The sequence below is a fragment of the Sinohyriopsis cumingii genome, chromosome 4 (assembly GCF_028554795.1).
Source record: "Sinohyriopsis cumingii isolate HCF-2022 chromosome 4, ASM2855479v2, whole genome shotgun sequence".
Lineage (NCBI taxonomy): Eukaryota > Metazoa > Mollusca > Bivalvia > Unionida > Unionidae > Sinohyriopsis > Sinohyriopsis cumingii.
In genome coordinates this window covers 136,567,710-136,639,798 of record NC_142964.1, presented here as the reverse complement: position 1 = coordinate 136,639,798, position 72,089 = coordinate 136,567,710, and the positions used below count along the sequence as shown (strand labels likewise).

Genomic DNA, 72,089 nt, shown 5'->3' with positions numbered 1-72,089 from the left:
CTACCTATGCGATAAACCGTAAATTACCTCTGCACTCACTTCTCCACCCGTTTCCATAATTGAAACTAGCAGTTGGGTGTTAGGGCTGGTGAAGATGGATACTTTGTAGGTGTATAGGTTTGGTATAGGGGTAGTCAGTTAATTAAATGAAATGTCAAACCGGTCTAAATATGAGAGGCAGGGTTCGATCTTTCCAGTTTTATCAATTTCCCTGAGAAATATTAATATGGGCTCATTAGTTTGGTTGGGGTTATGGATATTTTGGTACAGTAATTCAGAGTAAGTACATCGAGAGCCAGTATTCTTTAGTGAGCTAGTTAGTGTTTTCCTTGGCTCTCTATATATCGAGCGTATGTTGAATACGTGTCCGATGTTTTCGTCATCAATGTAATTTGGACATTTTGCTCCATTTTCTCTAACAGCCAGAACATATTTCCCCATAGTACCTGCAAGCAGGGGTTTTCTTGTTTTGATTCGGTTTAGAATCCGTTGATGATGTTTGTTGTTTGTTGCCAGTGCTTTGATCTTGCGACTCACTGTTTTATGGATCGAGTACAGCGTGCGTCCTTTGAAGCATGTGTCCCATATGATTTGCCATTTAGAGGCGATTTTATTGGATATCATGATGTATAATTCTGGGACGCTGTTCTCGATTTGGGTCAGTTTCGGTTCGTTGATTTGGTTCTTTGCTGTTAGGTCAGCCCTGTCATTGGGATGTTGATATAGGACGGGATCCACATGAAGTCTACAATTTGGTCTTGTTTTTCCATATTGGTAAGCAACAAGTTTGTTTCTTTTAGGCGGTTTTCACGCCCTTCTTAACTGTCATTTTCCAAGGTTTTTAATACACTAAGTGTATCGCTGATTATTAATGTTTTCCGGAAAATTTGTTGGTATGCTATCTTCAAATCTTCAAATATGGCCCAAAATTCTGCTGTATATAGAGAACAATTATCCTGAAGTCTGCTTCCTATTTCCTTATTCTATCCCGGGATGGCGAGGGCTGCAGTAGTTCTGTCTGGGTTGTTTGATTTTGATCCGTCTGTGTATATTTTGACGAATTCCTTATAAGAATTGTCTAATATAGTCAGGATCTTTGACCTTATTTCTAATGGTTGTTCTTCTTTATAGCCAAAAATTGTTGCTAAGGTGTTGATGCTGGTTTGTTTGCTTGTCCATGGTGTGGGGTCTGGGTATCTAGTGGGTTCTACATGAAGACAGTCGATTTGTTGTTGTTATAGGGTTTAACGCCATTTTTCAGCACACTATAGGCTATACATGGCGGCCAGTATTAATGGTGGAGGAAGAACCCGGGAAAACCCCGGAAAGAACCACCGACCCACGAGAAGCTACTGGCAAGCTTTCTCACATGCCCACACTGGCTGAATCCGAGACTCGAACCCACGCCGACAGAGGTGAGATGGTAGTGATCCGTAACGGACAGCGCTTTAGACCACTCGGCCACTCGGGGCCCCCAGTCGATTTGTAATTCTTTATGTGGATCTTTTTTTCCGGATGGTGGATAGGGGACGAGTCTCTGGCTGTTGCATGGGATGTTGCATTTGTTAATGATGTCATTTGTGGGATGGCTGGGGTTGTCTATGGAGATTCTGGCTGCATATCTTAGTGTTAATTCTTGCCTTCTCAATGTTAACGATGTTTCGCCTGTCAGGATCTGAAGTTCTTCTTTGGAGGTGTTTGTAAGTGTACCTGTACATATACGCAACGCTTTGGCTTTAATTAGGTCGATGCGTTTGAGGAGTGATGGTCTGGTGTAGGCGTAAATCTGGCATCCATAATCCAGCTTGGACCTAATTAAGGCCCTGTAGAGCGTTACGAGTGTGTCTTGGTCTGCACCCCACTTTAGACCTTTGATTTTTCTCAGAAGAGTTACGTCTCCATTACATTTGCGTATTAGGTCAGTGATGTGATGTTTACGTGAGAGACGCTGGTCGTAATACATACCTAAAATGTTTGCTACTTTTTCAAATGTGATGGGTTCGCCTTGCATGTACAGGGTTGAGGGTTGCCCACTTTCCATATGCCACTGTCGTCCGCAAATTGCGATAGATCGATTTCACTGAAGTCGACAGAGCGTTCTAGATCATTGATCATGGTATTAAATAGGGTCGGGCTTAATACATTTCTTTTTTTTTGGGGGGGTGCGCCATTTTCTAATACGTATTCTTCTGAATATTGATCACCTGTTCTAGTTATAATATGTCTATCTTTTAAGAAGTTGTTGATTCATTTATACATGTGGCTTTTGATTCCATAGTGGCTTAATTTGGCGATGAGACCATCAGTCCAAACTGGATCAAAGGCTTTCTCAAGGTCTAGAAAGATCGCTATGATATGTCGATCGCATTTTCGTTCAGCATTGAAAGCTAGTTTAATGCGTGACTCAAGCCTTATTAGTTGGTCCAGTGTAGATCTTTTATTTAGTTTTTTGAAAGAAGATTGTTACTTTCGAGGTGATGTTTAAGTCTGTTGTTTATCATTATCTCTGTTGGGTCTTACCAGCTTTTGGGATCTGAATAAGTATAGCCTGCTTGCATTTTGGGGGTTTTGTCCAGTATGATTTCTTCAGTATTTGGTGGAACGTTTTTGTCTATTTCATGTCCTAGATTGTCTTCTCCTGGAGAGGTGGATTTCTTGTTAATGAGGGTAGATTTCCATTCGTCTAAGCTGAAAAGGTCGTTGAGATGGGAAATCTTGGTGTCTAGGTCAGCAAAAATATTGGAATATTGGGATATTTACTCTCTACTGTTGCTCTGTGTAATTAGAATTGAGCAGAATGGTTATCGTTCTTGCTCATTCCAGCTAAGTATGTTGTTATATGTTCAGCTTTTTCTTTGTTGGTTACTACTGTTGCCTCGTATTGCTTGTATTTTGTTCCAGACCTGTTTGGAAATGCATTGCTTGATTTCAAGGGTGGAGCAATATTTTTACCAAGATGTTTCGTTTGCTCTTTTGATAATAGTTTTCGTTTGTTTTTCTTTGGTTTTGTATTCAATGAAGTCTATTGTTTTTTATGACGAAAATTTTGAGGGCTTTCTTTTTCTCCTTGATTATATTTTTGCACACCTCCCCGCTGCTCTGTGCCCTACACTGGCTATCCATTCGATCCAGAATCAAACACAAAATTTGTTCTCTGTGCTACGTTTCACTGACGGATTCCAGACCAGCATACCTATCCGACCTCAACCATGTGTACACACCAGCAAGATACTTACGCTCCTCTTCTGACAATCGTATACTCATTATTCCCACTATGAAAACGAAGTCATTTGGACAACGTTCTTTTGCATACCAGGGCCCAGCAACGTGGAATGAATTGCCCACTGAACTTAGACAAAAAGACACAGTGATCCAATTCAAGAGTGCTCTCAAAACTCACTTATTTCGACTGCAAGAACAAACTTAAGGACCTAATAATGTTTCCTACCTTAAATATTTTCAGCATGTTTTTTATGTTTTCTAATTTTATGGTGTTTGTTTTTTGTAATCATATCATTATATATGTTTTTTATGTTACAGGTTTTGTCTAATGTTGTAAAACGCTTAGAGCTTCTCAAGATTAGGCGCTATACAAAGTCCTCATTATTGTTATTATTATTATTATTATTATTATTATTATTATTATTATTATTATTATTATTATTTCAACATGGAATGGTTTGTTTTGTATTAGATCTGTTCTCAGTTCCAGTAATGGGGATGCTTTGAGTGGCGGCTGCATTTATCGATTCAAGGATCTTTTGGTTGTATCTGTCGATGTCGTCTTCTCGTATATTGGCTAAAGGTTTGCCGGTAAGTAAGATATTGCATGTATACCAATCAGCTTTGTCAAGTCTCCATTTGGGTACTTTTGAAGAGGTGGCCACTTGATTTGTAAGGTTTATAGTAATAAGTATAGGAAAGTGTTCGCTACCCAATATGGATTCTCTATCTACTTCCCCATAGTCATAGATGCTAATTTTGGTGTGCAAATTGTTAGATCAATTGCTGACAGAGAACCATCCTCTGGTTAAATTCTGGTTTTGGTACCGTCATTTAGTATGACTACATCGTTGTTAAGGACCCATTCTTCAATCAATAAGCCTCTCTTGTTTTGGTGATTTCCACCCCATCTTTTGTTATGTGTATTGAAGTCGCCACAAATCATATACTCACTCGTTGAGCTGGTTAAGTGGGCATAGTACAGAGGGGAAACATTATGTGGCTTACCAGGGTCATATATATTAAATATTTCAAATAAAAATTGACCACTGTCGACGAGTATCGATTGATACTCAAGAGTTGCGGGATTGTCGGGGTCCATTGGAGATTTGGAGTGTTGTTCAAATGTTGTATTTGGGAGTGAGTCGCTGACAAAAATGACTAACGAACCCCCTTTTCTTCATTATCTCTCATGATGAGTTTAGTGGTGGAAAAACCGGGGATTTTTTGTATATGTTTTAAATTTTGGTGAATTAGAGTTTCTTGAATACAAACTGTATCTGGTTTGTGTTTGGATTGATGGAGTTTGATGGTTAATTCTGGATTGCTAATGTTTAATCCCCGGCTTTTTCATTGCCAAATTAATAAGTGTTTTTCATGATTTTATCCATTTACGTATTTATATAATTAACGTATTTTTCTAGATTCTAGTGGTCATATTAGTGTGTGGGGTCAATGTGTTTCTCTAGTAAGTCTGACAGTAATTTAAAGAAGGGAATTCAATGTATATGGTGGTTCTGAGAGAGAGTTGTAACTTCCTCCAGGAGGTCTTTTAGATAGTATATAATGGTGGTATCTGAGAAGACCTCGGAGGAGGGCGTCCTTGTGTTATCTACATTGCTTCTGCATTTGTCACTTGCAATATTCGTCATTTGCTTGTTGTTGTTGTTGTTGTTGATGTTGTTGTTGTTGTTGGGTTTAACGCCATTTTTCAGCACAAGATAGGCTATACATGGCGGCTAGTATTAATGGTGGAGGAAGAACCCGGGAAAACCCTGGAAAGAACCACCGACCCACGAGAACCTACCGGTAAGCTTTCCCACATACCCACACTGGCTGAATCCGAGACTCGAACCGGCGAAGACAGAAGTGAGATGGCAGTGATCTGTAACGGACAGCGCTTTAGACCACTCGGCCACTCAGGGCCCCTCATTCGTTTGTCTACAGTCTCGCTTTCTACTTGAGTGCGTACCTTCTGAATAAAGGTTGCTAGGTCGGGATTGGTTGATTTGATGTTATTGCTATTAAGATTGCTTTCATTTTTCAGTGGGTCATTTACCTGTTTTCTGTTATCGTTTGAGGGCAAGGAGGGAGGGTCCCTTTGTCAGCTCTTTTGGGGGATTTGGGTTGGGCGTGGGTAGGGGCGGAGTTAGGGTTGGGGATAGCAAACGTTGTAGCGTTGGCTCCGTTTTCTGCGAGGTATTTTGAATGTGCGTTAACGCTTTTGCTTTTGTGTATGATAGTCTCTGTTCAGTCATGAGTAGGATTATTTCTATTTCTCCCCTGGTGTATGGGCAGTCATTAGAGATGGTGTGACGAGGTAAGTTGTGATTTACACATTTCTGGCCTGTGAAGGTGCACTTGCTACTGTGGCTACCACCGCATGGATCACAATGGTTCTTATTCTTACACTTGTTAGTGTAAAGTCCCCATGCTTTGCAATTACTGCAAAAGCGAGGCTTATTTATGTACTCTAGAAGGCGGTAAGAGAAAAATCGAAATATACAAGTAATGGGGGTGTGTGTGTGTGTGTGTTGCATTTAAATAGTATTTTTGTGGTCATCTGTTCATGACTTGTCCTAAACCTGGAAACCCTGGAGATGTCAGATCCTTGGGTTATTAACTCTCGGGCGAGGTCATCATTGCTTATTGAATTGTACTTCGATAGCAAAACTGGCGACAGCTATGATTTATACACTTCAAGCACGGACGTGAAGGAAAACGTCCCTTACACTGACTTCATATATTATGTACTATCCACACAAACTTACGCTAAATCATGCAAACCCCAATATCTGCTATCCACATAAGGGAAGAAGATCAAACTATTATATACCATCCACAAACCCAAAATGTACTATCCACACACAGGAAGGAGAAAAGCGAACACAAAATTTACTACCTACACAGGGGAAGAGGATAAACAAAACCCAAAATCTACTATCCACACACGGAGAGAAGAGAAAACAATCAAAAATATACTATCCACACACGGTAGGAGAAAAAACCCACAATATCTACTATCCACACAAACTCATACAACCCCAAACATATACGATACAAAAACCAATATTTACTATCCACACAAATGATCGTTAACTATCCACACAGAAGGGCAGGGAAGACACCCACACATTCTCCTATCACAAAAACGTACGCAGATTCATACAAACAATATATATCATCCACACAAACGTACGCGCTTTCATACATGCACACACTGACACACACACACACACACACACACACACACACACACAATTACAAAAGTAATGAAGTGAGTTTTATAATCACACTACTCCACTACACATACACACGAATTGGCAACTTGAATAGTCTAGTTTCTAAAGATTGAGTTATCCCTGAGCAGGGCTGTTTATTTTTGTTAGCTCCAAATACACCTGGCTAATGGTTACATTTCCCGGCTCTGGCGTCAGAGACACATCTCCGGTTCCAATCCTGCTCCCAATTGATGCGTGTGACTGGTAACGTAGGGGGTGGGGGTTGACTGGCTTTGCTCTCCTAGTCTTCACTTTCATGGATAGTGAAGACTTCCTCCGTCTTCTCCTATGTCACACGCGTGGATGCAGTGACCTCCTTATTTCCTCTTCCCATTTTTAGGCTGGCGAACTACCGGTCGTTGTACTGGTGGCAGAGGCTGTGGCTGTGGTTCTGGTACTGGCTGCGCAGGCGTCTCCAACTCAGTCTTGACCTCACACATAGGTGACGAAGGACTCCTCACTTCTTTTCCTCTTTTTCTTTTTTCTTTTTTCCTCTTCTTCCTCTTCTATCCTGCCTTGTTCGGCTATTTCTTCCATTGTCAGCTCATCCAATAAACGCCTGGCATACTCAAGGTGCACTTGGAGTTCAAGCAATTTAGCAACTCTGTTACTCATGTTGTCTTGTTTGCGATGGGTAGCCAGACTGATTAGCACTCCCTTTATGTTATATTTGTAGAAGCCAGACGTGAAGGAAAACATACCCTGATACCAAAATGCACAAGACTCATATCATCAGACAAAAAAAAACATGGAACGCGCGGACCTAAAGAAAACACTCATTCATATTTTACCTACAAACGCTAACTATAAACACAAACATACAGATTATTTTTGACAAGCTAAGGAAAAGAAGTACTTACAGACCCACTTCTAACAAAGTCAAACAAACGATGTGCTGATAGACACACCATTATTTTTTAAAAACTTATTCGCATGCAATTGGCAATTGAATTAGTATCTCTTTTCTAGAGTATTGGGGTAGCCTGAAAAGACCTGTATTTTTGTGGACGAGGAGTTATGGCAATCTTTTATCGTCTAAGATTGCGTCCCCGTCTGGCGACAGGCTTTCCCACAGGGTAGGGCCTGCTTCTTCGGAAAGACAAAGGGAACTCTTTCGTGTCTACACGACAGTCCACAAATCCTCTGTCTGGTTCCTGCTGTTGCTGTTATTGCTGCTGCTGTCTCTGTTCTCTCTGCTTCTGGAGTCTGTACTTCTCCGTCATCTCTTCTTGTTCTTTCCTGAGTTCATCTCTGAATAGCTCTTCTGTTAGGCCTTCAACCACTTTCAGCATTCTGGCAATTTTTATCCCTTCAGGCTTCGGTATCAGGCTTTGCCTGACACAGTGCAAATGCACATAGGCTTCGTTTAGTTAGCTAAATTAGAAGGCAGCTACCTAGGAGGATGAGTCAACAATGGATGGTCAGTCTTTAGTTAGTTTGTTCATTTAGGTTTAAGTGGTTTTCGCACAATCGTGCATGTACCACTGTTTTATGATTATAAGGTAGGCTGTTTAATTACTCCTAGAGGAAGGAATTAGAGCCACTTCCGCCAGGTTTTTATGTGCTCACGGAGCACTGTTTGATTGAGCCGTCAGGCAGTAGGACTAAGATTAACCCCTATTAGTCTGAATGGAGGGCGTGAAGGCGAGGGGAATAGACCCAACACACACTCGACCTATTCAGTCGCTACAACTTAGCAGCATTTAGGTGTGTATGAGTGCGAATGGACCATCACACACTCATATATTGGTACTGAATTTCAAGTAATATCAAGGGCGTGCACTGCACGCTATTTATTTTGGTGTCTGACCGTGACAGGGGAGGAGACGGTGGAAACGCGGCTCCAAGATCACAGGTCGGTACTCCTATCCTTCAGGGTATCGGGCCTAAATTGTCGTCCTACACAATTTTGAAAAAAAAAAACTGTGCTGTTTTGAGTTTAGAATTAAGCTTAGGAGAGGTATCTTAGGTGACAGTTTTTAGTAAAGTTTGCCACCTTGTGTGGCTGGTCCTGATGGTCGTTTCCTCTCCGCACTCTGAGCTAAGAGAACGTCAATGTGATGGATCTCTATAGTCATCAGTGGAGGAGAGTAATCATCACGCAAGTTTTTATACCACTGATGCAACACTGCTTCTTCCGAGATGAGACTCCAAGCTTCGTCCAGATACTCTTCCAATTCTACTTATTGACTCAGCATCAAACATTTGTCGTGTTGAATTTGACTGGGATGACCGTTTTGACATCCATAACAATCTTTGTGATCAATTCCGTATTTTTTTCCGCCAAGTGTTTGGCAAAACATAAGACTAAATATTGTTCTTGTTCTGGCCATCTGGATTTCATCACCACATCCTCTTCATCTTTGTCTTAGGGTTCTACTTCCACGATATCCTCCCATTCCATTTCCATACATTCTCCACCATTTAAAGAGGGATTACAGTCTTCCATAGCTTCTAATAGTTTAGAATTACTTCTCTCAAACTGTTGATTTCTATGGTATTGTCTTGCTCGGCATACAATATGACGTTCACCGTCTCTTCTGGAACTGTAGCAAACTGAATTTCCACACGAATCTGGCCGGATTTTATAGGGTAGAAATGTCCCTCGTCAGAATTTGGAACTTAAGAATGTTTTGAGTTTCAGTAATGTTTTTAATTTGTGCATGGTGAATCATTTCTACTAAACCCACTTTACCAAGTTAAATGGTCCACAAATGTTTGTCTCCTTGTTGCAAATTCAAATTGACAATGGTCGCACTGATGACACAATACACTACAAAGATTTGGCAGAAAAAGACGATTTGCTTTTAGGCACACGTTCTCCACACGACACCCACAAGGGTTGCTTTTGTAGATCTTGCAAACAAGAACTCGGTGAAGGAGTGGTCACTGTGGTGATAGAGGTAGCTTAGGCTGTGCAAGGGCATGATGAGCACATTTTTTATAGTCGATGCCTTCCGAAGCGTCGATCCAAGAATCAAAACTGGAAGGATATCCTTCCAATGCACTTTGACTTTTTTGACGAATGGGCATTTTTCTTTAACCATTTGGCGAAGAACGTGACGATGTTTTGCTAAGCATTTGTTATGGAGACAAAGGTATGGTGCCGTACAAGATGCTCAAACAACATTCGCACAAGGTATCGATGACGTCTTTAGAGGCTGCTTGAATGAGTTTTGTACGAATGGGTGGAGAGGTTTTGGACAGGACTGACAACATGTCCCCATGTTTGACTAAACGGGGAGGAAGTAATTTCCTTTTCTATCCTTTGGGGTTAGAAGATGTATGGCCTGTGGGGGTGACATCTTTGGGTGTTAAGAAGCACAAAAACACCGTGTTTCATTCCTTTCTTCAGGTCTTTTGAAAACCGCAATGCATCGCCACTTTTTGCCGTTACGTCGTATCAACTTGATAACATGCATCACACGTCGTGAGGGGTTCGCAACGGATTAAATCAGGACAGTTCTTGTTTTGACAAATCCAGTAAACTCTGTAAAATGCCCGATCGCTCTTGGACTTTGATTTTGGGAGCAGGTAGTTGGTGAGCAGCTGCCACTGCGCTAAATAGGAGAAGGGTTTTACCGCTGGAGTTGTTTTTGGAGACGCGGGTTTCTATTGTTTCATCAAATGTGGAAGAATGGGTGTGAAAGCGGATTTGGCTGGCATCACCAACAACGGGGAAGTGGAAGAACCTGAGGCTACTGGAAACGGTGTCACCGTCGCTGCAGGTCGTGGTTTGCGAATGTATGGTTGCGTACTGACCGAAGTTTCTCTCATGTGGGTATAAACTGTTTTATGTCGGCTTTTCTTTTTCTGGGGACTTTTCTTTTTCTTTTTGTGTTGGCTTTTCATTTTCTGGGGCTGTTGCTCTTTTTCTTCTTTGCGATTCGTTTGGATATTTTGGGAGTGACTTTTTTCTTAAGGAGAACTTTTGGGTCATTAGGATCCCATTTTAAGAGGGAGCGAATGATGACACCTTATAGAGATCCGCTACCTCCAGGTTTCAAAATGATTTGCTTTTTGGTTTTACTGTCAATGCGGGGATCCGTCAGTTGCATCAATGCTACTTTGTTTCTCTTACAAAAGCGTTTGCTTTGATGAGGAATGAGACCGATGCCTTGCAGTAATTGACCTGCTGTCATTATAAACCATTGTAAGATTTCTTTGAGACTGGCTTCTAAGACACAAGCACGTATTTGTGGATTGTCTTCGCGACTGATGCCGTACAATGAACGAATCATTTTGACAGGATATTGAGACTGAAGGGATGTCATGTTGACGCTGTGTGAGAAAGAACCAAAGTAACCGATGTTTTTATAGAGGTTTTTGTTAATGCGACGACAGGTACATGTACACGACAGGCCCTACGTCTTGGCACCAGAAGGGTACGAAATGGAAAATAATCGAGAATGTAAATATGCGTATGGGATTTGAGTATCATCGTCGTACACATGACTCAGCCAAGGCGTTCCTAACTGTTTGGCTAAGACTTATACTTGCGATTTATCTCTAGGGCTTTTAAACAAGACCACGTAATGAGCATTGAGACTGATGGTGCAATGAGCCTTACGTTGTTGAAACAAATTTTGGGTAATGTAAATGGCACTGGCATTACGATGATGCCCTTTACGCGTAAACCACATTTTGAATTTCTTCATCGTCTTCTCCTAACATGTCGTCGAAAAAGGCCAGATGAGTTTGATTGGGGTCAGACACGATCCCGTCATCTTCGCTAGGAATGCCTTCCACAAACACGATGGAATCGCCTTGACTTTCTCGCAAGAGGCTGTACGCCGATTGCCACTCTCACTGTAACACCATACGATCCGTTGAGGTGGAATATCCATCAAATGTTGTTTATGTTCGATCAAACGTTTGACAAATTCAGGTTTGCCTGAACCGCTAGGCCCAGCAGTTAGCATGTTAAAGGGATGGCGAAGATACAAGGCCTCCCAACTGGCATGACTTTGAAAGTAAAGGAAGAGGGAGTGGCGACAGCAGAGGTAGCCATAGTGCAGGGAATATCACTTTTGACACGAAAACATACAAGACAATATCTTCTATACTTTTGTTTTCAGGACATGTTTATTGCAAGTTAAAACGAAACAACACGAAAGACAAATTACCTAAAAGCCAAATGGTTAAGTATAGCAATGAAATACACATCAAAACGATCAAAGTGGAATATAAAAAAGTCTCCGTACAACATGTTTTTGGTAACCAAGGTGTCGTAGGGACAGTGTGAAATGTTCTTAGTCTCTACATTGGGTACAGTCACATAGGTGTCCTCCCGGTCTGGTCTTTCTGGAATATCCATCACTGTCATGTCCTGAAGGGAATTTTTATCGGTGAATTTTTTTCTGGCACTGTCACGAACACATGTTTAAAGGTTACTTTTTTACTGGACGTATGAATTGCCAACTTCTTTGGTCCAGGCCTCGAAACCCCAACTTGTCCAGTCACGTACATCTGTCCAATGAGGGTGTAAGTCACAAGCTACACATATATCGTCGAACACATCTTCAGTGCTTAAAAGTTTACGAATCTTTTATTCCAGTAGAGGTCGAGAATTCTCCATATGAAACGCAAGGTTTTTAACAGAATGAGTCACTAGTGGACATTTAAAGGGACCACTTTCATGTTTTATTTGGTGGTAAGTCTGTTCGTAAAGAGTCCACAAGAAATCGACGGGTAAACGAAATCCCAGAAAGCAAGTCACTAAGACACACACCACACGTCAACACCAATTCATTGAGCACATTTCTTGTAATAAGTGTTCGTAATCCTCCATAGTTTGAATATTCTCATCAATTTCCTTCCATGGTATCTGTTGTATCACCAATGATAAATGTCGTGGCATGGTAGACCTTTGTTATACCTCTTTTCGTCGGAGACAATAAGTGTACTTTCTGCACATAGATGATAGTACTTTTCTTCTAATTGTCCTTATGTTACTTAACATTCTATCAAAGAGCGAAAGTAATGGACAAAGTGAATAATTTCTGAACACTGCCATTCAGGATAACGGTCAAGACTGTCATTAAATCTTCTACTGTAAACGGTCTAATGCGGAATAATCGGATGAACGCAGACTTGATGGAGATAAATCTGACGAGTTTGTTGACTTATTTCATTTTCCTCTTGTGAATTTCTCGACACAAAATTTATACAGTCACCAATTGAAATTTTTCTCTTGTAGGTACCCGCCAAATATCCTTGTATCTTATCTTGCAGTTTGTTTGGTAATCCTTGAATATTACGTTTTGAAATGGGGTTTAAATACTTGTCTCCGTGTCGTCCAACGTTTGACTCCTAGCGAAGCTGGTTTCTTAAACGACATGCTATGCCACTTCAATGACTAGGTCGCACTAAACGTAGGCAGTGACAATCAGGAGACCATCGAGTATGTTCCAGGTAAGCCGAATCCTTCTGCTCCCACTGGTGAAGTGACAAACCGCAGCTGAATTTCTTTGAATTTATTCCCTTTGTCCAAGTAGAAACTTCCGGCTGTGCTAATTCTTCGGGGGTAGGTCTTCCTAGATATTTAGGCCACTGGTGCGATAACTGAGAGTCAATCCTTTCACTTTACACTTGGTGTGCTCTTCTTCTTGCTTGTCCCGGTATTCGTAGCCGTAATGTTTAGGACCACCACTAGCAAAACTTAGAATCTTGTCACTGGGGTGCTCGTCCGTCCAGGCTACTGAACGGTCTCCTTCGATGTCAGGGTGATGTTGATCCGGGCGATCGATGTAGATGCAACTATCCGTGTCAAAGTACAGGACACGATCTACTAGCATTTCTAAAGCTTCGTACAATTTTAAGCGACCATGGGCTGTCACGTAGGCCGCAATGAAGGCATTTCTACAAAGTCCAGTTCTTCTTCGTAATTGACTAAGATCAAGTTCTCACGAAGGACGTCCACGTGTTTCATGCATTTGGTTTTTCTCGAGATTCATCTGGAAGTAACGGGAAGGTTCAGTCAAATACACCGTCTTGGGGAAATATGGTCGTTTTGCCATTTTACCATACAATGAATTTAAGATCACGTAGGCAAACGATCACCTTCATTCGTTTTTCTCGATTTGGTTTAAATTGATGCCTTCCCGATTACAGTATTTCTCTTTGAATTTTATTTGGTCTTTGGGAGTGTGGCACCAGAAAGGATAGCCGCTAACCTCTTGTTTCGGTTTCAAAAAGGCATCCATGTAGGATCGATCCCTCTGTGCTCCATGAACAGTTCTCAAAATTTTCCACAGCAACACCGTATAGAGTCCATGTCTGACAATACTTTAACATTTCTTCCTGAAGGTCGAAGGGATCCGAGGTGTGAGTCTGGTGTCAAGCGCAGCAAGCTTCTCGTTGTTCGGTGTGCATCTTGTCGGGGTATTAGTAGTGAGCCTCAGGCTAATCAGGCAGAACGGCGTGTTGATTGGCTTTGGTAATGAAAAAGTGTGGAAAATAACATTTGGCCATTTCTGTCATTCCAAACTTTTGAGGCATTCTACTCAAAGGCATGTCCAAGTAACTCATCGAAACTTTAAACTGCATTTGTCCCACTTGCATGGAAATGATTTTGGATCCGTTCAAAAGTCACTTTAGGGCGTTCGGTACTTTGTTCCGTAGAGTGTCTCAAAAGAAAATGGCCATCGTATCCCGAGAAATTGTGAGCCTTTACCGTGGCATGGCGATGACAATATCCATAACGTTCGATATCCTCTTGACTCCACGTCTCGTCGATGGGTTCTAAGATCCATTGGCCGAAATCGTCTAGCCTGTTCTGTCCTCGAAAGATTTTTTCACGTCCTCATGGAATCTTGCTGCAGTGAGGACAATGCCTAAAGATAGGCTCTTGGATGCATTTCTCGAATGCTAGATGAGCCCCACAGAAATTAGGAATGTGAATGCCGGTCTATTGGATGCATTCGAAATCGAAAAATATGAAACTGACTTTCTTCTGGTCATCGTCTTCCTCTTGATGTTTGGACTGGTAATTTTGAATGCAGCATTTGTGTTCCAAGTCTACGATTTGGTGACAAAGGTGATATCGTTTCTTTTCTGAACATAGGAGTGCCTTGGCACTAATGGTACGTATGCCTTGTCCACAAGTAGGACACAATCTCAGGAGTTGACATGAACGTTTCGTCTGTGAACCTTGGCTCTTTAGATGTTGTTGGTAACAGGTAGAGCTGACAAAAATGCGCTGACAAGCAGGGCAAAATACTAGTTCTTGTCCTTCGTCCAGACAGGGTTGAGAGGCCAAACGTACCATAATTTCGATCCACAATGTTTGTGTTGCTCTCGATTGTTATAGCTATAGTCACATTTCTCAAAGTAATAATTGTATCCCAGGAAAGGGGCGATACTGATAATATCATCGAAATATTCATCGTGATGACAGGCTTGAATGTATTTTCCGTCTTTGAAATCTTTTGAAATCCTTGTCTCGAAAGAACAGAGGTCCGCGCACTTCTGGAGGGTGTACTTACAAGCTGTATCGTGGAGTCAAGACGTCTTGCAATTTTTGCATTTCTGGAATGCCATTTGGTGTATCTTTCGATAACCCCACTTGCTGTAACAGGAGTTCTGCTTCTCTTCGTTGTTTGGCTTGGTTCGACTTTTGAATTGTTTGCCAAGCTCTTTTCCCTTCTACCGTGTCCTTCTTGTAGGCATACGTTCGTCCCATCACATTGGCACGGGCTAAACACATCTTGTCTTGAGGTTTGTTAATTCGGACGAGACTCTTTTTGTCGTCTACCAGTAACATCTTTGTGCGCCCTGTCCCTTGGGGAAGAGAAATGTGGGTCATGAACAGTATCGCTTTTCCATCGGTGATGTGAAAGTCGTTGGATTGTTGTAATTGTTGAATCTTGTCGATGACTTTGGAAGGTGACAGTTCTGCCGGGCTGCTAAACTCGATCCAAACGGGGGACTTCAAACTGTCCTGATGAATGGAAAGTCTCAAGCGATCGTCTTATTTGGCTTCACATTGTCGTCTCAGTGTGGTTAACAAAGAATAGCACACCTCGGTGATGAAATTTCTGTTTTATCTAAGTGTACGTCGGACTTGAAATCCTTAAACTTCACCGCAGATCTAAATTTTCTAGAGGAGCGCTTTTCCGTCTTTCGAATGTGTTAGTACTTTTCAGGGTTTAAGAATGGTGGTGAACTTCGATTGGGTGCAGACTCTCTGGGTCTAGATTCTGTCTCACTCATGTCATCTTCAAAATCACTGGCATGAATTTGTGCCCAGACTTCAGCTACAGTGCGAGGCGATAAATCACATTTCTGCCTCTTTCATTTATCTCCTTTCTTCACGAAATGATGCGATATTTTCATCTTGACTTTAAGAAGTCTAATGATTACATTTTAAACGCCATGGTCCCCTATATATTCGTGTCAGACCAGTGTATATATATAAAGGGTCAGTGGCTTCCCTTTCAATATTAATTTCACTCTCAAACCGACCAGAACGATGGGAGATCCCACACAGATCGAACTTCTGATCAGAGCTTTGCGAGGTGTCATACAAAAGTTTTCTTCAGACAGACCGACTTACTACGCCCCCCCCCCTCCATTCAAGATAAACGTCAAGATACTTGTTATATATGTAAGAAGAAACGGCATTGGGATACAGAGTCTTCAGACCGTCAAAAAAGTAAGACAGGTGTCAGAAGAAATACAAGTCAAGATAATTGTTATCATTGCCAAGAGAAAGGACATTGGTCTTCAGAATGCCCTAAAGAGCAATAAGAGCAAGAGGACGAGAGGGGTTCGGAACAGGAAGAAGAGGCACCCCTCCCCAATAGAAGAACCATGACACATCCAGGAAGAGAAAGAAGAGAAGAAAAGAAGACGAGGATACAGTGAGGAAGAAGAGGATCAAAAACCTGTGAAAAGGAAGAAATTCAAAACACAGAGAGAGTGAACAAAGACACAGAAGAAGTCTATGAAATTTATAAAGTGTTGTGAATTGGATTGTAAATTTGTATCAGAATAAACCAGACAGAAAACGTAAGTGTATCGTGGTTTTGATTTTTTAGAATAAGAACCTACACTCACGCATTCACACACAGACATCATGGGCAAAAAAATGAATTTTGAGTTTTGATTGGTTTTGGCAAAATGAATAATATTTCTTTTCGAGAGAACTGGGTGGCCTTGAAAAAGACCGATGGTTGTTTTTTATTTTTTTTAAAACAAACTTAGGAACGAGACGTAATCAGCTTTAACTGTCCTAAGCCTTTGCCACGGCAAGGCCTACTTCTCGACTGGCTACTGTCGATGATTTGGTAGAAATCACTAGGGGTTGTATCGCAGACGTAGTAACAGGGTTGAGGTGTTTGTCCCGGGGGGTCTTTTTCGCTTGGGTCTTAATAAAGAAATCTGATACATTTGTTTCAGACCTCTTAACTCTGCCAACATTTCTAAGAGTACCGTCACCGTTTGACTTTCAATGTGATCCTTCTCTCTTATACCTTGTTTCTTCTCTGCCTTTTCTTCTTCTTGTCCTTTCCTTTTTGCATCTTCTTGTCGTTATTGCTGTTAAAGGAGAAAAACGTGTTCTACTTCTTTCTGCTGTTGTAAAAACTACTCTGATTCTTCTTTCCGTCTGTTTAAAATCCTCGACGTGTGGTAAAGAAGAAGGTAGTGAAGGTATTAGTACCGGAACAAATTCTTGCGAAGAGAGAAAATCCCCAATTAAAATCTGTCTCTTCTGGAATAAAGACCGTGTTGACTTTGGTAGCCGCTGGTGCCATCGCTTCTCGTCTCCACAGCCGGTACACCCCAATTCATTGTCTTCTTAGTTTCCGTCATGTTTGAAAATTCTGTCGCATTGATTCACTGCGCACAGACGCTATCGCATCTATATAGAGACTGGCGTCAGAGGCAGTTCTCTTCGGATTTGAAGACAGACTCCGTACTGTGACTGAATTTTGTAACGCGTGTTTGGATTGGTGAAAAAAAAACTCATTCCGTTTCGATCTGCTCTTCCACTATAAATAATAGCGGTTCACTTTCATTCCCTTCACCTGTTCTTGTCACAAGATGAGAATAAACGTAGAATCATCTACTCTGGTATAGTGTATGTTGTTCCGTACGGACTTACCCATTTATGTCAGATCATCATGGACAATCATCCGGATGACCAATACGATCGTTTGGAAAAGAAGAATCTATGTGGAGAGACAAGGCTGTCTGAAGAGTGTCCTCATCTACGGTCCAGAAGTCATAATAAGTTTGAGTAAGAGTAGAAGACCTATGCGTTGCCCTCTATGTTAACGGAATGATGTTAACAAAATCAAGAGCCCTTTTCAGGGCCACTCATACTCCTCGAAAAGATTTGCTTTCTTGCCTAAATTTTGTTTAGTCGGTTTGTATAATTGTTTGTGTGATAGATTGATGTTCTTCAATCTATATATCTATGACGTATGATGTATTTGTTATGTATGTTCCGCGAAAAGTTCGAGGTTTCTTTACCCGCTCTTTGGTCCGATTGAGGTCAGCCCCTTGTCACATTACCAATCTTCAGTACAGTGACGTCACCTCATTTGTTCCATTCCTATAGTCCTTATGTAACAATCCCACTTTTCCTTGTCCGTATACAGACCCAATATTCTCCATGTTCAATACACCTTGTCCGTAAACAGCCACACAGCCTTTATGTCTGGATTTTCCATTATCCATATAAATCTTGTCCGTAATCGTGCCCAGGACCTTTTTGACTGGGATCTCCATTGTCCGTAAACAGCCCCCATTAACTAATCCCATGCGACTGAGAAATCTGCCTGTTTTGCTAACCTTACTTTTCCTATCTCAGTGAGGAAACCGTTGATGCCTGGCGGATTTGTTATAAAATCCAACAACAGATATAGAGCAAAAAGAAATTCAGGCATAATGTAGCTTGAGGTCTGTCCAGTTTTGACAATACCATCCAAAACATTTCCACACACACACACACACACACACAGACACACACACACACACACACAGACACACACACACACGAGCTATTTGACAGAGTTCCATATACACAGGCAACACACATCACCGGCCACACAAAACCAAACTCTCTCAAGTGCTGCTGGAAAGCTGGCAAAAACCATACACTTGTTATGTCAAACTGGTTTCTTCTAACTTTGTCGAACACCCTTAATCAACTCCGATCGAATCAAATATAATAATGCTATTGCAAATGAAAACTCGTGTACTTACCAATCACAGTGTTTCGATCATCAGTCTACATACAATTCCACAAAATTATTCCATGTAGTGTATCATTGCACTAGTGATAGCAACACTTGCCATCTTTCCAGGACAGAAAATATAAGTTTCCTAAAAGCCAGGAATGTTAAATTTTCTGATGTTGCTACCCACATCATTAGAACTGTACTCAGTAGGCATATTGTACTGTACAGTATCGTACCGTTGCCTACCGTAAAACGTTTACCAAATTAGAACCGATGAAAGTTAAAACTTAACAGTATAAAAGATATGAATTATTTATTGTCAGTTTCATATGACATCCATCGATTAAATGTGATAATGCACTAATAATATCAAATGATTTTATGTTTCTGTTTTCTCATGCGTAGAATCTGTGTACTTAGGCTCGACAGGTCATCTCCAATGCCCTCATTAACATGTTCGTCTTAATAAACAGTATAAACAAAAGCAGGTGGGTCGAGATTCTCATCGCTCGATACTTTCAACATCGGACAATTATAACTTTTTTCTTTATGTTTTTCCTTTTCTAAGATCAGCATATATAGGTAGATTTCACTTAGATCATTATTCAATTTTTCTTAAAAGAGTACAAAACCGGATGACCTGCATATAGAGTGAGAAACAATAATAATACCTAATGAAAACTGTTTTAAACTGGCTAAGTTGCAAGGGCGCTGTGTTATTTTAATTTAGCTAGCAAAACTTTGGTGAGAATAGTAATCTATGTTGGTGTTGGTACCTAGACAAGGAAATCCCAGTCGTGGGGTTACATTATTTGCCTAGTGCAGGGAGACAAGTAATATAACCCCGCGAGTGGGATTTCCTTGTCTCTGTCCAAACCCCAAGACAGATTATATTAGTCCCACCCAGTCACATTATCCTGACACCAGGCCAGCCAGATCTAACATTAACCTCTTAATGCTGAGCGCCTAGAGAGGCAACTGTTACTACCATTTTTATAATTCTATTGTATGATTCGACCGGGGATCGAATGCCAGACCTGAATGCATTAACCACTTAGTCCACGTGAGCTGTCAATATTATTGTTGTTTTCAGTATTTAATTTGTCTGGAATAATTTATTCAAGTTATAATTTACTTGAATTATAAAGTGCTCAAAAATAGCATTTGACTGAAACATTAATTTGGAATTATAGTGAATTTAGAAAACGACATTTTGAATTATATTATTGTGATACATCAAATGAATAGTAACACATCATCTCATTATCTCATTCTAGGCCATTTACACATTACCACATTCTCATTCTAGGCCATTTACACGTTAGCACATTCAATTCAAGACTACAGACATAAACGCATTCAATATTGGAATTATTTTGATCAACACTGGAAATCAATTGGAACTTTCTCCATTTGGACTTGTGATTGGACTTTTAGGACTATATGAGATTTAATTCACAATACTGTAAACTAATTGGTTCTCGCTCTACTCTGTCACTTAGTTTCAAGAGTCATAACACACGCACACACACACACACACACACACACACACACACAAACACACACACATACACAGAGAAAAGGGGCTTGAGAGAAAAAGTTGATTAGGTTCTGTATCTCGATGATCTCGCAGAATGCTTTCTACCAAAAATATCGGCTAGCAAATTTTCTCCATTATCCCACCACTCCCACCCCCCCCCAGGAGTGGGATGGACGAAAATTGGGCCCAAACGCAGAGGTTCGCAAGTAATCGCTCAATTACAGCGCTGACAGTAAGGTGGGAACAATAGGCCATAGGGGCGGCAGCTGACAAGCGCAGACAAAGCCACATGTACTTCGTCTGTTTTACTGGCTGACTAGAACTTTTAGTTTCCGCTGTAGTTAATGATGGCGATTTGGTCGTATGCCCGTTTTCACTTTAATTAGTTCTTTGTTTATCTTTGAGCAGTTCACTTGTGTCGGCTCAAAGTACGTCCATATGATGTTTCATTACATCGTACATGTCAGTTTCATTGAGAATGAGCGTAAATTCGTCGTCCAATCTACAGCTTTTTCTAGTAGCTTCCGACATACGATTTGGTCTGGTATTTAGTTTTTTTTTCACCATGCGACAGAGAAATCTAGCTGTTTTGCGAACCCTACTTTTCTTATCTCAGTCTAGTCATCTCAGACCAGTCATGTCAGTCAAGGTGTCCTCGCGCTCAGAACCACTTTTAATAAAAGAAAATCTTGTTGTCTTCTGCTGTGCCTGACCATAGGAGTCTGACATTTTATCGATAAAATACGACAAAATCTCTGACAACATGAAATCACCTTATCGGTACTATTTGATTTCATGTTGTCAGAGATTTTGTTTGTACTTTATTGATAAGACGTCAGATTCCTGTTGCCTGGCGTAGTTTTTTTAAAAACAAACAAAATAATATCAACAAATATATAACAATGAAACATAGCAACTTAAGGTCAATCCATCTTTAAGAACACACCATATAAAGCATTTATCGAGACAACACACACACACACACACACACACACACACACACACACACACACACACACACACACACACAATGTCGGGCTATTTGGAATTTTGCTAGTTTCACACCGCATGGTCAATTTTATCCTATATGCAGGCGTAACTCAGTACATTTACTGGCTAGCGTCATTAAATGTATCTAAATCTACCTAACTAGTTTTAAATACTTTGTGTGAAACAAATTGTATACCATTAGCTACATTTAGTGTCGCTGACCTGAAAATTGACTCTGCTACAGATAGGATAAACTTCTCAATGCTGTGTGAAATGAATTATGACAGAAATGCATATAGACTAGGCCTATATAATTCATAGCTTCGTGGAGAGACAAATAATATAACCCCTTGACTGGAATTTCCTTGTCTTGGTCTGAAATTCCAACAAAGATTCTACTAATCAAGGCATACTCAGACTATGCACATTACCGGAAACAAAAATCCCAACTCTCTCAACAACTACAGAAAACTTAGTAACAGCCATAAATGTATTATGTCAAACATGTTTTCTTCTAATTTTGTTAAGCATCTCCATGGTGCCCCAGCTGAATCCAAAATATGTCTATAATCTTTAATAACAAATAATGCACTTACCAGCCAGAAGGAATCATTAATCCATCCACACGTTAATCAATACGCAATTTCATTGTAGCAATTGCCATATTTCCAAGACAAAAACATAAATTTTCAAAGAATCCGTGATAGTTCAGCACATGGTTATCTGCTAGGGTCCCTATTTGGAGGGTCTTTCATGTACGGGGGTGATTTTACAATCAATATTAATTACAATGCAAGTATGTCACGAACAGTTTCACCTCCTCCAAAGAAAAGGAGAGCTATATCAGATAGTGACACAGATCTCTAATTACCCATGAATAATCTAATGCAACATGATATTCTTCATTACAGCTGGTACTAAGTATAACTTCAGTAGAGATGTGTACCTAGTACCGTTTCATTATTTACAATAAAACTTTTCAAAATTGAAACTGATGTAAATGAAACATTTTCTTGTAATGAATATTATTTATTATTGTTAATTTCATATAACATCCATATATTAAATGTGATAATACCTCATTACTAGGAGACGTTGTATTTTGTTATTTTTCTCTGCTCACGCGTATTAATTGTGTACTTCGGATGCAACGGTAACACCACAGCCCTCATTAACATATTTTTATTAATGAGCCGCATGTAAACAATTGGGCATGAACCATATTACACTAGTGAAGAGTTATTTTTACTCTAAAGGAACATATGGGGTGCAAAAAATAATCTATGTTGTGGTTTGGACCAAGACAAGGAAATCCCGTCGTGGGGTTACATTATATGTCTGCCCACTCAGCAAACCTCTTGGGGAGACAAATAATGTAACCCCTTGACTGGGATTTCATTGTCTCGGTCGTAACCCCAAATAGATTATATATTTTTTTTTCTGTAAGCATCCATATTTCATGATGTTTTTTGTTTCCCCATTAGTATTAAGACATGAGTTATATAAACTCAAATTAGAAACAGTGTCCCGCAACGGAAAGATGTGGCCCTGAGGATGACAGCATTTGCCACACCAACACTTGTAGTTAAAGCCCCTATGCTGGCAGCACTAGTACCCAGAGACACAATTTTTATGGCGCGTCGACGTCCTCAGCGATGTTAACCGGGCGTCTGTACTCTATTTTAAGAGTGCAAATCGATTTCGGCTTTTATTTTGTTTTGTGTTTTATTTCTGATTTGTTTCCCAAGTTGTGTGGGTCAGCATGACAGTCTTCGATAATACCGCTTATGATGGGCATCTCAAAGTTATTTGATTAAAATGGCAATATTAAATTTTTATTCATCAGTTATATAAAGATTTGTTGCTACTCCGCGAACGCGTGCCTCAAGCCTATTTTCGTGAGCCTGCTCAAGGGCTATCAGAGCAAAGTAAATGTCAGTTTATTTTGTGTTTAATGCTTCGTCAATGACACGATCATCGAAACGACTATCGACCAACTTTCCAGCAATTATAGCAACGTAGCTTTCCGTAAAAACTTCATTGCCCGGTTATCTTCAAAAACCACCAACATTCTGAGTTGTGCCCACTATCGCCGCTGACAAACAACTGTTACTGACATTCAACACCACAAGTACCCCGCGTGCATGTGTGTATGATAAGCGCACATTTTGTTTCTTCAAAATATTGATTAATTAGTATGCATGCCGTCGTTCCACAAAACATCAGCCTGTTTCCAGCGCAACAGGAAGTTTGTTTTGCTTGGGTAAATTAGCAATGTAGATTGCATGAATTGTGTGCAGCTCTTCCATAATTAACAGTAATGTGACAATAGTCTCAAACACTGGTGTCATTGAAGCTGAAAGTGCGACCGTTAGTCATAATTATGTCGGGGGTAAGAGAGCTGTTGCCTAACACAGTTTCCTGTAACCTCGAGTGATTTAAGTAACAACTCAGACCGAACAATCAGCGGAGCTTTATTAACAACAAATACATTAAATACATTTGCAGCCAGGATTAATGTATTCAAGCTTACTGATATCAAAAATCTGTATGAGAATCTTGAGGTTATTTAAACTTACGTTCACCCAGTACGTCGATTGTCAGTATTCTTTATATTTACTATAGCAAGCCACGAAATATAAATCGACACACTAATCGGATTTAATTGCAAAATATGCAGCTGAACTACCATGCATCTGTCTACAATACATTCTGATCGTACTTTGGTGAATTTTTCCAACGCGTCAAGAATCTTTGCAGAAGCTTTGTCTATTTCGTTACTCAAGATCCCAGCATTTTTACTGTTCAGGACGACACGAACATCACTATGAATCCATGAATTTGTGATTTCAGATGTTCATTAAGTGTTTTGTATCGTTAAGATTATCTGTTTTGGTACCCGTTTGCTGTATTATTCATATGATTCCGGGACGCATATTTGCAAGAAGCTTATTGCGCCTTTCGCTGGCTCGTATTCGACCGGAACAATTGCTCAGTAACCTTGTAACTCACCACAGCGTTTATCTGATTCAACTTCAGGGACTTGTATTTGTTGTTCTTTCTATGCAGCATACATGACAATATTATGTGCGATACGACGTGTTTTTTCACCACACACTAACCGTGTTATATCAGCCCTTTTTCCCCATGTATAAATCTTGACATAATACTGTGCTTCTATCTCGCGATTCTGCATTACAAGTTGACCTTAGCTCCTCTGTAGAAAATCCTAACATTACAAGTATCATAGCATTTCTCACATGATACATCGCTTGTTATTCTATCGCCTTCTTGCGCGAGTGGTCTGAATGAATTATAGTTGACAAGCTCATATAAAAGGAAATCATTTCTTGATTAAGAAACATTCATATTATTGCTTTTACTTTAGCAGAATCAGAAAACGCAATCTTCTCGTCACTGACTAATGTGCTTGTTTCTTCAGTAGGGTCAGGTGTATCTACAGCCATAGGTTCGGTCAGATTTTGCCAGAGTGAGCGATTATATTCGCGAACAGATCGGCATGCTAGCAAAGCTGATTACGTGACGTTACTTCGATAGTACATTAACGACATGGTCGAGCAACGAGGCCAACATGTAGCGCTTGCTAATGTTATTTATTGTATTCATAATGAAATATTCTGTCGCGTAGTCAATGTTGTTTTCAAGGCATACGCCTTTGCATTCATTGTGTCATAATGCCATTGAACTTAACATGTTTATCTAATTGTGAAGGAATACAGTTCCTTATTTCATTTATGGTAATCTGCAACAAGGGTCTTGTAAATAAACAGGCACACAGTCTGAACAATCAGGTATACTCAGATCAATAAACTGGTGTAAAATGTGCCTAAAATCTATGCTTGTCTGGACCAGCTCAAATAATGCATTTTTATTAACCGTATTACACCCCTTAGCAGTATCAACTCCAAATTCTAAATGTTGTTCATTTATTTTTATATGTCATCTATGGGTTTTGCTTCTCCGGAGTTGGAAAGGGGTTTATAAAATATGGGCCATTCGTTTCCCTGCCTTAACACTTTTGTCAATGATTTATATTCGACATATCAAACAAACGGTTTAAATCGCTTGTGAAAGATAACAGAACAAATCATGCGGAAAGATAAATTCATTGTCTTTCTACCGAATAGATAATGTTTATTTTGTTCAGGTGTGCTTACATAACAGTTGTGAATAAATCAATAAATATCAACATCAAAAACACAGACAAATATGTCCCTCATACGATTTATCCCAGAAACCAATTTAAAATAGAATAATGCAAAAGCCAAATATTGTTTCAGGTAATAATGAAACATCAATGAAGAAAAATACATAGAAATGCATAAGTTCTAAAAACAACACAAGTGCAATAAATATAAAACTTGCGAGAATTCTCTATTCCAACATTTTTCGGAAAGAAATGATGAAAGAATACACATCACACCGTATCTTCAAATATATGAAGTTTTTCTGTATAAAACAATAATATTGCATAGGGATTTAATTAGTACTAAACTTGGAGAACTTCGACAGTTTAGCACTTCCGAATTGCAAACTATTTAAATCAGGAGAACTAGGTCTCTGCAATGGCAGTCCGAGCGTTTCGAGATGCCCGCGATCAATGGCTTAAAGTGGAGCGCCTACCGAGGCGTCCGGGAATAATGTTCTTTAATTGCAACCTTACTTTTTCTATAGGGAAAAGTTTATGTGTGGGATGCCAACCTCCTTCCTCCCCACCCTCCTAAATATATGAGATAATCATGGATGACATATCTTCATGTGTCACAATTGGAAATAAACGTTTCCTTACTGCTTGCTCAATCCGATAAAGATACATATATCAACAATAATTGATAAATATTCACTAAGCCGAAAAATATTTCCATAAAGAAACTTTTTCCTTTAAAATAAGCGGAAAGTCGTCGTTTCTGGACCAAATTGTCAGCGTTCGATGCGCCATTCCGGAACACCATTATAAATACTTTGGCCGCATTTCTGCATGGGACATCATCACATTCATTTGAAATACTAAAATAGCCTTGAGAACACTTTGCAATTCTGCACACAGATATGCTTAGAAACTAGAGAGCGTGATATGCCTAATACCGTAATAGGAACAACAGCAGCTACTACTACTACTTCTACTACTAATACTGTCGAAGATGCTATTACTACTACTATTATGATTATCTTTGTTATTATTAATACTAATAACTCTAGTCATATATAGTCCTATCAATTTCATCATTTTTTTTCTTTAAATACTGACATTTTTTAAACCTATAATACGGTTATTGGATATTCTTCGGATGGAGACGGATATCTCAGTATTGTAAATAGTCGGAGAAAGGGGATTACATCATCTCAGTTGTTCGCGGAAAGATGATTTCATTATGACCATTGTTCAAGGATAGGGAATACCATTAGAATCATTTTATTTCCCAAGTTACAATTATTCGAGGAAAAGGGATCGCATGAAAAGGAATGCTATTCGGGCCATTGTTCGGGGGAAGAGGATCTCATTTTGGCCATTTTCATACACATAATAAGCGAATCAACCGTGATCAGCAGAGCTACCTACGTGTTTCTGACACAGCCTTAGTACTTAAAAGTTAATTGATTTTTACAACTTATCAATTAGTATTCAATGCATATCATTTGAATTCTTTACAATTCCATAATTTGTAACATTTTGATTAATAAGTAATGCATATGTTCTAATATGTAATTTAAAGACACACATGCTAGGTTTCCTCAGAGAGGAAAATAGAAGCAAACAGAAAAAGCAAAAAGCGAAAGAATATTGTTTCTAAGAGCTATGAAACATGAGTTGAAACTATACTATTAAAAATTAATTTCAGCGAGATCCGCTGGTGTCATGGTCTTGATGTCCAAAGGGACAATCTTGGGTTTTGTGCTCGGTGGAGAATCTGGCCTTGGGAGGAATATTTTCTTGTTGTGCTCACTGAAGTTCATATACTTCTTGGAAAACTCTGTTTCCATTGGCGCATACATACACGTGACAAGGAATAAACTGTCTTCTTTACCTGATAATAAGAATGGCAAAAATATAATTAGAGTTTTACATCCTGAATTTCCACAAAATGTACTTTCTTAGTTCTGCAAGTCCGAATTACATGAGCCATGTCATAGGTTCTCAACACTGATTACACATTTCGAAATTGTACTGTAATTTCGACTATAAGCGATATTACATCCTCCTTGCTGCACTCAAAATGAAATAAGCATTAAATTCCATAGTGACTTTTTGATAATTGCAATTGAGAAACTTCATATGTTTCCCACCTTATGATTTCAAACATTCAATGACAGAAACAGAAACACATTTGCACACGCTTCTCACTTCAATCCGATGTATTTCATGTGGAATTGTCACATATAAATCCAGTCCATAATCACGAAATTTCGTAGAATCGAAACACATACCAAAATCTATTCATTCTACATAAAATGGAAAAGTTGTTGCAATGTGCATTCATTCGCAATATGACTCCAAATTTCAATTTTAGCTAGACACGCCATTTTCTTTCGAAAGTTATGTCGAGCGTGCGACTAAGTTCAAATTTATCCGGGCGGAGTTGTGTGCGCAGTAATAATGTTGTTGTTGTGTAATGGTTTTAGGCGCTTGTCATTGAAATGCTGCATACATTTAGTTACTTTGTTTCTTGTAGTTTATTTTTTTAATATAATTAAGCATTAGGTAGAATAAGAAATTGAGCGTATAATTAAAAGGTTACTGCATTTGTGTGGGAAAATATGAACTCGTTTTGTCAAATCGATATCCTGCACACCCAAGGTCGTGCAGTATTTACATCCGAAAAACTTTTTCATATTTTCCCATACAAAAGCAGTAACTATAAATATATGTATGTATGTATGTATGTATGTATGTATGTATGTATGTATGTATGTATGTATGTATGTATGTATGCATGCATGCATGCATGCATGTATGTATGTATGTATGTATGTATGTGTGTGTGTGTATGTATGTATGTACGTATATACGTATGTATGTATGTATGTATGTATGTATGTATGTATGTATGTACGTACGTGTGTATGTATGTATGTATGTATGTATGTATGTATGTATGTATGTATGTATGTATGTATGTATGTATACTCACCAGTCAACCCGTCTATGCTACGATGGACCCTCATTAATTGCTTTAAATGATCACTCCTTGGCTCTCCTCACTACATTGTGCTCTAGACTAAACGAACTGGGACTACATTTATCATTACCTAAATGTAAACAGAAGCGAAAAAAGAAACGTTGTTTCAAAACTGGCTGGCGTAGAACAGGAAGAAGAATCCCAGTTATCTCCCTTATTTCGGCACAACCATTTAAAACAAATTCGACCGTTGAGTTAGATAACCTAATTCAAATCCCTATTAATTTGTCAACCTTTGAGTCAGCTATCCAAGAAATACCTCTGTGCATTGCATTATTCGATGCCCAGTCAGTAGGACCACCGGAAAAGCGCACAAAAATAGTTAATTTTATCAACGACCAAAATGTAGACATATTTTTCCTGACAGAAACATGGGTAAAAACATCAGGCGATGAGCCCAAGTGTGCGGATCTAACACCCACTGGTTATTCCATCAAGTCGTTCCCCCGTAATTCTCGCGGAGGTGGAATTGCTGTCATCACAAAGAACTCCATGATAAAACGTCTTAACTACACCACAACATTCAATTTCGACCACACATCGTTTGAACTAGTCCAAACCACACTCACACTGGAGCAAAGGTCAGCCCATTTTTTCTGCCTATACCGCCCTCCTCCTAGTAGAAAAAAGCTGGCTGACTCTCTCTTTTTGGAGCAGTTTCCGAATCTCCTATACTATGGAAATTCGATAGGTGGCAACCTGATTATTCTTGGAGATTTCAACTTTCACTTTGACTGTCCCAGAAACTCAAGTACATCAAAACTCATAGATTCCATTAATGTTTTCAACCTCAAACAGTCAGTTAACCAACCCACCAATCAACATGGTCACATTTTAGACTGGATTCTTCATAGACCTGATGATAACATTCTACGGTCCTCCCTGGTATCCCATGACCTTGCATCAGATCACCTCTGCATTATATGCCATCTTGACGTATCAGTCCCTAACCCTCCACCTTTATCTGCTACCAAGAGAAACCTCCGTATGATAAATAGAACCAAACTAATGCACGACATCCAAGGTAACCTAACAACTTGCTTACCTCCTACCGCAGAACAACTCGATAACTGTCTGCGTTCATTGCTTGACAAACATGCCCCAGCTACCAAGTGCAGAGTATCAATTCAAAAGTGTTCTCCATGGTATAGCAGTGTTAGGAACCAGCTTTGCACTCCTAAAAGAGACCGCCATAATGCTGAGAGGCTCTGGCTTTCCACCAGACTCACTATTCATAAGCAAATCTATGAAGCCGCTAAGAAGAATGTCACAAATATAGTCCATGCAGCGAAATCAGCCCACTACACTACTAAGTTCATGGAAAGTTCGAGCTGCAAACAGCTCTTCGAGATTACCAACAAGCTAATGTCAAGGAACAAATCAATACACTTCCAACTATCTTCTCTCCAGTCTACCTTCCGGACATGTTTGCAAATTTCTTCCGTGACAAAGTACAAACCATTAGAGATAAGTTTGACACAACAATTTCAACTGACTCGTCGTCACCATACAGTTATGATACAGAATTTGAGCGGCAACCATTAGTAGCATTTGAACCTGTCTCTATGTATTTCGTACGTAAAATCCTGATGAAGAGTGCACCAAAGTCATGTGAACTTGATCCAATTCCAACATCACTGCTGCTTGATTGCTTAGATCCAGTATTGCCTTCACTAACTGATGTTATTAATACCTCTCTCTCATCAGGGGAATTCCCATCATTTTTCAAAACTGCCATTGTAAAGCCTCTGCCTAAGAAACCAACACTAGACCATAACGATTTAAAGAACTACCGCCCAGTTTCTAATCTCCCATTCATATCACAAATCTTAGAAAAGGTTGTTCTATCCCAGATTGTATCTCATCTAAATTCAAACAGTCTTTTTAGCAATGTACAATCTGCATATCGCCCTTGCCACAGTACTGAAACTACTCTTCTAAAAGTAGTTAATGACATTCTCTCTGCGATGGATAGCGGAAAGATTACAGTCCTCATCCTCCTTGATTTGTCTGCAGCATTTGACACAATAGACCATGATATATTACTTCACCGTCTCCAGCATGTATTTGGCATTCATGATACAGCCTTACTGTGGTTCAAGTCCTACTTGGTCAACAGGACACAAATTGTATCTGCAAATGGAATACACTCCAGCCCAGTTGATCTATGTTGTGGTGTTCCACAGGGGTCTGTTCTTGGACCTGTTCTCTTCATTCTGTACACTCAGTCGCTCTCAAGTGTCATAGATCATCATCCAGTGTCTCACCAATTGTACGCTGATGACACCCAAATATACAAATCTAGCCACCCAACTGAAGTTGTTGCTACCATCCAAGGTGTAGAGAGGTGCATTTCTGATGTGAAATCATGGATGACATGTAACAAGCTGCAGATGAATGATGATAAAACTGAGGCCATTCTGGTCACAACACAAAGACTTTCTCATTCACATCCTTTACCTCAAACAATAAATATCAGCAATACCAACATTAAATTCACACAATCAGTACGAAACCTAGGTGTTACTCTGGACAGTACTCTCACATTGCACCAACATGTCATGAACATATGCAAGGCTGCATATATTGAGCTGAGACGCATCAGCTCAGTTGGCAAATATCTTTTAGTTGATGCCACTAAAACACTTGTGTGTTCATTAGTACTTTCAAGACTGGACTATTGTAACTCAATTATGTCTGGTTCATCTCAATATCTGCTCCAGAAACTTCAAAAAGTTCAAAACACAGCTGCTCGGATCATATTTAGAGTACCACGATCAGAGCACACCTCCCCGCTGCTCTGTACCCTACACTGGCTATCCATTCGATCCAGAATCAGACACAAAATTTGTTCTCTGTGCTACGTTTCACTGACGGACTCTAGTCCAACATACCTATCTGACCTCACCCATGTGTACACACCAGCAAGATACTTACGCTCCTCTTCTGACAATCGTATAATTATTATTCCCACTATGAAAACGAAGTCATATGGACAGCGTTCTTTTGCATTCCATGGCCCAGCAACGTGGAATGAATTGCCCACTCAACTTAGACACAAAGACAGTGATCACATTCAAGAGAGCTCTAAATGCTCACTTATTTCGACTGCAAGAATAAAGTTAAAGACCTAATAATGTTTCCTACCTTAAATATTTTCAGTATTTTTTTAATGTTTTCTCATTTCATGGTTCTAGCTTTTGTAATAATATTATTATATGTTTTTTATCTTATAGGTGTTGTCTAATGTTGTAAAGCGCTTAGAGCTTCTAAAGATTAGCGCTATACAAAGTCCTTATTATTATTATTATTATTATTGTTATTTAAACTTAATAAAAAGTCACAAAACCTAACGAGAACTTTTGCTGTATTAATTTGGCTGTAATTTATATGTATGCTCCCTATTATATATTTGAAATAGACGTATATATATATATATATATATATATATATATATATATATATATATATATATATATATATATATATATATATATATATATATATATATATATATTCCTTTTTAACTTTATCTCATCCTTTATTTAATCAAAATTGGGTGTTTGGATTATCTTTTGATATATCGTAAATTTTCGTTCTGATATTATCTAAGACTGGACTTCTGTACATTTATTAGCGTTTCTTTAGTAAGTAGCAAATACTATCCGCACAGTGACCAGTGTATGTAATAAAGACAATCCCACAATTTTCTGAATGATCTCTCTTCAATCGCATTGCGCACCAGTTGCTATGGCCGACTTGAAATAATATAAGATACGTTAGGAAATTACGTCATTTTTCTTAGTCATGTTAAAAATAACTAATACTGAAAACAAGAAATGTTTTATCAACTAAACTCATGCGGTAATTGATTCAGTTAGGAGTACAAGCTATAGCAAACGATGCTAAACGTTGCAATTCCTGTACAAAGCAGACATTTGTTGCAAGTCTTTGTGGATACATTTTCTGCAAGTTAATACAGTCCACCCATATTATGAATTTATTCACACCCCTCCCTCCATAAAAAAAATAGGATAGCTGACTGTCTCACTACGTATACAAATATTTATGCTTAAACATTAAATGGCTGGACGATCTCCTGCCTAATAGGTTGCAGATAAACATTTATTTTGATAACTTATGTAGTTGTACTGAATCACATTAATAGTGGGGCTGAATTAAGAATATAAAATGCACATCTAAATGCTTGCCATCCTAATGGTGGTGATGAAATCATTGTCACAATCATTGACGATGAAAATGACAAATATACCAACCAGTAAACACTCTTCAACTGCTTTATGGTCGGCTGCTCTGCACAAACAAAAAATCTGAGGTCGCTTTTCCAGCTGAATAAATGGTTGTGGTGTCGTTCATCTTGCTAAAGCATGGTGTAAATAGGAAAGTGTTCTCGCCGAAACCAGACAATAATGCGCCAGACATAAGGATGTAAGTAGCTTGCAATGTTCTAAGCGTCATGGATATCGCGGATTCCCTTTGAGTATGGCCTTCATGTGATATTTGCACAAACACAATCATTACCTGACATCTTGCATATTTAATAATTGTGACCTTTTCCTGTGAGTTTTTGTCCGTGACATTTGTACCTGTTACTTTCTTTCCTGGAAGCTTTTTAGATAACGGCGAAACTCTCTTTTGGGGGTCACTGTAATATATTAACGCTATGTTAAAATCATACAACCGGTTTTCAATGTCCTTTTTGAAAAGACTGAACCGCTGTATAAAATTTATTCAGATAATGCCTTATAATTTTGACCCTTTTCGTGAACCAAACCTGTATTAACCATCACTGTTAATCGAGCATAATATTTGAATATTTTGTTATACCCTAACTCTTTTTCTGAGTATGTGTAAATATTATGTATCTTTCATTTACTTTGTGGATTGATTGATTGTCCATGATTGCAGGTTTGTAAATGGAGTTTTTGCCTACCTCAATTTTGTCATGTTTTTTTAAATAAAAATTATTTAAATATGAGTTCAATCCTAATCTTGTTGACGCCCTTACAAGGATTGGGAAGTGAAACTGTTTACTTAATTTTACTTAAATTGTTGGTTTCCTTGTTTTCTGTTACAGAGTTTAAGACCATAATAGGAACAAGCAAAATCAATAAACGTAAGACGAAATTGTTAATACAACATGTTTTGATGTTATATTTCATGTATATCTCGGTAACTTCTCATTGTTTCAACAGTCACGAACCAGGAGCATTTAATTTAGATCATTTCTCTCTCTCTCTCTCTCTCTCTCTCTCTCTCTCTCTCTCTCTCTCTCTCTCTCTCTCTCTCTCTCTCATGCCATATTCCTGAAGTAGACGTACATGCTGTGATATACATGATAGATAAGCAGATATAATCTTGCAAGAATAAGTACTACTTGTCATCCTATATAATTGTATGGTTTCTGCTACTGACTTCTATGGTTGTATTCTGTCATCAATATTACTTACCAGTAATTAAAACAACGCATTACTTTTCTGTCTTGAGTCCGAATTACTACTGGGTTACAAAACATTGATTCTTAATGATGTATTCTTCCTCGTTCATACATGATTATTTCTTGAATGCTGAACAGACAGTTACGTAAATTTAGTTTGGTTCAGAAAAGGACTTAATTTCCATTTTGTAATGTTGTACTTAATAATTATAGTGGTGAACTGATGTTTTCTACGTAACAGCAAATTAACCATAAGCTGCTATTTTAACAATGGTGGACTGCTTTATAACAGCGACTAACCGGCATATGTTTACTCGCAAACGGTGTTTATGTAGTGTCTAGGCGGTGTTTTGCCAGTTAACGTCATTATTTTAGAAGGGATTTGGTGACCTCTGTATTAAAGCGATCAGCTTGTATCTGTATGTTTGTTACCCTTCTCTAACACCAGAGATATTTGTCAAAATATTATGACATCATCCTAGGCAATACAGCTGGATCACACGCCTATTTACTTTATCTTTCTGCCTCCATACAGATCCGCGGTAGCTCAGTTGGGTAGAGCTTTAGACTCATAACTGTAGAATTTCGGGTATGATACACGCAGAGGCCAGCCCGGGTTGGCTGCCACGGTGTCACTTCTGGAAAGACACCTAGCTCCCACTTCCTCTGCAAGCTCTGTTAAAACCATCACAAAAACTACCCTACACCCGAACTCTTCCTTTTAGCAAAATCTTTTTAGCATGATCTTCTTGTTGAATGATTAATATAAATTATTCCTAATATATGGACATGTCAATAACCATTGTCCTTTAGGAAAATATATCATAACTGATATTTCTGTTATTTAAAAATTTTCAGCGTTCAGGCGATACCGCTTATCTGTGTAATTTTGTAAGCATATTGTATACCAGACTTCTAATCAGTTTGTTTAAGAAAAAGGTAAAATGTTTCTCAAAATTAATTATGTATAAGTCGTTTACAGCATTCCCAGATGAACACAGGAACAAAAGACTATTAAGCAACTGGTTAAGATCACATACTAAAACAACTATCTTTGTTTCATTATTGCTTAAATTTTAACTTTTTCTTGTCTAAAATTAACTTCCATTGTTCCACACTTACCGAAAACTCAAACCACCCTTCACTCTCTCCGCAGGAAAAAAACATAAGCAGGCTCGGGGAAGGTATTTTAAATCTTCTATTTCACAACACCAGCATTAGTATCGAAACAGACAAAAAAAAATTTAACTTCTTTTTTATTCACTTAGGACTAAGCAGTGAGTGTTACATATGAAGAAAAGATTACAAAAGAGTTATTTAAAAATAGACATCACAAAACATAGGCACATAGTTTCATATTTATAAAAGTAATTAAATGTATGTAGATACTTTTACATCGTTTGAATTTACGCAGAAATTAATGTACTTACATGTACCGTAAATTAAAAGATATGGGGGGGGACACTTCCATGGAGTAAAACGCCCCCAAGCCATCCAGACGCCCCTGCGCTAGAAAATAGACTGGTCTTTATACAGCAAAGCTTGCCCAGGTTACACACGCCTTGTGAATGGATTTCATTGTTGGATGCACCCGCACGCATTGTTTTTATGCAAGAATATTACTTTTTTGCCATCTCCCTATAAAGTGTTCAATCAGTTTGTTTGCAGTATTTCTGACTGGAACTACCTTAAGAAATTAGGGTACTTATGTTTTTAAACAACATAGTATAGAGATGCATTATGTATAATAATTCATGATTCGCAGCAGTTGTTAATTCCGCCTATTGTTAAACTGTCAATGATATGTTGCCCCATAACTGTTTAAATGTTGTACACTTTTTAACTAACCGTTCATATGCCTAAAATTATTCTATACTTTTTTGCAGATGGTGCGAACTTAGAGAAGGAAAACTGATCGAGGAAATTATAGGACACCAGCTCTAAAATCGGCCCTTGAAACAATTCATTCTGGACCTTTACTGAAAGCTGTTGCAAGGAATTCTGGAACTCCAGCCAAAACCTTGCGTACACATAATGATTTGAAGGTTTCGCAACCTGGAGCGTCAAAACTGGGAAGTAAGACTACTGTTTTCAAGTATGATTATGAATTACGTCTAGTTTACCACATCAAGTCCATGGAAAAGGCATTACCACTATTGACGTAGCGCGTTCGGCATACGACTTTGCAGTTCATCTGAATATTAAAAACCACCCATTTCAAGGCAATGCAGCAGGTATTGATTGGCTGAAAGGCTTTATGAAAAGGCATCCAAATCTAGCCATCAGAGCTCCAGAGGCAACCATTGTCAGCAGAGATGTAGTCTTTAAACGGCCATATGTAGTCTGTTTTACCAAGTATATAAGGAATCTCTTAGCGCAACACTTGCTGATGGTCTCAGAATATGGAACATGGATGAAACAGGCATTAGTACTGTCCACAAGCCAGTAAATATTGCATCAAAAGGTGTTAGATCAGTTGATAAAGTTACAGCGGTGAACGTGGTAAAACTATTACTATAATATGTGCCATGAATGCGGCCGGTACCTTTCCACCGCTAGCATTTATCTACCCACGTAAACAAATGGTTCCATCACTGAAGAATGGCGCACCAGTCGGAGCACTGGGCTTGTGTAGCCCAAGTGGGTGGACAGACAGTCATATTTTCTTGCAATGGCTGGGATATTTCACTTGTGTGTAATGTATGAAAGACTCTTCACTCATTCTTCTTCTTGATGGGTACCATAGCCATAAAACGTTGGACGCTGTTCTCTATGCACGCGAGAAAGGGATTGTGTTGATAACCTTTCACATTTTTCAAGGCACTAAATCCAGGAAGTCGAATCAGTGCATTTAAAGTTGCTAAAACAAATCTGCATCATATAACCGATCTGCCAGTTTATAGAAAGCTGTCGCTGGTTTTGAAGCCTGTAGACTTTGGTCTTGTAATCCAAATAAGTTCATAGATGACGATTTTGTTGCTTCTATGGGTAAATGATGAACCGTAACCAGTATCAGATAGGCCTAATGGGTGTCAACAAACACTACCTATGTCATCACAACTGATTAAATAAAAGAAAGACAGCCGATCACCTGTCGGTTACTGGCTGCATAGACATGTCGGAGAGGTCGGTTGATGCAGAAACATCTGTTCAAGAGGACAAGACAGCTGACAAGCAATCACTTAGTATTCCTATAGTTATTGCAAGTGGGCCAGGCAATACAGAAACATCGACTGATGAGGGACATAGGTCAGTTGATAATCGATCGCTTAGTAACGTTATGATCACTTCTAACAATGAAGAAACATTGACTGAACCAAAGTAAAACGGTTGAATTTCTGCTAACTGGTAGTAATACAGCCACTGTGGATGGGTTGGGTAATCTAGAGACAGACAATCTAATTTATACTCAGTCACCTGATAATCAACAAACACATCACTCTGCCATAACCGTCGAGGATACATGCAATTGGAAAATGTTCGACGAAGCTATTCTTGTTGGAAGAACGGAAAGTGCTACCTTGGGGGTATCTCATAAAGAATGCGAAACTGCAGACGATTCAACATTTATGAACATATTGCTTAAACTTTCTCTAAAGCCTAGAATATCCAGTCATCAGCCATGAACTTAACGTCATCACCGTATAAAAAGATGCTTATTGAAAAGCAAAGAAAGACGATAAGAAATAAAAAAGGTAAATGTGATAGTACTGTACAGGCAAGTGGGAGCAAAGGGGATGAAACCAAAGTTTCAAAACAGACAGAAATACAGAAGAAAAGAAGCAGACATGTAGAGAGGACAAAAAGATAGGTAGAAAACCATCTAAGATTATGAAGACAACTTGTTATAGAGAACCATGAGAAGGGAAAATAGGCTTCGGATCCAGAGTCAGGTGCTAAACATGATCTTGCCTTGTCAGCAGACTCAACATATAATAAAGACAACATTTGTGGAAACCGCTAGTTTGAATATGGAGGAAGTGATGATCCCTTAATATAAGATTCCTGGTCGCATCGCAAGGAATTTTCCAGGTGATGCCATGAATCCTGTGACACCAACCTCAAATGACGGACCCTCGATACATTTTGAACTCCTGCAATTAATACATATTTTAATAAATTAATAATAAATGAAGTAATAAATAAAGTAATAAATAACAACTGATAATTATATTTGGCTGCCAAACCCTACATACCGTAAAAATCTCAGCCATTTGGGGCAGTGTCTTATCTTATACGCACGACGCCTGATATTGCAACTGAGGGAGATAAACTCTTACTGATAATTACAGCCTTTGCAAAGAAAGGCCTCATCATCGTAATCGTGTTTACTTGAGAATCGTATTTGCAATATTGAATAGTTTCGAATGTAAATATTAAGAATTAGAAAAGGAGTATTTAAAGAAAAATAGTTTGCCGTCTGAAAACAATATTTCTATTTTCTTATTTAAATAGTAAAAGTCTTTAATCGGTCACTTTTCTAATGAATGATGATTTCTGATGAATAGAACCTGGCTCAGCTGTTAGTTTTTTGTGCCTGTTTCATAAGACACGTGTTGTGTGTATCGACTGCTTTAATTTATTAAGAAAGGTTTAAAATGCAGTTAGAATAGCCAGACAACACCAATGACATGTATGGAAAAGTTTTTAAAACATGAAATCATAACGACCAATAACATAACTGTCTTAGACTATAAAACATTAAATCAATTACTATGTAAGGATGAACTTTTCGTACAACATAAATACATTTTTGGTTTAAAATTTTAATTTTTTCTTCTTCTTCTGATGGCGGCATTTCAAGATATCGATGTGATGTTTTGTTTCCTTAATATGATTTTTAGGCAATTTACAATACCTACGGCCACGAGATGCTTGTCTTGGTTGACATTATTTTAGACAGAATGTTTTGACGAAGAATTCTTAGATGACGCTGGTTTACAGCGTGACACCACACATAACGTAGAGGGAGACTAAGTACTGAAATCTACAATGAAAGTATCAACAACAAGAAACACGAAAACAAGCCATAGTTAGACATTTCCATTGTTCCGACAAAATGGAAATGTATCAACATTGTCACTGTTTAATTAAAGGTAATTAAAGATATATCGGTGCCTACGTACTCACTTCAATGAAACCGGTTGGTTCAAACCATGAACTAGATACCTTTAAAGATTACCATGAAGCCAATATCATATTTAAAGGACGATGACTAAAACAACAACATTTGATCTTCGACTGAGTCTGCTAGCGGGTGCAAAAGTGTTGAATATTTGGCGCAAATGCCTTAAACAAAACGATTTAATCAATACAATAAAAACAAAACTTCTGAACCGTGCCATGTGTTCATCAATTTCCCATCATACATCAGTTAAGAGACATTCCCCAATGTAAATCAGCTAAAATATATATAATATTCCTACTCCGTACTAAACATGTTCTATCCGCCCACTGGGAATACAACACATGTGTTCTTTTGTCTTATATCATGCCATAGTGTCATTTGTACTGAATTTGTTATCATTTATTTATGTATACATGTAATATTTTCTGTACTCGAACATCGTTCACTTTTAACACATGCATTCTTCTTCAAATCTTCCTACTCATCATCATCATCTTTTTCTTCTTTATCATCATCATCTTTTTGTCCGCCTCGGATGCGGGAGGTTGTGGGTTTGATCCCCGGCCGAGTCATAGCAATAACTTACAAAAATGGTACTAACAGCTTGGCGCTCAGCATTAAAAGGTTAGTGTTAGGACTGGTCGGCCTGGTGTTGGGATAATGTGACTGGGTGGGACATCATGCTACATGTCTGCGACATGATGCTCCAGTGCTAGGCATCATTAGAAACTGCCACACTGCAGATATCGTAGCGAAATGACTGAAAAATTGGTAAAAGCTACGTTAAAAATCCAAATCACACACACATACTCATCATCATCATCATCATCATCATCATCATCATCATCATCTTATTATTATTATTCTTATTATTATTATTATGATCTAGCCGACTATGGCGGAATTCGTCAAGTACATCGCGTTTGCCATTGCCGGAGGAAACATTGCTTTAGGGTGAGATTTCACATCGATTCATTAACTGCTGTCACAGGGGTACAGACTAGATAAGGTGTTGTCCACGTATATTTTGAACGATTAACATCAACGTAAGCCTTTCCTCCTTTCTCTTTACTGTTTATTTTTACGATGCATGCCTAGTTGTATTTACTTTTGATTGCAGCTTGTGATATTTGAAACAAGAAAATCTGTACCTTTCAAAGCCTCTCTATCTCCATACTGTATGAGATTCAAAGTACCCGTTTTTTTAAATGTTTCCCAAAATTCATTATGTATAAGTCGTTCCTGAAACAAAAAGAAACTTCGATCGATAAAAACAAACACTTTCGTTAAACAATTTTGAGCTGTAGATACATAATAAGTTTATGTATTTCATGAAAACAATCACTTCACGACAGAAATTGAATCCAAACTAACAACAATCTGTTTACCCAACGTTTTTTTTTTTTTTTGTCTGTCCAGTGTAAGTAGTAGTTCGTGATCTTAGAAGTACATTTCAAAAGGCCAATGTCATTGTTTACTTCATTCTTTGTTTTGTTTTTGGTACTTTTCTTAATTTGCAGAAAGTGTAATCGATGCGTGATTTAAAACCAATGACACATTAAGTCTTTTTCTGATTTTTATCTTTTTTATTTTATAACCTTTTGTGTTTTACAGATGACACAAAAGAATACAAAGCGCTGTTATTTGCGTTTTCAATTTGATATTTAGAATCACAAAAAAAATCTTGTTAGCATTGTTTTGTTTCCTTTTTTTTTTTTGTTTCTTCGGTCCATGTGACGTTCAGTGATTTTTTACATAGGCTGGGCAACTACGTTTCTGGAGAGTTTCATTTTGTATTCATTTGGAGAAAAAAAACAAAGGCGATTTTATATGAAAACTTCAGTTTCAGCGAATCAATGGCGGACGTAAGATTTTATAAAAAATAATTTCTGAAATCTGATAAATCAACTAATGATATATTGCTGGTTGTTGTTGGTGATTTAGTCATCATATGTTGCTGGTTTTTGTTGGTAATTTAGTCATCCTATGTTGTTGGTTGTTGTTAGCAATTTAGTCATCCTGAACGTGATCATGAGATAAGATTATCTTCACATGATCAAGGTAATTTAGTCATCCTAAACGTGTAACATGAGAGAAGATTATCTTCACATGATCAAGGTAATTTAGTCATCCTAAACGTGTAACATGAGAGAAGATTATCTTCACATGATCAAGGTAATTTAGTCATCCTGAACGTGTAACATGAGATAAGATTATCTTCACATGATCAAGGTAATTTAGTCATCCTAAACGTGTAACATGAGAGAAGATTATCTTCACATGATCAAGGTAATTTAGTCATCCTGAACGTGTAACATGAGAGAAGATTATCTTCACATGATCAAGGTAATTTAGTCATCCTGAACGTGTAACATGAGATAAGATTATCTTCACATGATCAAGGTAATTTAGTCATCCTAAACGTGTAACATGAGATAAGATTATGTTCACATGATCAAGGTAATTTAGTCATCCTAAACGTGTAACATGAGATAAGATTATCTTCACATGATCAAGGTAATTTAGTCATCCTAAACGTGTAACATGAGATAAGATTATATTCACATGATCAAGGTAATTTAGTCATCCTGAACGTGTAACATGAGATAAGATTATCTTCACATGATCAAGGTAATTTAGTCATCCTAAACGTGTAACATGAGATAAGATTATCTTCACATGATCAAGGTAATTTAGTCATCCTAAACGTGTAACATGAGATAAGATTATATTCACATGATCAAGGTAATTTAGTCATCCTGAACGTGTAACATGAGATAAGATTATCTTCACATGATCAAGGTAATTTAGTCATCCTGAACGTGTAACATGAGATAAGATTATCTTCACATGATCAAGGTAATTTAGTCATCCTGAACGTGTAACATGAGATAAGATTATCTTCACATGATCAAGGTAATTTAGTCATCCTGAACGTGTAACATGAGAGAAGATTATCTTCACATGATCAAGGTAATTTAGTCATCCTAAACGTGTAACATGAGATAAGATTATCTTCACATGATCAAGGTAATTTAGTCATCCTAAACGTGTAACATGAGATAAGATTATATTCACATGATCAAGGTAATTTAGTCATCCTGAACGTGTAACATGAGATAAGATTATCTTCACATGATCAAGGTAATTTAGTCATCCTGAACGTGTAACATGAGAGAAGATTATCTTCACATGATCAAGGTAATTTAGTCATCCTGAACGTGTAACATGAGATAAGATTATATTCACATGATCAAGGTAATTTAGTCATCCTGAACGTGTAACATGAGATAAGATTATCTTCACATGATCAAGGTAATTTAGTCATCCTGAACGTGTAACATGAGATAAGATTATCTTCACATGATCAAGGTAATTTAGTCATCCTGAACGTGTAACATGAGATAAGATTATCTTCACATGATCAAGGTAATTTAGTCATCCTGAACGTGTAACATGAGAGAAGATTATCTTCACATGATCAAGGTAATTTAGTCATCCTAAACGTGTAACATGAGATAAGATTATCTTCACATGATCAAGGTAATTTAGTCATCCTGAACGTGTAACATGAGATAAGATTATATTCACATGATCAAGGTAATTTAGTCATCCTGAACGTGTAACATGAGATAAGATTATATTCACATGATCAAGGTAATTTAGTCATCCTGAACGTGTAACATGAGATAAGATTATATTCACATGATCAAGGTAATTTAGTCATCCTGAACGTGTAACATGAGATAAGATTATATTCACATGATCAAGGTAATTTAGTCATCCTGAACGTGTAACATGAGAGAAGATTATCTTCACATGATCAAGGTAATTTAGTCATCCTGAACGTGTAACATGAGATAAGATTATATTCACATGAACAAAGCAATTTAGTCATCATAAATTTGTATCATGAGCTAAAATTATCTTCACACAATAAAAAATACCAAACAAATAATTTCTCTTTGTAATACAAGAAGTAATATGTCTTTCTTTGATATTTGCGGAAAATCTCGATTTTATTATTACGTATTAGTTCAAGCGCAAATTTGTACCAATAAGAACTTGGTAACAAATAATTCACTCCCGTTTCGGTCCGTTTTTTTAATCCATTGATTAGATTAACAGTTGTGTTCAGACATATAGAGATAGGAATTATTCATTTAAATTATTCATCTGCATTACAAATGCATATTGACATTGAATTAATACACCCCTTTGGACATTTTGTAAACCGTAAAAAGACAGTCTGGATTGCATCATTGTGGTATATCAGGACATTCAAGACTATTTGAGTTCATTGGATACGACTCAATGGTCTTAAGCGAAGTTGCAGAAAGGTTTGAAAACCAACAAGTTCATGTACCTAGCTGACCTATCAGGAATTAGGTCACATAGATATTCATGGGGAATACCAAGACCTAAACAAGATTTCTTCTACAGCCTCCACTGTCAAAAAGGACTCAAAAGCATGCTTGCTGCCATTTGTATTTACTTCTCTATTTTTATTTGATGTATTAAATTTATGTGATTAGTTACTTGATTATGGGAAGTCTATTTCGTGGAAATATTCCTCATCGCGATAATTAATCAATTGCTATGAGCTAATGTCACAGCGTGCAGAGTTAATGAGATTTCATGATGACATGGTTTAGTATAGTATAGCCTAGTAGTTCCTATTAAAATCTAATTGTGTTGAATGTGTATTTCTATGTGAACTATTTGTTATAGGGACTGATAATTTGAACAATGGAATAACTGAGAAAAGATTGTTGCATTATCTTGAGAAGCCTTTTATTGTCGCTATGATGGTAAATATGGTGTAGAGTTACATGCGAAATGAGTCTTAAAAATACTGATTTGACTGACCTAGGGATGGAGTAGGAAAATAGTTTCCTGTCTTTGGTGTTTGTGTCGTATTTATATTTTCTTGTGTGAAGTACGTGCGCCACGTTTCAGAAAGATAATACAGAGAAATCACGCAGTTCTGAAGTTGTGATGCAAATGTGAACTTGTGATATTCGAGGTCATTCATTTATTAGATGAAAAGTATGTATAGTCTTGGGAAGTTGCTTGAATTTTCAATAGACAACGGTTGTTGTCTAGAAATCCTTGGGAATAATGGGAAAACAAGTGACTTCTAGCGGAATTCACCCGAACGTTGGATTTGCCCGGTAAATAAACCCCTTTGGCTTAATACACGATTTTATGCATTCATTTATTAGTTTCAGTAATCTGAGGTTAGCAATTGTCCAGTAGAGTGACGATAGATTGCCCCGGAATAGTGATATTCATGGAGACCGTATTTATTACTATATTAATCACCTTAGAAAATTAACGAATGAATTTCTCGGGCCGTATTGTAGCCAGCTAAACGTTTTTGATTGCTAACTCAAAAGTGACTCTTTCTTTCCTGGAAATCGTTACTTATGAAACATTTATTCTCATCTAGTGAAAGTGAAAGAAAATGACTTTTATATCGTCTTTTTCAATTGCAAATGAGATATGGTCGGCGAGGAGAAGCATTCGGTTTGTGTGCAAGAGACAGAAGGGTCGGGTCTGATTAATTATCAATTTAATGTTAACACTACATGCGCTTAGATTCTATTAACATTTAAAGTTTTAATATTATTTGAACATATATTGGCAGTTTTGGTCTTATCAACTGTATCTGCCACTTCAGCAGTCATTATGTAAATTAATACCATTCGAAAAGAATAATCTAGAAACAAATGAACGAACGAGCAGTTGTTGTTGTTGTTGTTGTAGGGTTTAACTCCATTTTTGTTTGTTTGTTGTGGGATTTAACGCCATTTTACAGCACACGATAGGCTATGCATGGCGGCTAGTATTAATGGTGGAGGAAGAACCTGGGAAAACCTCAGGAAGAACCACTGACCCACAAGAAGCTACTGGCAAGCTTTCTCACATACCCACATTGTCCAAATCCTAGACTCGAACTCACGCAAACAGAGGTGAGAAGGCAGTGATCCGTAACAGAGATCGTTTTAGACCACTTGGCCACTCGGGGCCCCAACGTCATTTTACATACACGATAGGCTATACATGGCGGCCAGTATTAATGGTGAAGGAAGAACCCGGGAAAACCCCGGAAAGAACCTACGAGAAGCTACTGGCAAGCTTTCTCACATACCCACCGTGAAGTTCTATGTAACCCACTGTTATGCGTTGGGGTGGGATGATCCCAATATGTATTTGAATTACTGTGGAATTCCCACCCTGGCTCGTTTTTGTAGGAAGTGAAATTAGTGATAGAGAGAGGTAAAGCTCCGAGCCCCCAGTCAGCAATACCGACAATTAAATTATTAAGAACACAAAGGTGAAATTCAAAAGAATAATACTTTAATACAAATTAAACGATATTAATTTCTCAACCAATCTTCTTCCTCTCGACCATGTAACAACTTATTTCATCACGTGATTATAGTGCGAGATGGCTTTCCCCTGTACTTGGTTTCTACTCATCTGTGTTTACCCCGCCAATTCTTCTTTCCTCCTTCAGGCGTTCTCCGTACTCCGATTCTTCCTATCCTCTTCCCCTTTTGTCTCCTTTTCTCCTCCTCCTCCTTATCTCTCTCTTTCTCCAGCAACTAGGCTTGTTCTCGGCCTACTGCCTTGTTCTATCCTGTCTCTCTGAGACTCCGGACTTGACTGCCCGGTAGTTCTGTCCCCAAAAGCTTCCTATGAAAAAGACAAGGACGTTAGCATTTGTGTTAGCCATCTCGCCTCACACTACATCAACAATCAATCAATCATCAGATCAAGGCTATCTACATCTTTGGTCACGCATTCGTGCACATCGAAAAACCCACACGTCCTTATAGAAACAACGTTGCAATAAGAGCGGTATCCTACTTATCATACAGAAATCATTAAATTGCGTCACATCATATATATATATATATATATATATATATATATATATATATATATATATATATATATATATATATATATATATATATATATATATATATATATATATATATATATATATATATATATATATATATATATATATATATATATATATATATATATATATATATATATAATATATATAGATATATATATATATATATATATATATATATATATATATATATATATATATATATATATATATATATATATATATATATATTCTTAATCTCATTATTCTCAACAATATCACAACAATCAGACGCATTTATGTACATTACACTCCCACAAGTGTACACAAATATTCAAATATCCATATTATTTAATTTTACACACTGCAACCATTTCTAAAGTTACAATTCAATTCAACAGTTGCAAAATCTAGAATATCACATAAATAAATACACTAGTTTACCACGAAGTAACTAAATAGCGAATTACAATATTAATTCTGACGAGCGAGCAATCTACATAATCATAGCTCATTTATCAAGTACGCATGTAAATTAAACAATACAAAGGTAATTCTACGTACTAACGATTCTAGTAAGTAAACATACATACTGCACATAATTACAATTACAATGCCGTAACATTCTGCATCAATCGAGCAAATAACTCACTGACCTTTACGAAGCTTTCTGTCCTTGAATGTACCAAGGTTTTTCCCGCCAAATCACGAGTTGCTCCCAGAGTTATTGCTACAACTTGTCAGCACGATGCTTCACAATGACTAATTTGTTCCCAGCCCAAATGACTGTTAAATTCTGGTTCGAATTGATGGCCCCACCCTTTCTCAGTTCTGACTGAATATCAATTCTCCCCCAGTCGGTCCAGATTAACAGACGAGCCTCAGGCCATCTGTCAACGCGGGGAGATTTACAACAGCATCGAGGGTCCTTTGTTCTAAAACAAAGCTTCTAACGTCTGCATGTTAGTTTTGACACCGAACGAAGAGAACTCTTGTAGAAACACGAATCGCCACGACAGTGCAGGGTGGACATACTCATGGCGCTAACCCATCCCCTTGTTCCTGACTTACGTAATCGCGGGCAGGCAAACGTGACACCCACATTGGCCGAATCCGAGAATCGAACCCACGCAGACAGAGGTGAGATGGCAGTGATCCGTAACGGAGAGCGCTTTAGACCACTCGGCCACTTGGGGCCATAGAAGAACGAGCAGAAGTTGAAGCAAAGTAAGATACGACTGAAATTAAACGAATATATAAATGTAGAAGAAAAGACACAGACATGACAATTATGGCATACATGAAGGCACAAGCAAGAGAGAATGAATATAAGGCTGTTAAACTTGTCACTTTCGGGTGCACGCAGTAAACTAAAACGAGCCAAACATTTTGAACTGTTCCCACAATGATCGCGTTCCCAGCCTCAGCAATGAAGACACATAGAAGAGACATTCCCAGTTGTAATCATCTAATCGATTTCAGTTTCGACACCATAGACTGTGGATTTTTATTTTTTAAATATGTATTTTTAAAAGGGGCCGGTTTAAGTGGAGGGACTTTCGAATGGTCTCTTCTTACTGTTGCGGAATCGAATCTGTCTAACAAATACGAATAAATCTGACAAACAGTTGCAACATATCACAGAGAGCAGCAGCAGTTTTGACCATGACACAACTTTAGAAGAGTTCCACCTTGCGGCAATGTATACATCACTGGATCGCATGCAGGGAATGTATGTTTGTTTATATTTTAGATTCTGGTGATGGTTCAAGCAAACAATTAAAAAGAAAATAGAACGATGTTGGTTAGAATGACTTTATCCTTATTTGCAATATTAATGTATTTAGACGACTAATGTAGGCAATGCGTATTTGCATTGAAATATCAGCAGGGAGGGGGAACAGACCACTTTTTGAAGGTTCTAAAATTGAAATAAACCCTTTTAAAAAAGACGATTAAATAACGTAAGTAACGCTAAAATTAGGTCTTCTAATTACCAGTGGAGGCTTCTCTAATTGGGTTAGTTCATTTTATTATTTTGCTTTTTGATGTACTGAAATATAATAGTGTACTCGTATATTACGAAATTGGACTAACTCGATGGTCGTACCCTCCCTGCTGCTATAATTAAATCATTATTATATCAATAATGGTACCAGCTATGGGGTATTATACAGCTAGATTAGCTCGAGAGAGAGAGAGATTAGAAGCAATCACAAAATTTATTAATGTTCGTGATTCTGTTAGACAAAAATTGCAAGAACGTCAAGAAGCACAAGTTGAATTTGCAGATGGCACAGAAAAATTATTAAAACCTGTTACAAAAGTTACTGAAAGAGTTTCAGAGGCTACTTCTTCCTACGTTAAAATAAACTCCTGAACAAACTGAAAAGATAGCTAGAAGAACTAAACAAACGAAAAAGATTTTACGAGATCTTCCAACTGAGATAGCTGCTGCACAACCTACTCCTGAAGAAATACTTGAAGGTATTGGCAGAGTTCGTGCTGATATAGGTGAAATAAAAAGTCATATATCAGAACCACCAAGAAAAGATCAAGATGAGCGTAAAATTGTACTGAGTGATAAATTTAACAGCGGAAGTATTAGTTTCATAAGAAAAGAAATTAAAGACGTTGATACATTATCAAAACTTTCAGCGGAAAGTATCAATAAAAAAAAACGAATTTTTAAAACCTGGATACAATCCTCGGTATGGAGGTCGTGACAACCTGGTACAAATGGATATTTCGCATATACTACAATGAAGATCAGGTCAGTTTTGATGATTGAAGATATAATGATTATCGCGCAAAAATAGAAAAATATATGGCAGAGCAGGAACGGTCACAACACGAACGACATCTCAGAACAATAAGTGAGGAAGAAGAAGGAGCAACTGGAAGTGGTCTTTCTTCCCTGATTACATCAGGTGGAAGTGATCTTGGCGCATTTCCTAACAATGTTCTTTCTGACGTAGATAGGTTGGAAATTCTGATTGGAGGAAAGCGCGCAGGAAATAATTTTCCAGAAACCGTTTATGAAATATATGATTTTTGGTGGCGTTTATTTACTGGCGGCATCATGGACATTAATTTTTATCGATCTGTCATCGATGAAGTTACTGATGATTATTATAGCGATTAAGATGGCTGGGATTAGATAAAAGAATAATAAATAAAATGATCGTATATAAAGCTCAACGTGGACTGATCATGGTCATGGTAGTAAATTCACGATTACCTACTTATAAAGCAATTTACGGAGATGGACTTGGTGATGATGTTCAAGGTTTATTTGCGAGGGTAGCTCCAAAAGCAATACCGATTGCAAAACAATTAGGAATGAAGGCTATTGACGTTATTCGAGATAAGGTTATTGGTGCTGTTGGTAATGTTGCCGGTAAAGCATTTTCAGCAATCAAAGAAAGATTAGCCCGATTAATGCGAAGAAAATCACAACCACCAGTAAAATTACCCAGTACTGAAATTGTGCCTGCAAATATCAGTAAAATAGTAAATCAAGCTGCAAATCAAATACTAGCAGAATTGGCTGTTAATGAAGTTGTTCCTACAAAATTGACTAATGAAATTATGCTGAAATATTCAAGTTTCATTTTAGGACGTGGTCTTCGTGTTAGACGAAGATAGTTATAATAAAATGTTCAAGCGTATATCCGATCCAGAGTTCGACATGGACGCAACAGTTCTTAAAGGTGAATCTATACTCGATTATCAGTATTATTCTGACTACACACGTGTATCTAACGCACGAGGAAGAATCGAACTACACGTTCGAGATAAAAGCAGATATTTCTTACCTGCTGAAACATTTATTGAAGTAGAAGGCGAGATTGTAACCTATGTCCCTCTTAATACAGCATATAGAGCCGATGTTGTAGCTGGTTTTGTTAACAATGGTATTATGGCGTTGTTTGATAGCGCTACGTACATGATTGACGGACAAAATATTGAAACAACTAAAAAAGACGTTGATGTTGCTACAAAGATAATAAATTTAGCAAGATATTCAGATGATTATACAAGATCAGCTGGTCCGTCAATGATGTTTGCCAACTAAAACGCGGATAACCCTGAAAGTAACCAGTATGATATAAAACGACCAAGAAACAATGCAAACGCTGCTGATATTGATGCTGAAACATGATTATTAGTACCAGACCAAATTATAGCCTAGGTTTTGCTACACGTAAATTAATGTTGAAGGATGGTCGTAGAAGATTTTCATGCGTTATTCCATTATCACACATCTTTGGATTTTGTAGAAATGTTAGAAACGTTAATGATGTTAATTGGCAACCAAGCGTCGTTTCGGCTGGTAAAGTATTATTATTTAAATTTTCACTATGGATGCCATTGATGACTCCATCAATTGCTGAGGAACAAAAATTACTTTCTTTTAAGGATTCAGGTGGTAAATCATTGTTATCATGGTTAACAATGACCACAGATAGCATTTAAAGTAATATTACTGCATCCCAACAAGGAGTGTCTGTGCCAAGGCATATAGTTATCGCTTTACAAAATGCTGATCGATTAGATAATCAAGAACATAGTCATATGATATTTAACAACTTTACAGTTAATAAAGTTTATTTACGGATCAATGGACATCAAGAACCATCCGAAGATATAACCTAAAATTTTGAAAATAATTACATAGCACGTGCATATCATCGTTTAATGACATGTATGGGATGTGATCAGAACATATATACCGGTTTACAAATATCACAGTTAGATTTGATAAATCTGTATCCGATTTATTAATTTTCACTGGAACATCTTGATTTATCTAGACAATCTGTTGTTGTTATTCATTTTCGAGGTCGTGTAAATCCAGGCGCTGGTGTTAATTACAGAGCAGTTCCTGTTATACTCAGCGACAAATCAGATGTTGATGGACGAATGAGAGTTATTGATGCCCCAGTTGAAAATATGTAACATCGCTTACAAAATGATGTGTAATTAGATCACTCACGATATTTATAATGTCATATCATCATGCCAGTGTCAGTCTGACTCCTGGTCAGATTAAAATCTTCATCAATGAAATTCAGCAAAGAACTGAGGAATGAAAATATCACTAACATCAGAACAAATCGCAACTGGCCCGAATAAATTATCACTGTCAGAACGTCAACTTAAACACTTTAATAAAGCCAAACAAAGACAGGTATTAAATTTAATCTTACCGCGGGTGCGATTAAACATATTGTTAAAATAGGTGGTGTATTTCCACTTCTCACGACTATTTCAGCATTAATTGCCGCTGCCGCAGCTGCCGTTGCAAAAGCAGCCGCACATGGTACTGTTGGAACCACTGCTGGAATGGCACTAAAGAGAGCAACATGAAAATAATTAAGAAAGAGGGAAAGGTCTAAGATTACCAGAAACTCCTTAAAGATACGGACGCGGCCTAAGACTTCCAGAAGCACTTCGTTAGACTCAAAAATAATTTATAAATTATATAAACACAATAAAAACTCACTTGATGAAAACGCCTGTCTGGTTATCAACATTGCCAACACAAACAATAAACGATCCTCCAATATGCGGCCGGGAAGTAATTTCTGTACTTAACGCTGTATCGAGATCAACATTACCACCGCATAAGGTCGTGTACGATTATACAAATAGACGATTTAAATAAATCTTAATGTATAATGGTATATATTTACGAAAGATCTATGATCACCGGAAGAGAGAAAGAAAAAAGATGATATCGATCTGTCGAATTACGCGACTAAAGATGAACTTGCTGATATTATGAATCTTTCTGGAGTTGATCCAGATGAGGTTGATATTTGTCAAGATGAATAGTTCGTAGATTTATCGGAGCTACTAGGGATAATCTTCCAGTATTTAATGAAAGCGATAGAATCAGGGACTCAAATATAGCAATAGCAACTATTAGAAATGAAATTATAAAACGTGTTGATAATCTTTTACGATCTACCGGTGATACAATGACAGGTGAACTCAGCATGAATGGAAATAAAATAGTTGTTTTAAGAGATCCAACAAAAATTATGTAGACAATAACTATAATAGCGTAGATACTAAATTAACCACGCTACGACCTGAGTATGACGTTCACGTAAATATGTTTACAAATCTTCGTAGACATTTTAGAAAAATTAAAAAATTGCACAGGAATTCTTTGGAAAGTTTTTGACTGTTGACGTGAAACTCGTCGATATTAACACAAAACTTGGCGATATTAAAACAGCTATGTCAGATATTGAAACGATTAATATACAGTGTTATTGGAGATCCTAAATTATTCTCAGGGTTCATCACGCTAACGCAGAGTAATATCGATTATATTAAAAAAACTAGAAGATGTTATTAAGAAGATGTTATTAATATCGTAAAAAAATTAATCTGATTAAAATTCCCCACAAGCAGATCATCAACATGGTATTTACAGTAGTGTCTGACCAAGCATTATGGTCACCACTCAATAAAACCATTAAACATCGCGCTGAGGTAACCGGTATATACAGGCTCTCAGTACTTAGCGTTACAACATTTATAATATCTACCCCGATTTCACGGCGCTATCCACTGACTTTGTTAGGTGGATCTCCTGGATCTATGTTAGTGATGTTAGATCAAAACGACGAGGAGACATTTACCGTGGAACCGGAAGAAACAAACTCGGCTTGATTTATTATTGGTGCCTTGAATTAGTATCTAAATTCCCACCTAATTAAATAATGAGCCTTCAACGTGATGTTGCAGCACAACATTTTAGATATAATCAAGTATGCATGTGGCAAACAAAATTAAAAAATATCATTGATCAATATACAATAAAAGTAAACAAATACAATACGTATAATTGATATTGACATAATTGTTTATTCGGCATATGCTGTTATTGCTGAAACCGGAATAACAATGACGTCAACGATAATTATAACAATTTTTGTTTCGTCAACAACAACAATTGCTTGAATTTTCAATATTATTATAAAAGAAAATATCATCATGCACAAATACAAAATTACATGAATACATAATAAAACTTTATACAGCAACAGTGGGATATTCTAAGTTATCTTTGTTACGTGATGGAATAATATCAGATACCTAGTTCACACAAATGACTAAAATTTACCACGAAGGTACAGATGTGATAAAATCCACGTCTGATTTACCACATTATAATATAGATACTACTACTACTATTAATAATAATAATAATAATAATAATAATAATAATAATAATAATAATAATAATAATAGTAACAGTAATAATGTCAGCCCCGAACGAGCTACTACAACAGATTGTACATAATACAGCTCCGTCGAAGACAACAATGATATCAGCAAGCTCAACTAGTCGTGAATTAAATGTTAATTTTCCAACTGCAATTCCGGTAAAACAAATCTCATTAGCACAATCACGAGTATATTACAGCTGGCCAAACATCCGATCAAAATCATTCGGTGGATTACAGGCGAATAATTCGCATGTATTTGCAAACAAAAATGAACCAAATGAAACACCAGACTGTATTGTTGTCAGCGTACCTATAGGTAGTTATTAAACCGAAAACATCAATGATGAATCTCAGCGCAGAGGAAAATCAGTAACGGAAAAAGAAACAAAAATATCTATAACAGTTCATGAACTAACGTCATGATCCGCATTGAAATATATTCTCAAGATTACGTTGTGGATATTTATCAGTGATCAATCATATCATATCTGGAAGAAGAACAACAGAACAAATATTCAATCTCAGAGTTCTGTGCGAAAAGTTCTCGCAACACCAACAAGACATCTATCATGTGTTCATAGATTTCAAAAAGGCCTTTGACAGAGTGTGGCATGAGGCATTGTGGGCCACAATGAAGAAGTATAACATGGGTCAAAAGTTAACCAATACCATCAAGCAGCTGTACGCCAAGGCTACCAGTGCAGTAATTGCCCAAGGTGCTGTGGGGGACTGGTTCCAGACAACAGTCGGAGTGCGTCAAAGCTGTCTCCTGTCACCCACGCTTTTCAACATCTACTTAGAGCGCATCATGAGCGAAGTCCTGGAAAACCACTGTGGGACAGTCAGCATTGGAGGGCGTAACATCACCAACCTCCGCTTTGCAGACGACATTGATGGGCTGGCAGGCAGTGAAGACGAGCTAGCCACCTTAGTGAAGAACCTGGATGAAACATCTTCCAGATTTGACATGGAGATAAGCGCTGAGAAGACAAAACTGATGACAAATAGTGGCAAACAAATCTCAGCCAAGATTAAAGTCAGAGGACATGAACTGGAAACAGTGAGCCAGTTCAAATATCTTGGTTCCATAATCACTGAAGAGGGATCAAGAGCAGAAATTTTGTCAAAAGAAGCACAAACAATGGCAGCTAAGTCAAAGCTAAGACCCATCTGGAGAGACAAGAATATCTGTCTGAAAACTAAAATCAGACTATTGCGAGCTCTAGTCATCTCAGTCTTTTTGTACTCATGTGAGGCATGGACCCTGACAGCAGAATTACAACGAAGAATCCAGTCACTTGAAATGAGATGCTACAGAACCATCCTTGGCAACTCTTACATGGACCACATCACAAATGAAGAAGTGCGTTAACACCATCAGGCACGAAGTAGGCCAATATGAGGACCTCCTCACCACTGTCAAAAGGAGAAAGCTGAAATGGTATGGCCATGTCACTAGAGCCAACAGTCTATCCACAACAGTCCTGCAGGGCAGCGTCCAGGGTGGCAGAAGGAGAGGTAGACAGAGAAAAAAGTGGACTGACAACATCACAGAATGGACCAGAAAAAGTTTTGCGGAGACACAAGCATTGGCACATGATCGAGACAAGTGGAGGGAACTGGTCAGATGTTCAGCAGCACAGTGCCTCAACGACCACACTAGGTCATGAGACTGATGATGATGATGAATCATATCTGTTTTAGGCTGGCCTGGAAAAGCAATTGTTTATTAAGAATTACCAGAGCCAAAGTTAGATGATTTTACAAAAAATGAGATTTTTTTAATAACAACTCCACAATATCGAAATTTTAAAGTATGGAATGACACATCCAGAACAACTTTCAATGTTGATGGTACAAATTCCATCAAATGAATATTCTATAATGTAATTTACACTGAAGAAATCCTAAAACAAAAACTAAGGATGAAAGTTCCAATATAGCGCCGGCTAAAGAAATAAACAAGAACATATGCGTGTAAGTGATGAATTACAACAATTATTTCAACAGTATACATATCAGTTTCCAAATGATAATCTTAAACAAAAAATCAAACGATACAACATCTAAACCAAGTAAACTTTGACGCTGAATTGTTTCATGAATCTGTGATAAGGACTGTGATTCACGAAGGTCGTAAAATAAACATAATATCAAATGAATCATAAAAGGATAAATAAAATATTTCTTAAATCACAGGGGCAGATCTACCAGCTTTTAAAATGCGATGGCTTAACGTTGATGAACTAAAAAAGTCACCCAATGATCTTATCAATGAAAACTTTCCATAAATCGTCGTCATGGAGAATCGTAAATATAAATTCAACGATCGCAGTCAACCTTGTATGTGATGCAATTGACTGAGTTATCTCCCTTAGGAACAAAGATCAAAATCACATGACTGTCATTGATGCTGAATTTCTTTGTCATGCAATAGAGTTATACTCTGAAGTAAGATACCTTTGTTTGTATTGCTTTGAAGTACCGATTTGGTTATATTATTTGCAAAACGATGGGGAAATAACCAACCCAAAGCAATATAATTTATTAGTAAGCGAATACAATACAGGGTGATAACGCTAACACATTCTTGACAGAGTTATCTCCCTTAGGAATAAAGATCAAAGCAATGATCATTTAGAAATAACTATTGTAACAATAAGATGACACCCAAAAATAACAACTACTTAATTACTCTACATAGATCTATCTCTTAACAATAATGAAATGTAATTTTTTGTTTATATTTCTTGGAAAACGCCGAGTTGGTAATATTATCTGCAACATGTTTTACAAAACGCACTGAAATATCAAAATATTTGCCAACGGCGTTCATTGATTGAAATATTATTTCCTAGTCAGTTTCTGTATTTACAGATTAAACAAGTATTGCAATTTTCTAATGTTTGCCATTATTTCCAAATGGGCTGTTCTGGCTTTCTGTGATAGCGCGTAAATTACATAAATTATTATCGATTTTTCTACCGTTGATATGATCGATCACAAGACCGTCTTCCATTACCCCTCGAAAACATTTGCAAATAAATCTGTGACTGGAATAATGTTTATTCCCCTTAGTATTAATCATGAGATAACCAGTATTAGTGACATTATCGACTGTTTGTTTTAGTCGAGAATTTTTAATTACACCTTCACGAGATGCTTCGCAATTTTTGGTAATGGGATTTTCACAAACTCATTTTGCTCCATTATATATATTAGTATTATTTGTTTAAATTTAAATCATTTTTTAAAATCTAGCGGGATAATCTTTTCACATTTCTTTTAACATTATCATTATCGGTGTTATTTTATTTAATCATAATATCGTTTCTGCTGTCTCTATCTTTTACCACCACATTGCACATGCAACTGCGTTTCTTCTCTAACTCCACCACCACATTTCATGCACGGTTTAGGTCCTAAACTTCCTCTCCGTACACTTTGTAAGTTAAATCCACATAATTCGTTCACGCAGGCTTTGTTACAAGGCGTTGTAGAACCTAACATTAGCCAGTTGCATTTTTTCTTTGTTTTGATCATTATATATATATTCTATTTTCAATATGTATTTGCCTTAATTATAATATGGAAGAGTTTGAGAGATTATTTACAATCGAGCCTTCTAAAGCCAGATTCGATCTTAACAGAACAACCCCTGACTTGCCGAGGCGAGCTCTGGTTGATCCGACGAAAACTCTGAAAAAAAGTATTCGTGACGCCAAGAAAGAATTTCGTGACCATGGTGCGTCTCATGTGTGGTCCACGTTTAAAATTATTAACAATACAAATGTTATCGGTGCTACAATGAACGATGATCGAGAGGCGACGATTATTAATTATCTCCACAATCAAAGATATTGTTTCAGAGTAAATTTTATTGTACCGGTAGATACCGAACAAGGTGATACTTGGATTATCCGTGAGAAACGCGACCCTGCCACACTGGAAATATTGTTACGCTAAATAATAATTCAAAACAGGAATATTGACTGGTATTGACAAACCGTATTATGAGCGAGCGTATCATGTGACCGGGGTTATTTATACAATCTATCCGCTGAATGACAAACCTAGCGTTAATGATCCCAAACCGATGAATTTTCGTCCTCACAAACGCGATACGTGGAAATAAACTAACAGATCTATGACATCAAAAATTATACAAATGGAAAGAATCAGTCAAGGATAAAGGATCTACAATAAACGATGTTGCTAAGTTAGAAAAAAAGTATTATACAAATCGAACTATAAATCGAAAGGACTTCTGCGGTGACAATATTTCCAAAAGATCGAACCGTTAAGTTCAATAATGGTGATGTGTTTGATTTTATTAACGAAATTAGTAAGAAAGATCCGGTATCAGTATGGTTATTTCAAAGTTCAGAAAATATTATCAATTTGTGCGGTCTAATGGAGATGTTTATCGTATAGAATCTCTCCACGAAGAAATGCAAAATCTTGCGTTGAAATACACTGACAATGCCAGGACTGAATAATTACTGAATAATTGTTTTACTGTTTCATCTGTTGCGGATCATTTTGCTAGAGAGAATAATTCATGGAAACCGACTCGATTTGATTTTCTAGTTGATATAACATCAAGTTGTGTCGAAAAGGACACGGTGGATTATGGAATACTAAATACGATTATAAAAATATGATATCACTCGATATGGTTGCATGTTTTCCTGGACATTTTCTTGGAATGGGAGAATGTTCGAAATATTTTGAGCGATTTGGACATGCAACCCATGAAATGACCAGAGTATCGATAAATGGACCTCTACCAGATTTTGACTTCCATGGATTTGCTTGTATCGAGTCATTTAAATTTGCCGAAGATCTCCAAATAATTTGCTATGTCTGGTTTGGCAGACACTTTTCAGAAAGAATGTGGGCACCAATAGTATTATTGCGATATATGCTTGATTCAAAAATGCTGATTGAGTTGATTGTAAATGAGGCAACTATATCATATAGTTCTCAAAGGCAAGTTTGGTTACCACCAAAAAAGAAGTATTCAGACGATGAAAATCCTGATAGGACTGATTATAATAATAAAATTACAAAGGATCTTGGAAGAAAATAATCGGTAAAATTTATCCAAGAAGGATCATATGATCATAAACGACATTGGACGAGATTGATTATAGATGATGCTGAACCAGATTTTATAATTGCTGATGCAACGAAGAAAAATATGTTTATAAGTCGAAGTGATGTTAACGTATCGGATGGAACTAAAATAGGTACAATTGTTAGTTATATCGATGTTGAGTCACCACAGTTTACTCATTTAAGATCTTCGATGTTGGCTTATGTTTCGATACCTTTATTATAGATAATATGAAAATTTTCTAAGTCCGCAGTTAGAGTCGCAAAGGATTCATTTTATGCCAGTAAAGACACATAATTGATACATGTATACAATCATGCATCATGGGGTAAATTGAGAATAAAAAATGAGACGATACTCAGTTAGTCCGAATCTGCAGATGTTCCGATTAAGGATAGTTTTTACAAAAATTATAATATATCATAATTGTAACTTGCACCACCTGTGTATCATCATATAGTTAGGCATAAAACAGTTAAACTTAATGGACCAGGTCGTTGTGGTAAAACAGCACGATTGATCGAATTGTTTCGTCGCAATACTTTGTACTGTGTTGACATGATTGTTTTAACACCTAAACATAGACTCGCCATTTATACTTATCATGGCTTTTTCAGATGGAGCGGAGATACATGGACTCCCGAACGAATGGGTGAAAAATATATGCCAAGGGTTATTATTTGGGATGAGATATGCACAGTATCACTAGAAACACTAAACATATTTCTTGATTGGCTATTGTTGAAAAAAACTGCAGTAATAATATGTGGCGATCATGGTCGACCACCACCTTTTGTTGGATTGTCTCCGCATGAATGAATAAGTTTTGTTGATTATTTTGAAGAAATAACTGTCGATCATAGAGCACTTGATCCAGAATTAAGGGAGTTTAAGAAATTAATCAGACTACAACCAAATAAAATACAATGTGAAATAATGCGTACAATAATTTTAGTAACTCATATTAGCAACTTTTGGAATTTATGGAGACCTGATGATTTGATAGTTGCAAGTAGAAAGATTGTTCGTGATACACTTCAACAACAGTTATTTATGTTACATAAAGACAAGTTTTCAAATCTACCTGTACCATTGTGTTATCACCCAACAGATACGCGACGACAAAATATTGAAGTTGAATATCCAGGATCGTCAGAAAAACAAAATCTTGTGTTAAATGATATTGTTTTAGTTCCTGTCAGTGCTCTTGAGAGCTAATTAACTCCTGACGGAGTCAGGGACAAATCTCCATGGACATTAGGATATGCTATAACGATTCATTCATCTCAAGGATTAACTATTGCGGATAATATTATTTGGATTATTGATGACCGTATCGAATGCTTAAATTTAGTTTATCTTGCAGTTTCTAGAGTTAGGAGAATATCTCAGCTACGCAGGGTTACCATAAATTTTACAGAAAATCTCGAAGACAACAACGAAGTTGCTGTTGATGATATAATGAGAAAAAAATATTTAGTTATAAACAATGTGATAAAAATAATAAACGTAATTTTGATCTCGATGATAAATTTATCATGACGTTAAAACAACAACAGAATAATCATTGTGCACGCTGTAACACGGTAATGTTGGGGGAAAATATTCTTAATAATCCAATACAATTTACCGTAGATAGAATCAATAGTAGTCTTGGTCACACACGCGAAAACGTAATGCTGACATGTCTTGAGTGTAATCTACGTCGAGGTGCTGACACCCTAGCGCTAGTTGACAAAAGTGAATGCGGCAGTAATTATGTAGCTTCAGGAATTACTTGTAATTATTCACGTACAAATCCACGTTGAGGAGCAGCTGAATCTAATCTGTATATTGCAGGTCTACCCGTGGATCTTACCACCTTAGATATTGTATGTGTCGTAATACTCCAAATACGATCAGTCGCTCCTTTTTATCACCTTCAAGTTCAGCAGGTGCATATAAATATCTTACAGTAACATTACCTAATACTGATTGGTTTGAAAATTAATGTCGCTGTATTGGTATTTGTTTTTTTTTTTGTAATTGCATTAATAGGTTTCATGGCAGTTGCTCGAGTAATTTCATTATTTAAAGCAGCTATTACACTTGCTAATCTTGCAACCCATTCGCGGGATCTTACATCTTTCTGAATTATTCCCTTTGCATATTGATATCCAAATAATCGCTCAGTAAGTGTTCGATTAAATCTTTCAACAATTGCCTGATCACGATGAATTACAATATGTCCTCGTCTGATTTTGACCTTTCGTTGCTTCATCAACGACGATACTACACCAAGAAATTCTTTGCAAGGATCAACCTGTAGCAACTGTGGTCATCGTAGACCATCACGTTGATAAATTCGTTCAAACGCCGATGCAACTTGAGTCGCTGTTTTAGCTGATAATGATTCTGCTTTTTATACCTACTTGCAACGTCAGTGACAGTTAATGCGTATTTGTACGTTGACGTCTACCAATGTTGGTAGTATCGTGTAGTAAATACAAAATATTTGCTTGATGAACTTATTTAGGAGTGCTTACATCAAAATGTGCGTACTGAATTCGTTTAGGTGGTGGTAGGTAAAATGTGCCATATTGCCTGTCGTACTAACCACGCTGCAGCAACAGAACGTGTAACATTTGCTGCATTAGCGAGTTTATTAATAGCTGCTCTACCTTTCCAGTATCCTCTTGGGCTATGATAAATCGATTCCATTATTTCAATAATCGGTTGATTAATTACCAGCTCCGAATAATATTTTACCCTTCATCGCAAATCTTATCAACCAATTAGATAATGATTCTTTTAAATAATTTTTTTATGGAATTTAATGCATGAATCAACTTCACATCTGCAATATGTCTTGGTTGTAAATCTTTACTTTTATTATCTATATCACGAATACGACACGCTCGATCAATATCATTTATAGGATATTCTCCAGGTCTTGACTGGCCTTGTTCATCAAGTCGGATGTCAAATCGGGTACCAGGACCGCAATAATTGTATCCAGGAAAGTGTTTCTCTCCAGGGTATTTTGCCCATGGAGTTCCTGGTAATTTTCCTAATGAAGTAGCGATATAACCACCACCAGTAAAATTACTGGTAGAAGTAAATTTATAGTTTGTTGCACCACATCGCACACATTTACCTTTTAGTGCCCGTTTTATATTTTTGTGCTATTATTGTTGATAGTCTACGCGTGGATGTAAATGCTTTACATCGAACACAATATAGATCCATATTATTTATTATATTTATATAACATAGATGTCATTGATTTCTCAGCGAACCGAAAGCAAGAGCCGGTCAAACATCATCCAGCGCTACCAAATTCTATCAGAATGACAATAATAGGTCCATCTGGAAGTGATAAGACGCAATTATTACTTAATTTGATAATGAAATGGGTCAAATGGGATAAGTTGTATTTAGTAGCTCCGTCAGCTGATGATCAGAGATGCTACGATGTATTTAAAGGTTTTAATGAAAATGCAAAATTGTTGGAAGAAGATGGCGATGACAGTATTAATTTTATAACCGATATTGATGAAGCACCATCCGTAGACGACATTGATGGATTTATTAATAATTTAGTTGTATACGATGGTGTGATGCTGGACAAACAATCAAATCCAACTCGGATATTTTCTTGAGGCAGAGATAAAAATACTGATGTGATTTATGTTACTCAGCGGTACACACAAATATTTAAAGTGATCAGAGACAACTGTTATATATTAGTTGTGTTTAATGGAGTCGATACACATACTCTGCGAAATATCCATCAGACTTGTTGAGTGGGGATATGGACATGATTTAAGTTACAAAAATTACACGATCCTCGATCACGATATCGTATCAGTCTCGATAAAATCTTTGGTTGAGAGATTGATTTAAATACTCACATATTTACAGCAGCATGGAGGGTGCGACCATCGAGTTAGTCCAATTTCGTAATATACGAGTACACATTTATATTTCAGTTCGGGGAAAAAGGAAAATAATAAAATGAACCAACCCAATTAAATAGGCCTCCGCTGGTGATTAGAATATCTTGATTTTAGCGTTATTTACGTTAATTAATCGTCTTTTTTTTACTATGGTTTATTTCAATTTTAGAACCTTCAAAACAGTGTTCTGTTCACCCTCCCTGCTGCTGAAATCGTTTTTTCTTCTTCTAAACTAGCTAAAACAAGCAATAAAACCTAAAGAGCGTGTTTGCTATTTTAATTTTCATACAACTTTTTATGTATGTTGTTTATTGTATATTTTAAATTGACCACTATTTAGTTTACACATATGCATTCTTTTTAAACTTTAATACAAATTTTCACAAACAGCAACAGTAAACTTATATGACATCATCAGGTTTCTTTCTAACATTGTTTAACACAAACGTTCTGCTGTTTTATAACTACAACTAGAATGGGTAGGCGTATTCTAACTTTTACGAGAGACATTCGCGCGGCTAGAGTTTACCCACTGTAGCAAATACATGCGGCGACCGGTGAATGGATTAGAGACGAGGCAATGATGTGTGTTGTTCTCAGATAAATGTACATCCGTGCCACAAATATAACGTGTCAGATGTTACAAGTACATGATCATGTTATTCGTCTCAGTATACTAAACCAGCCAATCAGCTCATCTTGTTTCTTATGGTCCCCCCCCCAAAAAAAAAGCCCATTAATATTTTGTATCTGATATTTCCTGGTGAGTTGCATGCCCGTAAATTAAAAACAAAAGCTATTTCATTAAAATGCTACTGTATCCGAAATTCAACCCATGCTAAATTTTACTTATGCTATGTCTAAGTTAGTGTCCAACACAATTACTATAATCTTGGTGAATTTAAGCCTGTAACTAAAGCACTGGATATCATAGACAATATCGAAAACTAAAGGAAATACATAATGAATTTAATTGGTGTGGTAATATCTTGAAAACAAAATTTGGTGTTTTTCCTAAACCTTTGATAATTAAGCATCCTGAATTCAATAACATTTAAATCATTAATGTACATTTAATTTAAGTACGTAAATAAATTATTTATTTGATGCATTTTTAAAAGTATTGTGTGTGTGTGTGTGTGTGTGTGTGTGTGTGTGTGTGTGTGTGTGTGAATCAACAGATTTGCATGATTTATGCATTTTTACAATTTTAGGGAGATGTCAAAAATGTTATATCCTGATTCTAAATTATATTTGTTTAAAATAATTGAATTATATATGTAATTACGTAATATGTAAAACAAGAAAGACTAAACTAGTCTTCTGCATTCTCAGTGTTTGTCCCGTAAACATCATTTGAATATTAAATGAAGACGACGTAACTCAAAATAGCAACTCTTTGTTTTACCGGTCTTTAAAACCATGAACTTCTTAACAATGCTGCATGAAAAATAATTTATCATTAGCGACTTGTCCAGGGCAAGCAAGATCAAAGTAACCTGTGACCATCTCTGCTTCTACAAAAGGTATGTATGCCTGTAGCGTTATTAATATCGCCAGGGAAAATTACCAATATGCCAGCGAATCTGAAGTCAACTAATAACTTGTGTAAGAATAAAGTAGATGATTATTGTTGTTCATTCCACGTCGCCACATGCAGGCCCTTCAGAGTTTGAGAGAGGCCCAGGCTACTTTGACACCCTGGTTATATTGGATTTGAAAAATAAATCGAACACCACAAACAAATCAATATAGTTTACTAGATAAAGATATGAAAGACAACTAAGTACGCACAACGATTATTTCAGAAATCTAAAAATAACTAGTAAAAACCGAGGCCCCTTAGGGGTTTAGGCCTGGGCCATGTCACCCCTCCCCTCATTATGCCTGGTCACATAAAACGTCTATTTCCTGAAAGAAACTCATCATGATGAATGTACAAAGCATACTGTATTGTTGACCAATACAAAAGTCACATCAATTCATAGGTATGCATCCATGTTATATAGCACAACCAATGACCAAAAGTGCATAATGTGTTCATTTATTTATAGGTGCAATGCAAGCAGCATATTATATGCCAAGTTCAATACAGTATTCATCATTATTTATACTGAGGGTTCATATATGATTCTGAGTGTGTTAGGTTTTGCCCACGGATTCCATACTAGTGCATCCCTTCTTTGCTGACCTATGCTTTATATTTATATTTGATTATATAGTTGTTAGGTACTGTATACGAGATGTATGGGGTTAATATGTAATTCATAATGAACGAAGCGCTTATATAAAAATATAATGAATTTATCCCACTGAAAATCCTTTTTTGACTGCAATAATTGTGACATAAAAACCCTTAACATTTACTTGCTAATATAAGCATTGATCTAATGTGTGTGTGTGTGTGTGTGTGTGTGTGTGTGTGTGTGTGTGTGAAATAGTACCCCCAAAAATCTTAATATCTTAAAATTCGTACCTTTCCCCTTAAAAGTTAAAGTGTGTCCAAGTGTGTAGAATCACAAGCTGGAATCGAATATATATGTGGGTCAAGAAAAGGAGATCGTTTCCACATTTGTACTGTTTTCCTTAATACTTGGAAATCCTGCATATAGCGGTGAACCGATGTTTTGAATACCAATTTAGCGGCATTGTTAGCTCGCGTGACGCTATTTTGTGCAGCGTTTAAATAGTTTTGGCAGTTGACCGCAATATTTTAAATTTTATTATGTGACTATAAAAGCAGTCAAAATTTATCTTACGTCTGACCATTTTCGTTTTTCGCATGCATTTGTAAAAATCCTTAGTAAAACTGACACCAGCCTATAGTTTAATATCTGGATCCCATGTATGTTTGTTTATTCTAGGGAGCCTAGGGAGCCCTTGGGTAGAGAGTCAGACAAGTCAGTCAAGTGTCGCGCAGGCCAGTGTTCCCTTTATGAAAACAGTCAGCTCCCATTTCCCCAGCATGGTACAACCAATAATGGGTTAAAAGTGCCACTAAAAAAATCATACACGCACGAATGCACACACCTACCCACCCACCACCACACAGAGGTCGTCCTTCAAAGCAACACTTTGTTTTGTAGGATATTTGTAATTAAATTTTTTCGAACAAAGCTTCATATTTATAACCAATTTTCTTTACGAGAATGATTGCATTGGTTTATTTTGTTACTTCAAGAAGTTATGCGATTGTTTGGTACCGCCAATACATAATATGGTAAACCTGTTGCACTCAGAACTTTTCAGTTTGTTTAATATGAAGGTGGTTTTTGTGGATTTTAAAGAATATTTGTTACAAAAAATTAACTCATGTAACATATTCTGATATAGGAGAAGTTAAATCATTCCCACATATTTAGCCGTGATTCCGTTTGATAAATATAGTAGGAACAATACATCATGCGATCGTCTAAGAACACATATTTATAAAAGAAGAAAAAAATATTTTGGTCTAGTTAATACCTAAATTGTAACTTTATGCGGCTTATATTCCACCATCCCCAACTCCATTCTTCATACCATGCACATGAACAAGATAAAAAAATTATAATTTTTTTTTTAAATGGTTTATTTACTAAGGAGAATATTACTAAGGAAATTGAAGAAGCTTATCAACTTTTTTTATTAAGCTTGTACTAATGTGTGTCTAATACCTTGGATTAAAAGTAATAAATATGAAATTGAACATAGAATCCATAAGACAAAGGTACATGTTTTGTGTTGATATATGTAGACACATTTACATCACTTCATTTTACGCAGATATTGAAGGACATACCTATACGGGAAATAAAACGGTCAGTGTCCTTCCATATTATTCATAAATGAGTGACGTCAATAGTGATGCGTATATGTTGTATATTACTCAAATCATGTCCACATTTGACCTCAATGACGAACACATGTTAAACATAAAAATAATTTTTTTCTTCTCTTTGTTGGTGACAAACCACAACCTTGACAAAAAACACGGTAAGGTTTCCGGGTTGACTTGCATATATAGCAATGTGTCGCAAAGGATTGAGGCATCCTCTTTCGCCTACCATAGTGAGACCATTCCAAAATGTCGAAGACGTTCATCTTCTTTCTCTTGGTCACCTTCATTGTTATTGGACAAACTACCGCACAGCCTGCAGCCCAGACGGGTAAGTATCATCACTATAAATCACTTTTCAGATAACTACTCTTCAGTTTTGGAGAGAAAAAAATTAAAATATAATCTGAGCAGGTACTGAGCAGTAGGACTGGAGACGTTCCGAGTAATGCACGGGATTCTTAAGTTCGAGTTAACTGTCACTAAATAGAGGGGCTCCTTTAAAATGAGAGTTGTTCGATTTGAGCACTTTTTGTAAGATAATAAGACATATCTTTTTCTCAATAGCTTCAGAATAAATGATCCTAAATTTAACAGGTACCATAAAAAAAACTTTCGTCTATCGATACATCCTAAACCCGAACCATTTATGTATTATTTAAATAAATAAATAAATAAAAACTAAATAAATAAATATATAAATACCACGTTGAACATGAAATAAACACGTTCATCGCCAGTGTACGAAAATTTATTTACATATTTATATGTTTGACACACAACAATAAATACCTGTCAATATCAACCATTTGTTCAATGTATTACCTTATTCAAGGGGGCCCCGAGTGGCCGAATGGTCTAAAACTCTCACCGTTGCGGATCATTGCCAACTCACCTCTGTCTGCGTGGGTTCGAGTATCAGGTTCGTCCAGTGTGGGTATGTGAGAAAGCTTGCCAGTAGCTTCTCGTAGGTCGGTGGTTCTTTCCTCTGTTTGTACCGGGTTATTCCTCCTCCAGTTATACTGGCCGCAATATATAGCCTATCTTGTGCTGAAAAACGTAGGTCGGTGGTTCTTTCCTGGGTTTGTACCGGGTTATTCCTCCTCCAGTTATACTGGCCCCAATATATAGCCTATCTTCTGCTGAAAAACAATGGCGTTAAACTCTACAACAACAAACTTATTCATGACACCTAGTGAAACAAAACAAGGGAGATAAACTTTCACAGTTGGTTACATATTTGCAATGAAGAACCTGGTCATTGTGACCAGATATTTTTGCAGAGCTTGTTGGATGATATCAGCCACAAAATTAAATAGTTCAGAATGCAAATATTAAGAAATTAGATGACGAGTTTGGACAGATTCGTAAATTTAATCTTATCTAAATGTTCACCATTATCATTGACCATGGTTATAGACAAAATCTCGCTGTTTTTCTTGCTAATTAAATTGTAAAAATCGTGTATTGTATCACTTTTTAAATAAACATGACGCTTTCTCTAGAATGTAACCTGGTTCAGCTGTTTGGATTTCGTGCCGATTTCATACGATGACCTCAGTTTAGTTTTTGATCATTAAGAAATGTTAAAAATATAGTTAAAATAACCTGATACCAGCAAAAATAAAATCGTCATAAAAGTTCAACCCTGATTTTAAAAAATAACCGTCTTGAATTATACATGATATATTCAAACCAATATCCATGTAGCGATGCTATTATTCTTTATGTCACATTCTAATTATTTCCTAGGATGGTTCTTCACGATTTACGTATTTAGTATTTGAACCCATATATATAAGCGCATAGGTCCCATAAATCTATTTTGCGATGTAACGGTTAATTGTGACAGTTCTCTGTAAAATAAAAAATATGTCATTGACTGTACCTCGTGTGGACTGTCTATTAATAGTTTTGATTGGTCATGTTATTTAATAGTATTTGTGCATTTGTCAGCATATCAGAAGAATACCATATAACTTAGTCATGAAGCTGTTTTACTCGACATTTTCATAATGTATCTAGGGATAATTATTTCGACATATACAAGGGTCATTTAAACAGTTTCTTCCTGAAGATTTTGACGCAAGCCTTTTTATGATATCATAGTAATCTTTTGTGGTTAATGTTTGAACGTACATCTGACTAATCAATGTATGTAATATTGACGGTACCAAGCATCGTCACTTACTTACTTATTGTTTACTTATCGTTTACCTTATCATCATCATGTAAGTATTATTATAATGATTATTATTATTATTATCTAGCTAACCTTTTCGGATTTGGTAACCGACACGGAAGATGCATGTGCCGGTTTAGAACCTGTTTTCACCGTGAGAGATCATATGGCCACGGTAGCTGCAGAAACCGGGGCAGATACTGGATCTATTGTTGTCGATATTGATTCTGAACGACGTGAATTCCACGTAAGACGTTTCATCTTTCTCTTTACGTTATCTCTACTGGATGCCTGTCTCTTTTAGTTTCATTTTTTATTGCAGTACTGTTTCTGATATCTTGGCAGTGTGTGTTTTGGGGATCCTCTTAATATGTTGTGCTTGAATCCAAGTATTATTCATTCTATTTCCTTTGTCAAAAATATGTATCTTTATTTCGTTGCTTATACAAAAGAGAAATTAATTAGTTGGGTTTTTAGGTGGTGGGGAGCATTGTAAACTTGTCTACTATTCCTTCGCTCGACAATGCCAAACATATGTGTGAGTTGTGGAGCCATTCTAATTGTATTTAATCGACGAATACAATCGCTTCTTCTATGCTGCTTGTCTGTCTGTGCATGTCTTTCCATATCTGTCTGCTGGTTTCTGAGAAATTGATCACAAAAGCAATTGTAATTGTTTCAATAATGTTTATCGTCTCTTTTTTAACATTTGAAGATTGTAATCTCTACTCGACTTGAAACCAATAAAACTAAAGCTTTGTTTTGATTTTATTAGTATTTTATTATTTTTGCAGGTGTCACAAAAGAATACGGGTACTGTTATTTCAGTTTTAAGTTTGGCATCGCGAACAGCAAATAAAGTTTTTGTTTCTAAATGGCCTTTTGTTTCCTTATTAAATTTGTTAAGAAGATGTAACGTTCAAACAAGAAATCATACACATTTTGTATTGCTGTTATTGCGTACAAAGATCAATTTACACACACACGCACACATAAAAACACACACACACACACATACATAACTTATTTCTCTCTACATTATTATATGACTTAGTAAATTGATTGTGCTGAGTTTATATTCAAATATGGTCACGTGGGACGGAATGGTTGTTTCAACATGTAACATTCATGTAATATTATATTCGTATGTAATAAGCTGTATTCTAGCTGCAGATTTAATGAAATGTGTACATCCGATAATCTAAGGCACTGTTTGTATCCGATAATTTAAGTCGCAGCACTGTTTTCATCCGATTATCCTAAGTCGAAGCACTGTTTTCATCCGATACTCTCAAGTCAAAGCATTGTTATCATCCGATAGACTTAAGTCGAAGCACTGTTTTCATCCGATTATCTCAAGTCAAAGCATTGTTATCATCCGATAATCTTAAGTCGAAGTACTGTTTTCATCCGATAATCTTAAGTCGAAGTACTGTTTTCATCCGATAATCTTCAGTGGAAGCACTAATCCTCATATTAATCCTGTGCACTCTCTCCACCTGATGATCCAAACTTGTTGAGCTTTTCATCTCGGTTTTTGCAAAGAGTGAACACATGACAGAAATGTTTCTCATTAACTACTTTTTGGCAAGTAGAATAAGTTCTTTTATTTCTGAGTTTTATTGCCCCTTGCAATAGTAACAACACTGACATTATATTCTATGCGATACTCGTCCAACTAAAGATGAAAATGAAGATCACCGTCATCAACTTTGCACTGTATAACAAACCTATGTGTTGAAATCGCAAGGCTTTGGCTGAGTTTGTTTCTTTACAAAATGACAAAGAAAAATCTAATGGTGGGTTTATTAGTTTTGCCCATTTCATCTGTCTTTAAACACTTCAGCTTTTTTCAGTCAAACTTGGCAAGTGACATCATTTTAGGAGTTAAATTTGCATTGATGTAACTTTTAATGCTTTTTTCTATTTGTTTCTGATAATATTTTTATGTTGGACAGTTCTTAAATTACCCAAGATATTAGACGCATGTAGTTCATTCACGGTCTGAACCAATGTTCCTGGGCCGGGGAAGAGTGCCAAAAGGGTCAATGGGGTCCTGGGCCGGGGAAGGGTGCCAGAAGGATCAATGGGGTCCTGGGCCCGGGGAAGGGTGCCAGAAGGGTCATTATGGTCCTGGGCCGGTGAAGGGTGCCAAAAGGGTCAATGGGGTAAACTATTAGAACAATGCGAGGACATGTTCATGAGTGCAAACTCCAAGGCCACTGAAATAAGTCCACATGAAATTTGAATTCAATCAATGACCACTAGGGACTAGTGGCAGAGGTTAAATGTAAAAACGGATGTCGCTTAGACCTGTTGTGAACATTAAATTGGGGTGCTTTTAGAGATATTTGTATTTCCAACAGGAACGCTGTAACACCATTGATAGAAACTAAATTTGTTGTGTCTTGCCTATGGAGTATTGATTGGAAGGAAAAGTTCGGAATTACAGGGAGACCCCAAATCCTCGTGGGCAGAAAAGGATCAAAACACCTTTAAGAAATCATCGAAGCATGTCGTCATTGATGAGAAATTAATGTTTTTATTTTAAGAATATTTTATCACAAACTAGATTTTAATTTCTGAGAAGCTCCTGGATTTCGAGGACAGGGATCAAAAGAATAAAAGTAAGATGTCATGAAACCAGTTTTGTTACCGTCCTTGTCAATCCTAAATTAGTGTTACATTCAAAAGTACAGCTTAAAAAGTTGCTTTACTACGAGAGATGTTAAATTATACAAAAGAAAGAAAGTGAAAACCAGTAATTTAAGAGACCCTTATGGTATTGTGAATTAAATTCCAAACAATCTTAAATGTCTTATCAAAAATCCAAACGTATAGAATATAAAGCTCATAACTGACATATTTATAACCTACAATAATTGACAATTCATGTAAACATCTTACTTATAAATGATTATTATTTTAAAGTAAAATCGACAATCATTGACAAAAAAATTAAGTATTCAATTTAGATGTACATAACACTTGATTTCACTGGACAACAAATTTTCACAAAAGTCATGTTACTGAAATAAAATTAGTCAATTCTTATCAATTTTTATGTGCTGAACACGAATATGACAGTCAAATTGCAAAATTGGCTCTAGTTTTTTTGTAATCTGCATGAAATTAATGTTTACATAACGAAATGCATTCCAATAGTAAAAGGTCAACTGTAATAGCCTACCTATAAAAAATCAAGTCATTGACTACATCTTAGATTTCTTCGCCTGTCTCTTGTACAGCTGTTCGGGAGCATCTCTGAGGAGTGTCCAGTAGTAGTCAGCCAGCATTGTAGTGGACCATTTTCCCTGGTATCTTTGTTCCATTGTTGCGATATCTTGATGAAAACGTTCGCCGTGTTCATCACTAACAATACCACAGTTGCTAGGAAAGAAATCCAAATGGGAATGAAGGAAGTGAATCTTTAGAGACATATTGCAGCCAAGTTTCTTATACTTCATCAACATGTCTTCTACTAGTTCCTTATAGTTTTCTGCCCTAACATTTCCGAGGAAGTTTGTAGAAACTAGGCGAAAAGCATTCCATGCTTGTTTCGCGTCACCTTCCAGCAAGTTGTTGAACCGGTCATCTTTGAAAAGCTCTCGAATCTGAGGACCCACAAAAACTCCCTCTTTAATCTTTGCTTCGCTGAGTCGAGGGAATTTTTCATGCAGGTATCGGAATGCTGGCAAAGTCCGGTCAATGGCTTTCACGAAGTTCTTCATCAAACCTAGTTTGATGTGAAGGGGTGGTAGCAAGATTTTCTGAGCCTCAACCAGAGCTGGGTGTTGGATATTCTTCTCTCCAATGGCTACATTCTGCCTGTGAGTCCATTCCTTCCTCATGTAGTGCATTTCC

General features: G+C 37.1%; 1 protein-coding gene across 1 annotated transcript; it reads left to right on the top strand.

Annotated features, from left to right (window-relative positions):
• The first annotated feature begins 36,993 nt into the window (after nucleotides 1-36,993).
• On the top strand, nucleotides 36,994-70,621 carry LOC149802152 (uncharacterized). The gene is made up of 5 exons (XM_089956899.1): nucleotides 36,994-37,127; nucleotides 66,233-66,374; nucleotides 68,314-68,472; nucleotides 69,020-69,085; nucleotides 70,592-70,621. The coding sequence occupies exons 1-5, from the start codon at nucleotides 36,994-36,996 to the stop codon at nucleotides 70,619-70,621; spliced, it is 531 nt and encodes a 176-aa protein (XP_089813025.1).
• The last annotated feature ends 1,468 nt before the right edge of the window (nucleotides 70,622-72,089 follow it).

Bases quoted from the DNA above. Each gene is read 5' to 3' on its own strand.
- LOC149802152 (XM_089956899.1), top strand. From the start codon at position 36,994: ATGTCGGAGAGGTCGGTTGATGCAGAAACATCTGTTCAAGAGGACAAG. The intron at 66,375-68,313 runs GTAAGTATCATC...ATTATTATCTAG, and splicing joins ACAGCCTGCAGCCCAGACGG to CTAACCTTTTCGGATTTGGT. The intron at 69,086-70,591 runs GTTTTTGTTTCT...TATTTCCAACAG, and splicing joins CATCGCGAACAGCAAATAAA to GAACGCTGTAACACCATTGA.